General features: G+C 37.1%; 2 protein-coding genes across 2 annotated transcripts; one reads left to right on the plus strand and one right to left on the minus strand.

Moving 5' to 3' along the window:
• The first annotated feature begins 17,772 nt into the window (after positions 1–17,772).
• Positions 17,773–47,729, plus strand: LOC122038433 (GTP-binding protein YPTM2-like). The gene is made up of 8 exons (XM_042598183.1): positions 17,773–18,041; positions 36,809–36,881; positions 46,195–46,242; positions 46,317–46,364; positions 46,657–46,728; positions 46,828–46,983; positions 47,144–47,247; positions 47,322–47,729. The coding sequence occupies exons 1-8, from the start codon at positions 18,028–18,030 to the stop codon at positions 47,416–47,418; spliced, it is 612 nt and encodes a 203-aa protein (XP_042454117.1). The 5' UTR covers positions 17,773–18,027; the 3' UTR covers positions 47,419–47,729.
• A 5,074-nt stretch (positions 47,730–52,803) lies between these two features.
• On the minus strand, positions 52,804–54,006 carry LOC122006993 (arogenate dehydratase/prephenate dehydratase 6, chloroplastic-like). The gene has a single exon (XM_042562731.1). The coding sequence runs from the start codon at positions 54,004–54,006 to the stop codon at positions 52,804–52,806; it is 1,203 nt and encodes a 400-aa protein (XP_042418665.1).
• Between the last annotated feature and the right edge of the window lie 18,083 nt (positions 54,007–72,089).

Genomic DNA, 72,089 nt, shown 5'->3' on the forward strand with positions numbered 1-72,089 from the left:
GAGAAGTCCAAGCGGGTCGACGGGCTGACCGGACCCTTGGCGAGAAGTCCAGCTAGGTCGACGGGCTGACCGGATAGCTGGCGAGAAGTCCAAGCGGGTCGACGGGCTGACCGGACGCTTGGCGAGAAGTCCAGACGGGTCGACGGGCTGACCGGACGTCTGGCAGGTAAGTGAGGTAAGTCACTGGAGGGGAGTGACTGTGAGGACGCGTTCCCGGGAAGGGGACATTAGGCGTCGATCCGGCTTAGATCCATTTCGGATGTCTAAGTTGAGATCGTGACTAGATTCCAGTCTCGGAAAGACGGAATCTAAGTCATACTCTCTTTATCCATCTGTTGAACTTTAACTGTGCTAACAATTTGTTTTACAGGATGTATATTTGCCTCGGACTAACTTTGTTTTGCAGGAAAAAGGAGTCTTTCTGGAACAAGGTGGTCCGGGCGCCCGGAGGGGATCCGGGCGCCCGGAGGTCCGGGCGCCCGGAAGGCGAATTTTATCCAGCCAAGTCGTCGCCACGTGGAGCATCTTGGTTTGAGCAGTTACGTCACACTCCAGGCGCCCGTAACAGCATATAAAAGAAGCCCCAGGCAGGAGCTTCAAAAATCAATTTTTACTGAGAACTCTTCTACTGCTGGTCTTGCTGCTCGACGTTCAAGTGCGACGTCAACAACGCTCCGACAAAAGTGCTCCTCCGGTGTTTATTTAATTTTTCTTTGTCGGTATTGCTTTATTATTACTAGCATTTCCTGTACTTATTCTGTAATCATATTTCGACTTGTTAGTGATTGCCCAACGAAAGTGGTCAAGGACCACGGGCCTTCGAGTAGGAGTCGTCACAGGCTCCGAACGAAGTAAAAACATCTGTGTCTACTTTATTTTTCCGTTGCGTTTATACTCGTCTTTTTCGAATCGATATTCACCCCCCCCTCTATCGAATCTAACGGTCCTACAAGTGGTATCAGAGCAGGTACCGCTCTGATTTGGTGCAACCACCAATCAGACAGGGGGTGAAATTTTTTTAAATTAACTTTAAAACTGTTGTTTCGTTAACTTAATATTTCTCTAATCAATTTAAATTAGTGCAACACGAATCTAGATTCCTTTCTATTTTTCTCTTCCCGCACTACTAATCCAAGACCAAGTCTTGGGTTTTTTTTTTGTTATTTACCTGTGCACAGAATGTCCCAACAAGAAGGATTCAGCACAGTGCGCCTCCACTCTTCAACGGGGACGACTTCCCTTACTAGAAGATGCGCATGGAGGTCTACCTCAAAACAGACTTCGACCAGTGGATGAGCATCACGAGACCCTACAAAATTCCAGTGGACAACGCCGGGAATCTAGTGGATCCTGAAGACTGGACAGCAGATCTCAAGAAAAAAGCATCAACAGAAAATAAGGCGATCAACACTCTACAATGCGGATTGACAAGAGAAGAACTGAACAGAGTCGGTCCACACAAAAACGCTAAAGAGCTATGGGACAAGTTGATCGAGCTGCACGAGGGAACGAGCGACGCCAAGTTAACAAAACGAGACCTTCTCTTAAATAAAATTTTTAATATAAAAATGCAGGAAGGTGAAACGGCGAATCAACTACACGCGAGGATCAAGGACATCCTCAACGGGCTCCATGCGATAGGCCACCAGATGGAGAACAGAGACTTAATAAGGTACGCATTAAACGCCTTTCCACGTAATAGTTTGTGGGCATCAATAGTGGATGCCTACAAAATTTCTAAGAATCTTTCTGAATTAAAATTAGACGAGCTTTTTTGTGAATTAGAATTACACGAACAAACTAATGCTGAAGCCGAGAAAGGTATAGCTCTATTTGCAGGTTCCTCCAAAGAAAAGAAAAGCAAGCCTGAATTTGAAGAAGAATCTGACCAAGACTCTGAAGAAGAAGAACACCTGGTGAACTTGGTAAGAAAAATGTTCACCAGGAGAAAGAGGAGCTTCAGTAAAAAGGATCTTCAAAAGATCAGCTCTCCCTCAGAACAAAAGAACGTGACTTGCTACGGCTGCAACAAAAAGGGACATTACAAGAACGAATGCCCAAAACTGAAGTTCGACAAACCAAAGCCAACCAAAAAGAAGGCACTCAAAGCAACGTGGGACGACTCCTCGGACGAATCGGAGGAAGAACCTCGCACTGATGGCCCGCGAAGCCGAAACTGAAAATGAGTCGGAAGATGAAGACGGGTCTGAACCCGAAACAAGCCACGAGTCCGTATTCGTTTCCGAAGGCTCGAATGAGGTATATTTTAATTTAAACAAAAAGTTTTTTAGAATCATTTCTTGTTTAAATAGTAAATTAACCAAAGTAGAAAATGAAAACAAATTACTTCTTGAGGAAAATCAAAACCTCAAGGAACAATTAAAAAATTTAAATCCAACTCAAGATCTAACACTTGAGGAGGAGAATTTATCATTAAAAAATGAAATAAACAATTTAAAGGAGATGTTAGAAAAATTCACAACAAGATCAAAAAATTTAGACTTAATCCTAAATAATCAAAAAGCATGTTATAATAAAACCGGACTAGAATATAAGTCGAATTCAAATAAAACCTTCAAATCATTAATAACCCAATACAAGTCAACCAATCTAGCTTGGGTTCCGAAAGCGTGTCTAACCACGCAAGTAGGACTTAATCAATATTATATACCTAAAGAAAAAAGACATTATATAAAATTAAATAAACCAAACCAAAATCCAAAATACAAACCTAAATCAAATTCAAAATCTAAACAGTTTAAAAAAACAACAAAATTATCACCAAGTTAACTATAACTATAAAAAGAATCGACACAAGCCTAAAATCAAAATTTATTAAAAGTCAATAATTCAGGGGGAGGCTCCAGAATAGCTGGCACCTCCAAAACTAACTTACCCGATAGGGTAACCCAAAATTTACCAACCCGGCAGGGTAATTAGGATTAGTTAAAAAGAGACCAAGTTTAACTTGAATCATGGTATTGGTAAAATTTTTGGATGATAGTACGTTAGGGAAACTTGGGCATCGCATGTCTAGAAAGATATGGTTTCGATCTGGTGCATTTGGCCAAGTGGAACTGACCGAAGCTACCCTTAAACGAATCCTAACCAGTTAGACCAAGATTTAGTACTAAGTTCCGTGGATAGGACTATTCGGAGAACCTCGAAAGGTTGGTTACTTCTAATGATGTCCTTGTGACTCACCAAGCTTAGAAGTTTATCCGAAGAATGCCTATTTGTGGAAACCAAAGCTAAGTCTGAATCTAACACAAGTTAAACCAAAACTCTGTAATCAAACCAATTTCATCTCACAAAATCATAGGATTCCCTGATTGATAATATAGATCGGGTGAGATGAATAAGGCTTAAAAATTAATTTTAAAATTTTAAACTTAAATTAATTTTAAACTTAAAAATTATTTTTCAAAATTTTAATTTTAAACTTAAAAAAATTAATTTCAAAATTTTAATTTTAAACTTAAAAATTATTTTCAAAATATTAATTTTAAACTTAAAAATTAATTTCAAAATTCTAATTTTAAACTTAAAAATTATTTTCAAAATTTTAATTTTAAACTTAAAAATTATTTTCAAAATTTTAATTTTAAACTTAAAAATTATTTTCAAAATTTTAATTTTAAACTTAAAAATTATTTTCAAAATTTTAATTTTAAAAATTAATTTCAAAATTTTAATTTTAAACTTAAAAATTATTTTCAAAATTTTAATTTTAAACTTAAAAATTATTTTCAAAATTTTAATTTTAAAAATTATTTTCAAAATTTTATTTTAAACTTAAAAATTAATTTCAAAATTTTAATTTTAAACTTAAAAATTATTTTCAAAATTTTAATTTTAAACTTAAAAATTATTTTCAAAATTTTAATTTTAAACTTAAAAATTATTTTCAAAATTTTAATTTTAAACTTAAAAATTATTTTCAAAATTTTAATTTTAAACTTAAAAATTATTTTCAAAATCTTAATTTTAAACTTAAATTAATGCATGCTCAAAAGACTAACTTTAAATCCTACTTACGGTAGGAAACCAAGTGGATTTTGGACAGTGGTTGCTCCAAACATATGACTGGAGATCACACCAAGTTCACTCAACTCACTTACAAAAGCCTAGGAACAGTTGCCTTTGGAAACAATGGCAAACTCAAGGTAATTGGTATAGGTAATATTGAATTAAAATTAGACTTTATAATTACAAATGTCTTACTTGTTGAAAACTTTAAATATAATCTTCTAAGTATAAGTTAATTGTGTGATGCTAGGTATAAGGTCAAGTTTCTATCTACAGAATGCTCAATCAAACATCTAGATAATCCTACCATAAGCCTAAAAGGTTTTAGAAAAGACAACATCTATATCATCAACTTAACCATTTCTTCCATTAAGTGCTATTTAACACAAAAAGAAGAAACTTGGTTATGGCATAGGAGAATGTCTCACACCAACTTTAGAAATATAAGTAAACTAAATGGACTTGTAAAAGGCTTACCGAAGTTACCTAACTTAGATTCAACTATATGTAATGCTTGTCAACAAGGAAAACAAACTAAATCAACCCACAAACAAACAAATCAACCACAAACTAACTCAATCTTAGAACTTCTACATTTAGATCTTTTTGACTCCCATGGAGTCAAATCCATTAATGGAAACTTATATTGTTTAGTAATTATAGACGATTACTCTAGGTTTACTTGGGTAAAATTCTTAAAACATAAAGATGAAACTTTTGAAATTCTTACAAATTTTTGCAAATAGATTGAAAACGAAAAAGATATTAAAATTAAAAGAATTAGGAGTGACAATGGGGGAGAATTTAAAAATCACAACTTTAACAATTTTTGTCTAGAAAACGGTTACCATCATGAGTTCTCATGCCCTAAAACCCCCCAACAAAATGGAATTGTAGAAAGAAAAAATAGAACCTTACTTGAAACTTCTAGAACAATGTTAAATGAGTATAACCTACCTAAATACTTTTGGGCAGAAGCCATGTACAGAACAGAACAACAATAAATAAAACTCATAACAAAACTTTCTTCGAAATATTTTATAATAAACAACCAAACATAAAATACTTTAAGGTATTTGGGTGCCCAGTTTTTATCTTAAATATAAGAGAACACTTAGGAAAATTCACCTCTAAAATTGAAAATGAAATTTTTGTAGGATATTCCCTAAATAGTAGAGGCTACAGAATTTATAATAAGGTTACCTTAAAAATTGAAGAAACTACTAATATAAAATTTAAAGAAACTAAACAAGACATAGAACCTACACAACCACCGGAGTTTGTTCCAGAAATCAACCAAACACTAAGTCATGAAGAAGAGGAACAACATCAAGAGAATCAACCTCCTAAAACAATAAGGGTAAACCCAAATCATCCAACTGATCAAATAATTGGTGACCCAGACTTAAGAGTTCAAACCAGATCATCCTTTAGAAACCTAAGTCAAATTTCATTAATTTCAAAAATTGAACCTAAAACTGTGGATGAATCCCTACTAGACCCAGATTGGATTATAGCTATGCAAGAAGAACTAGCCCAATTTGAGCGTAATGAGGTCTGGGACCTAGTCCCACCACCTAAGAATAAGAAAATAATAGAAACAAAATGGGTATTCAGAAACAAACTAAGTGAAACTGGGGAAATTACTAGAAATAAGGCTAGGCTGGTTGCCAAAGGATTTAGTCAAGTTGAAGGACTTGACTATGACGAAACATATGCCCCAGTAGCCAGATTAGAATCCATTAGAATGTTACTAAGTTATGCAGCCCATAAGGGATTTAAACTATACCAAATGGATGTTAAGTCTGCCTTTCTTAATGGAGTAATTAAAGAAGAAGTTTATGTAGGTCAGCCTCCTGGTTTTGAAAGCTTAGAACACCCTGATTATGTTTTTAAATTAAAGAAAGCCCTATATGGACTTAAACAAGCACTCAGGGCGTGGTATGAGAGGCTAACATCTTACCTAACATCTAAAGGATTCAAACAAGGTCAAATTGACCCAACCTTGTTTGTTAAATCATTAAATACAAACATATTTATTGCACAAATATTATGGATGATGCATACTCTAAAAGATTTCAACTTAAATATCACAAATGTAAAAGTATTAATTGACAATATAAGTTCAATTAACTTAACCAAGAATCCTGTGCATCATTCAAGAACCAAACATATTGAAATTAGACACCACTTCATCAGGGATCATGTTACTAAAGGCGATATTGAACTCAAGTACATTGAGTCCAAATCAAATTTAGCTGACATTTTTACAAAACCTCTCCCTGAAAGTGAATTTAGCAACTTACGACGAAAATTAGGGATGTGCTTAATAGACTAGGATCTTTCAAAAATACTTTCAAAAATGATTTTACCAAATTATAAGTCAAATTTATTTGTTTTCAAACTTTCCATTTTTAGATTTTCAAAAACAGTTTTTGCCTTAGACTAGTTTTGAATCCTTAGAAAGCATGTACCCATAGGACTAGTTTTTGAGCATCTCACCAACACCCTAGGTTTACCTTGCTTGTGGTTGACAAACATAGAAAGGGGTGAGATGCATAGGCCAACTGTCTGGACTTAAGATGCTTATTTCAGTGCATCAACATAAGTCTGGACGTTAAATACAACTCAGATATTAATCAGATTAAAGTTAATCAGTCAAGTCAAAAAAACTGACTGCTTGTAATCAACTTAATCTGACTAACCATGTGAAAGCTATTATCTTCTGATAGTTAGTTAGTACCTAATTGGTTAGACAGTTGGTTAAAGTTAAATATCAAGTTCAGGGGGAGAATTAACTCAAATGTTGTGTGTTTGAAAAAATGCCTTTTAAAACCTAACCTATGTTTGAACATTGATTTACAAAAGTTAAATTTAACTAAGTATTTGATAAATGTGAAAGTTTAATCCCACCCAATTTTCAAACCTGATTTGAAAAATTAACTATTTCCAAATTTAGCCTTTATCAAATTAGCCTTAAAAATTAATTTTGGCAAAATTTTATTTCTTGAAAAATTATTTAATTTTTGCTTTGTTTTGAAAAATCGAAGTTGAAAAATTTAGCCTTTTTGAAAAATAAATGTTACTTAAACATAAAAAGTAAATTTCAAAAACCTGTTTTGAAAATTTCTACACGCTTGAAAAGTTAAACTTGATTAACTTTAAATTTATACTTTTCAAAAACTCAACTTGTCTACCCCAAGTCAACTTGACTATTTTTTTACTTGGTGTTAAAAATTCCACTTTTATCGTTCAAATTTTGAACCAAATTTAGATATCTTTCAAAATTTGATTACCTGTTACAGTAACTCTTCACTATGATTATTTACCTTTGTTCATTTTTTTTTATGAATGCCAAAGGGGGAGAAGGGTTAGGTGGTTAAGTTAGCTAAACCAATTTGAAAACACAAACTAACTTTAAAACCAAACTAACTTTAAAACCACACAAATGCATGTTGTTTCGTGCATATGTTTTCACTAACTTAACCAGGTTGTCATTCCATCAAAAAGGGGGAGATTGTTGGTGCGGTTAGCACTAACGATTTAACCCAGGTTTTGATGAATGACAAATAGGTTAAGTTAGTCTTGTTGTTGTCTGACACTTTGATCGAGTGTGCAGGAGAAGTCCAGCTAGGTCGACGGGCTGACCGGATAGCTGGCGAGAAGTCCAAGCGGGTCGATGGGCTGACCGGACGCTTGGCGAGAAGTCCAGCTAGGTCGACGGGCTGACCGGATAGCTGGCGAGAAGTCCAAGCGGGTCGACGGGCTGACCGGACGCTTGGCGAGAAGTCCAGACGGGTCGACGGGCTGACCGGACGTCTGGCAGGTAAGTGAGGTAAGTCACTGGAGGGGAGTGACTGTGAGGACGCGTTCCCGGGAAGGGGACATTAGGCGTCGATCCGGCTTAGATCCATTTCGGATGTCTAAGTCGAGATCGTGACTAGATTCCGGTCTCGGAAAGACGGAATCTAAGTCATACTCTCTTTATCCATCTGTTGAACTTTAACTGTGCTAACAATTTATTTTACAGGATGTATATTTGCCTCGGACTAACTTTGTTTTGCAGGAAAAAGGAGTCTTTCTGGAACAAGGTGGTCCGGGCGCCCGGAGGTCCGGGCGCCCGGAAGGTATCCAGCAGCTACGTCACATCGAGCGCTCGGAAGGAATCCAGGCGCCCGGAACAGCATATAAAAGAAGCCCCAGGCAGGAGCTTCAGAAATCAATTTTTACTGAGAACTCTTCTACTGCTGGTCTTGCTACTCGACGTTCAAGTGCGACGTCAACAACGTTCCGACAAAAGTGCTCCTCCGGTGTTTATTTAATTTTTCTTTGTCGGTATTGCTTTATTATTACTAGCATTTCCTGTACTTATTCTGTAATCATATTTCGACTTGTTAGTGATTGCCCAACGAAAGTGGTCAAGGACCACGGGCCTTCGAGTAGGAGTCGTCACAGGCTCCGAACGAAGTAAAAACATCTGTGTCTACTTTATTTTTCCGCTACGTTTATACTCGTCTTTTTCGAATCGATATTCACCCCCCCTCTATCGAATCTAACGGTCCTAGACCACTCAACCTTATCGTCATGTCGGACTAAGTCCACCTGCAGGGTTTAACATGACAATCCTTATGAGCTCCTCTTGGGGACATTATCAACCTATTATCTCTAGGACACAGTTTCCTTCTATAATCAACAACACACACTATAAGTGATATCATTTCCCAACTTATCGGGTTTATTGATTCATCGAACTAAATCTCACCCATTGATAAATTAAAGAAATAAATATCAAATATATGTGCTTGTTATTATATTAGGATTAAGAGCACACACTTCCATAATAACCGAGGTCTTTGTTCCTTTATAAAGTCAGTATAAAAGAAACGACCTCAAATGGTCCTACTCAATACACTCTGAGTGTACTAGTGTAATTATATAGTCAAGATAAACTAATACCTAATTACACTACGACCTTCTAATGGTTTGTTCCTTTCCATTTTGGTCGTGAGCTACTGTTTATAATTTATAAGGTACTGATAACATCATCTTCTGCATGTGACACCACCAACTATGTTATCTACAATATAAATTAATTGAACAACTACAAACAAATGTAGATAATTTGACCAAATGTGATTCTTTATTCCAAATAAATGTTTACAAAAGCTTATGCTTTCAGTATATACTCCAACACTACAGACCAAGAAATTCATTAATTGACTTAACCAATAATAGAGGATTTTTTTATTACGAGGAAGTACCAGCATATGAAAGTAAAATTAGTTACCATTAAACTCAAAGGTTGAGAATTGACATGGTTAGAGTAACTGCAATGCTCATAGGATGAATAAGGCAAAGTCAAGATCACTGATTGAGAGAAGATGAAAAAAAATTAAAGGCCACTTTCTTCCCTTCAATTACCCTCAAACATCGTTTCAGCAACTACATATATTAAGGCGGAGTGCAAGTTCCCAACGTACCCTGATTGATGAAAAGTCATAGAATTGAAAACCAATGATTAGGGGTGACCAAAATCTTTGGCTAGCTCACCCTCAGGATCGTGTTCTATCCAGCAGTCACAGTATGTTATCACATGTTTTCATCATTGTACATAACGACATAGAACAACCAATTATAGGAAATCTACTAATCCAAAGGAAATTAATTTGTTGATTGAGGAAGTCGTGGGAGACTCAAATCACTAATGAACCAGTGTATGACAATGATGAGGTTGACGAGGTGCTTTATGGTGATGATAATGAGACCTTAGTTATTCATGAAAGTCTATTGACTCCCAAGGGCAACTTGAAGGATGATGACCAAAGTAAGATGGTTAAAGATTGAGATGTTGTAGATTCGAAAGATAGTTCTCAACTTTTTAATCCTCGGAGTATGATCTATATGAAAGAATACAAAATTTAGACTCTTAATCTCAAAGAAATGTTTTATCCTAGTAATGCTATTGAAAATGATTCTACGGAACCGGGTCAAACTTTTATTTCATCGAGAGCTACTAGTGTTTCATCTATAAAGGCTGATCTTGAAGATGCTCCTTCAACTGATAGTTTAAGTGAGGAAATATTTTCAAGTAACATATATGAAATTCCTACTACAGGATCCCATCTAGACCCTAAGAAGAGCATCACTACCCTTTTGAAGACATTTGGAGAATGTTGTATGTTGTGAGAGCTTGTTGATCTTACATTAATCATGGGAAATAGAGATGGCATGGATCAAATGCCTAGTGGTAATGCTAGTGTTCTCACAATGGTGTTAAAATTGATCGACAAGTAAGATATCTATGGACTCGTGGGTTACCCAAAGCATCACAAGCAATCCAATATTCCTGACATATATAGACTTGCTGCAAAAACAAAGGAAGTTTTCATAAACCCAGCTCTATTTAAACCTTTTGGACTTACCTTAATTAAGGTTGCTGCTTATGGACTCCCAATGGTAGCCACTAAAGGTGGTGTTGGTCCCAGTAGCAGTTGGCTAGAGGGGGGAGAATAGTCCTGCAATCAAAAATGAACCTTCCTTGAACTTTTGTAGCATAATTAAATCTAACACTTGCATAAATGGAATTAAGAAATTAAATAAAGAAAAAGAGGCACAATCGATTTACTTGGTTACAATCGGGAAAGTTGTTAACCTAAGGAAGTTAAAAGCGTACTAAAACTCTCCTTTGGGCGGAGAAGCCTCTTTACAGCAATTTACACACTCAATTATAGAATAGAACTCAAGAAGATTCAATTACAAGTGTTGTATATTATTTTCTAGATCCAGGGGTTATTTTATAGCCACTGAAAAATCTTAACCTGAGCTGGAAGGCGCCTTCCATAGGGTTGGAAGGCGATCCACTGCCAACGGCAAAATCTGCCTGATTGAAGGCGTTTTTCATAGGGCTGGAAGGCGCCTTCATACAGTTTATAGAAGGCACCTTCCAGCCATGGAAGGCGCCTTCCACAGAAGATGCGGAGGCTCCTTCAACTTCCTTTGAAGGATCCTCCAGCAACGCTTACAGTTGCGTTATGCTCTTTTGCCGCTCCGATCGCCTCGGTGATTTAGACCAATCGAAATAGGGCTCACCCGAACCCTTTCTCCGACCTTCTCCTCGAGTAGGCTTCCACTCTGGCTTCTCATCCCTTGGACTGCCACGCACGTCCTTGTCGTCCGCCGATGTACTCTTCTACAATACCTCGCCCCTCAGACTAACCGAGCTCGTCGGCTTTCCCATGTCGTCCTTTTCGCTAGTCTCATCTTCCACTCAACTTCCTGTGCTCCTAAGATCCTGCACACTTAGACATAGGGTTAAAAACCAACAAAACCTAACCTGACTTGGTTGATCATGATCACATCAAAACTAGGGTACCAATAGGTGGAGGACCTATAAATATTCATGGGGCCTTACACAATGGACTACTCATCGACCATCATGATTAGAGGGCTATTGCTGAAACACTACTAGACTTGGTCGCAAAGAAGCTTCTATAGCATTACTGCAAGAAAAATGGATGAAAAAACATTCATCTCTTCACGTGGCCTGAGCATTGTTGAACTTATCTTTCTAGAATAGCTACTTGTAGGATAAGACATCCATAATGGAAGACAGATACTCCGACATATGAAACAATCCTCAATGAGGAATCATTTGGAGACTCTTTGATGTGTTGGTGCAGGAAGCATCCGACGATTGAACCTATGTTTTGATTATGTCAAAGGGTTCAGGTTAAGTTGTTTTATTATCTAACATGTGCGAATGAAGTTGCAGAAAAGTCCTAACTGCGGTTAGACAGGTGGAAAACCCTAGGGGGTGGTAACCCTAGGTGAAGGAAAACCCTAAGGGGCGGTAACCTTAGGTCCTAGGGGGTGGTAACCCTAGGTGGAGGAAAACCCTAAGGGGCGGCAACCTTAGGTCCTAAGGGGTGGTAACCCTAGGTAGTAAAAATCCTAAGGGGGGGGGGGGTAACCTTAGGTCCTAGGGGAGGTAACCCTAGGTGGCGAAAAATCCTAGGGGGTGGTAACCCTAGGCGGAAAGTCCAGTCAGTCTGGAGGACCATATTAGCATTAGATATGCACTCCTGAGTGGAGTAGGTGAGGACGCGTTCCCCGGAAGAGGGAACAGTAGGCGTCGATTCGACCTAGAGTTTCCGGTCGGAAATCCGAAGTAAGAACCGGACAGTCCGAAGACTGTCAATTTATTTACTTATATATTATCTGCTATATTCTAACTCTGTTTTGCAGGAGAACATTTCTAATAATTTCTGTGTAGGGTCAGAATTGACCGGGATCTGTCGACCGAACCCCCAAAGCAGCTGATCAGACTTCCAGCGAGTGGACGGGGCTCGAACAGGGGATCGGTCGACCGAACCAGATTTTCGATCGATCGAATCGGGGATAGGACTTGACCATATCAAAGCGGAGCGAGCGGATCGGGCAGATCAAATGAGGGGGAAATCATCTGATCGATCGACCGAACCGGGGATCGGTCGACCGATCCGCCTCGGGTCAAATCTAATCCTGAGACTTGGGGATCTGGATCAGTCTTATGGAGCCTATAAAAAGGAGCCTCGGGAAGCAGCCTGATCATCAATCTCGAACAGAACAACCGGTGCTTTTGAACGCTCTCTGAATGCTTCCACCACGCGCTGCTACTCCAACAACTAACGACCTCGTTTCTTCAATTATTGTGTATTGTCGGTATTATTTCTTTATTTAGCACTTGTACTCTTTAATTGTAAAAGAATTTCGGATTGATAGTGATTGCCCATCGAAAGCGATCTTCGATCGCGGGCCTTGGAGTAGGAGTCGCCACAGGCTCCGAACCAAGTAAATACCTTAGTCTTCTGTGTGCGTGTGTGTGTTTATTTATTTTCGTTGTGTTTGATCGTTTTACGAATATGACAGGCGTGAAAGCCACGAGCGCTATTCACTCCCCCCTCTAGCGTGATCTCGATCTAACATGATGGGCGCTCACTTGGCTACTAGGATTCATAAACTCTATTACTTAGCCTGGAGGTCCAGAGTTCGAATCCTGGGGAAGGTAAAAATCCACTGGCCAGGGGTGGGAAGACCTAGTGAGTAACGGCATGGCTGAGGGTCGTCGGTCGACGACATAAGGGGTCACCAATTGGGTCACCCAAGGGACCGCCAAGGGGCCACCAAATGGGCCGCCAGTTGGGCCGCCCAAGGGGCCGAGGGGTCGGGTCATTACAATAAGCGCTCACTTGGCTACCATGATTCATAAACTTTAGTACTTAGTCTGGAGGTCTAGAGTTCGAATCCTGGGGAAGGCAAAAATCCACTGCTCAGGGGTGGGAAGACCTAGTGAGTAACGGCACGACCGAGGGTCGTCGGTCGACGACATAAGGGGTCACCAGTTGGGCCGCCCAAGTGATCGCCAAGGGGCCGCCAGTTAGGCCGCCCAAGGGGCCGGGTCGTTACAAGAATTTTTCTTTTACTCAGAAAATTTTCCTGCTTAAATTTTTTTTTCTAATTTTTCAAAATATTTGAGTTTGCAAAAACTTAAGAATTTTTTTTAATGAGTTATTTTAAAACTTGAATAACTTTTACTTAGAATATTTTTACTTGAAAATTATTACCCTATTTTTTTGATGTGATCAAAGGGGGAGAGATAAGTACAAGTTTAGGGGAAATTTTAGGGGAGTTTATATATATATATATATATATATATATATTTACTTAGTGTTGCAAATTCTTTTATTACAACCTTTTTGCTTAAAATGTTAGTTTAGTAATTTCTTTAAATTACTTGTCTGTTTTTTTTCCCTAACTTGAACTTGGGTTGATACACATCAAAAAGGGGAAGATTGTTGAACCCCATGATTGTTTTGATGTGATCAACTAAGTTATGTTAAGTTCTGTTTGTGATTTGATCCCTGTGTCTAAGTGTGCAGAAACTTAGGAGTGCAGGAAGTCGAGCGGAAGACGTAGCTAGCGAGAAGGACGACATAGGAAGGGAGCCGACGGGCTCGGTGCATCCGAAGGATGAAAGAGCGGAGGAAGAGTACTCTGGTGGACGAGAAGAACGTGCACGATGTTCGAAGGACGAGAAGTCGGGACGGAAGCTTGCTCGAGGAGAAGGCTGGAAATTGGGTTCGGGTGAGTCCTATTTCGGTTGGTCGAAATCACCCAAGTGATCGGAGCTTCGGAAGAAGAAAAAAAAGAGAAGCTGGAAGCTATTTATATCATGCAGGTTGAAGACGCCCTCAACAGCATTGAGGGCACCCTCAACATTGAAGGCGCCCTCAACAACATTGAGGGCACCCTCAACATTGAAGGTGCCCTCAATGTCATTGAAGGCGCCTTCGACCCAGTCTACATGATTGTTTCGCAGATTGGATAAAGTTTTGTCCATACCTTTGTTGGAGGCACCCTCAACCTCGTTGGAGGCACCCTCAACACTCGAGATAGGATTTCCAGAAGTTATATAAAGGCCCCTAGAGCTAGGAAATTATTCAATCAACTCTGTAATCAACTCTGTAATCAACTCCTAACAACTTGTGAGCTTTCTTAGTGTGTAAAAAGGTTTCTCCGCCTACAGTGAAGGAGACTTTCTTAGTGCGCTTTCCAACTGCCTTGGATTAACAACCTTCTTGGTTGTAACCAAGTCAACTCGCCGAGTCTTCCTACTTTTTCTTATTTTTATTTTCTTATTATTATTGTTGCTATTATTTTTTAGTTGAAAGTTTTGAGGAGGGTATTTTTATTTTACAGGCAATTCACCCCTCCCGTCTTGCTAGCCCCGCTGCACCAACAACTGTATATCCGCACGACAGTTCAACTTGGTCTGCCTCGGATAGTTGGGCGTGCTTCGACGATGAAATGATGGCAATAGACCCGACCCCGGGTCGGGTCTGGCCCTAACCCGACCCGGACTCGGCTCGGGCCCATAACCGGGTCAACGGGCTAGTTGCCCATTGACCCGGTTAGCCGGGTCGAACTGGCCCGGCAAGTTGCCAAGCCAGTTCCGATTCCTTTGGTGTAAAACCGGTGGACTGCCGATTCGACCCGCTGGTTCAACCAATTTATTTATTTTTTAAATGACATGAACTGTCGGTTAACCGGCGACTCCTAGCTGTTAGAACCGCCGATTAACCGACGGTTCCTAGTCGTTGGGGGAGGGTGGGGGGTTTTTTTAGGTATTTTTTTTTCAATGGTTAGGATCATTTAACCATTTTTGATCAATAACTATGATTTAGTACCCGTTATTATCAAAACTCTATAAATAGAGAGCTCATTTCATCATTTTCACACACATCTTCTCTATTATTAATCTCAATTTCGTATTCTCTACACGCTTTCGTTTTCAATTATAATGGAAGGAGGCCGCGGAGGTGCATCATCTCAAGCTCGGAAGGGAAAAGAAATAATGAATCTGCAGGAGGAGAAACTCGACATTCAATCCACCGATGATAAGATCGAGCATCTTCCGAATCCGACACCCGAAACACAAGGAAGTACCGATAAAATTACTTCTAAGGTTCGGGAACTTCCTCCTCTAAAGTCTTTTATTTTCACTAAACATTTTGATAAGATCACTCTTCCGTTGGGAGAAATGCGTGCAAAATATAAGCACTGCAATGCTTCCTATAAATTCCAAGCCGGTAGCAGCTATGGGTCATTGAAACGACATGTAGAAACGAACCATCCGACGGAATATGGACTTAACCATTCTCAAACACAATTATCAAAATTTTCTTCAACTAGCGGTAGTACTGATTTTCGATTTATTTTTATATTCCGATAATAAATTAAGAGAATCATTAGCTAAATTTGTTTCCGTATAACATCTTTATTTTAGTTTGGGATCTAAATGCACATTTGAAGATTTTTGTAAAGAATCTCTGAATCCATATGTTAAACGTGTTTCTAGAACTATACTTACTCGTACAATTAAAAAATTAGTAAAAAAAAAGGAAAAAAAAATTTAATTTATGAATTTAGTAAATTAAATAATAAAATTTCTTTATGTTCTGATATTTGGAGTGATCATTGGCAAACACATTTGTATATGTGTGTGACTTACCATTGGATCGATAACTTTTAGAACCTCCAAAAAAGATTGTTAGCTTATAGAGTTTTTGATGAATCACATAATGCTCATAACATCACACAATTATTATGTTTAATTTTAGAAAAATACGGCTTAACTCATAAAATATTTTTAATATCATTAGATAATACTAGTTATAATACCATTGGTATAGATGATCTAAAATTTATTTGTCAACCTATTATTGGTAGTTTATTTTTTCATATTCATTGTGTATGCCATGTTTTAAATTTATATGTTCAAGATTGATTAAAAATTTTAGAAAGTTATATTAAACAATTAGAATTGTAATTTCTTATTTATGGTCTCATCCATCTATAATGAAATAATGGGGTAGGTTTTGTCAAACTAATGGAATGAGACCTAAAAAATTTCCATGTGATGTAGCAACACGTTGGAATTTAACATACCAATTATTACAAGATTCATTTGAATATGAAGAATTATTATGTTCATTTTTTTGCACAAAATACTAATACTAATATATATTTGTTTTCACGACAATGGAATATTTGTAGTAGTATTTGTGAAATTTTAAAAGTATTTAATGATGCAATCGAACAACTTTTGGTGTTTATTATCCTACTGCTCAAATAGTTTTAATTTTTTTTTCTAATATAGTATTAGTTTTAAATGAACATATTAATAATGAATCTTTATCTCATCTTAACTATGCAAACTAAATGGGGAAAATATTTTTATTTTATTCGTGGAATTTATTTAATTGTATTTGCTTTAGATCCTAGATTTAAATTAGAAGTTTTACCAGAAATGTTAACTTTATATTATGACATTTTAATTCCAATTAAAGATTCTTCTTCTCCTAATCTAGTTAATATTATGTATAATATTAGAATTTATTTATATGATATTTATAATCAATATTATGTAAAATTTGGAAAGCAAATTAATATTTTTGAAATACAATAAACTACTAGTAGTAATTTAAAACTTATAAAAGCACAACTTTTATTAAAAGAACGGACAAAACGTCCATGAGGATCTTCAAGTTCCACATAGGAACTTGAGAATTATTTTACGGCTTCTTTTGATTTTAATGAAGTAGGTAGCGAAAATTTTGATGTCTTAAAGTGGTAGTCACAGAAGGCTCAAAGCTTTCCCGTCCTCTCCGTGATCACCAAAGAAATTTTAGCTTGTCTAGTCTCAACTGTTGCTGTGGAGCATACGTTCAGTGTCGGCGGAAATATATTAGATGAACGATGATTAACTTTGTCCCCCGACTTATTGGAAGCCCAAACATTAGTAGACGATTGGACCAGAGCGGAAAAAAAAATACAAGAAATACAACTTTCAGATGACAAAGTTGAAGATTTAGATACCGAAGGAATGAATACGATAAGAACGAAAAATGGAAGTGAGTGACAATGTAAAAGATAAAAATATAAAGAACTACGTGAGCTTTGATTCTCTTATACCCTAAGGGGATATACAACTTAAATAAGTGCAAGTTTTTTTTTACAATAAATTTTAATTTGTAATTTGTAATTTTTATTTTTTTTACTGTAATAATTTTGAATCATGATGAACCGTGAATCGAATCGTGAATCGACGGTTCCAAACCGTTAATTGTAATCATCTTTGATGATTAAGGTTAAGGATCGATTGATTTGAAATTGTCGATAATTCCAAACCGTCGAATTGATGGTTCCGATTCCGAATTTATCATCAGGTCTGGATGGCAACTGTCGATTGTAAGGTCGTGTCGGCCTCCCTCTCTCCGCCACGTCGCCCAAGTTATCGCCCTCCCGCCCCCTGGAAATCCCTTCTCATTTGTCCCTTCCTCTCTCGTGACAACGTTTTTTTTGGTGTTCGCCAGCCTTAGCAGAAGAACGCCTTCAATCGCGAATTCCAGGAGAGATATCGATCAAGAACCTAGCAGTCGGCCCACCAACGTCTTCATCATGAATCCTGAGTAGTAAGTGATGCATTCTGGTACCCTAATACGTGTTGTTTTTTCTTTTTCGTTGTCGAATCACAGTTCTTTTTTTTTTTTCTCCTAAATTTCATGGATCCAGGCTTTAGGCTCATGAGCTGATTTCGCTGGGTATTTCTGTGATCCGGGTTTTCTCGGTAGACTTGGAAAAGATTACGCGGTTATGGTTCTTTATCGCTGACTTGGGCTTTTAATAGGCGATGTTGACATGCCTATTTTTCGGATTTAGGGTTAGTGGATTGAGAAATGGTTATGGACGTTCACATGTCTATTTTTCCTATCTAGGGCGAGTGGCTTGAGAAATGGTTATTGTGATTGTATTTCTTCCATTTTATCTGGTGGGAATTGTTGGATTAGCGAATTCATGGCCTCATACTTTAGCTTTTATCCTTCTCTTTGCTTTCTTCATAATTATTGATTTCACTTATAGATTGCTCCATGCTATGATTATTAAAAAATGTATATCAATTTGTTACATGAAATGGCGCATATTCCATTCTCTATATTGTTTGAAGGTTATTGTATCAGTTGTTTGCCCAATATCACATATTTATGATGATTGGTCAGTGCTCACGATTCAAATATGCTGTTCAGAGCTTTTTTGCTATGATTGTTACATGACATCTCTTGGATCTTGTAAGTAATTCATTAGTATATTATTATTGGCTAATACTTTGAAATTTGGCATCTAATATGTATCTTGAACTACTTGATACGAAAAGATTGAGTGTTAACATAAATTGTGTAGGATTGGGTGTGGTCACTAGAAAAGGGTGAATATTCAAAATCTGAAATAGACAACGAGCCAAAGGTTAGAATATGTAGTGGAATAATAAAAACAACTAAAATAAAATAGCAATGTCACCTTGGTTCTTTTTATGTCATTTGGAACTCCCAAGATCTTACTCCACATCTATGAAATTGTAAGGTGAGTCACTTCTTGAAAATTAACTAACTTTCTCCTTAGCTTAGGTGGAGAATCTTGTTAGAACACAAACAATAAAGCAAATAAAGCTTGTGTAAGAGAATGGAGCTTAACGGTAAAGACCTCAAACCCACACAAAAATAAAGTAGAAAACTATAAAGTAAAGACAAAATTTGAGAAATGGAATTTCAGTAGAATATAGTAGATTTCTTGTGCTCGAAGGAGCTTCCCTTACCCATTTCACCTTAAATAAGATTTAACCAATTGCTTTGTTTAATTTTAGTACTTAAACCCTAACGAGTCTGTTGAATTGTTGATCATGGAAAGTGTTGTTTGCTTGTTGCTGTCTTTAGTAAGCTTATCGAGAATCCATTCAATTATAATAAAACTCAAATCTGGACTAGATAACATCCTCTTTAGGTAGTCTAATTTTTAAATTCGAATAGTGGTTCAATCAACTACCTAGTCGATTTAACTCAATTCATTCGAATCGACTTAACTTGAAACAAAACCTAACCTTTCTTACCTTTTTGTTTGCGAGCGGAACATGTTGAGTTGATTGCTTACTCGATTTAACATGTTAGTCATTGATATTAACCCCCAATCTACTGAATCATCGACTACAACCTTGAAAATATTAATTGACTCATATTAGCTCCTAATCGATTGAATCATCGACTACGACCCCGAAACGTCTATTTTTTGGTTGAGTACACATCTAAGTAAAAGTGTACCTAAACCCCAAGATTATTGCTCACTTGTAATCTCTCAATACTCAATTGCACTATATCTACTAAAAGACCTTGCCTCTGAGTCTTCCTCTGCCAAGACACATCCCTTTTGTGCTTTCCTTAGTTTCCTAAGAAGCCTTGCTTTTGGGGTTTCCTTATTTGCCACAAGGCCTCGCTTTTGAGTCTTCCTCTGGCAAAAAACCTTGTTTTTGGGTCTTCCTTATCGACATGTGCTTTATTCGAGCATCTTCATTTCCCATGGTTTTTTTTGGACTTCTCCCTTATCAATGCGTGTTAGACTTCTTCGTTTGTGAAGTATCCAATCATTTTTGATCTACTTTGATTTCTCCATCTGTCAATTTCTATTCAACTTCTTTATTTGTGAGTGTCTTCTTGACTTCTTTATCTATGAAGTATTAGTCAAGCTTGACATACCTAGACCTTTTGACCCATTGCATCAATACTAACTTGTTAAGAATTCTGCATCTGCACATCAACAAACATATCATTAATCTAAATTAAACCTTTTACTGAACACTTTAAAATCACTTGTCAAACTTGTCCAATTGGGGCATGATTGCACCAATATATTGTGGTTATATCAATTAGTCTTTTTGTATTAATGCTTGTTCACATTCACAATCACTTGCAATAAAGGAGCTATACTTGTTGCTTTTGATAGAATTGGTTTATTTTTATATTTATGTATAATGAAGTCATCTTTTTTTAATTGTGATTGAGAAATTTAAACATGTTAAATTTAAAAAATAAGTAGATATTGTTGGATCGAAAGTGCTAGGGGGGGGGGGGGGGTTGAATAACGCTCATGTCTTTCACTTTTCGTTTCGGAAGAATAAGAGTAAACGCAGCGGAAATCAGAACAAACAACGCAAACACCAAGATTTACTTGGTTCGGAGCTTTGGGTGACTCCTACTCCAAGGTCCGCGATCGTTGATCACTTTCGGTGGACAATCACTATCAATTCGTAAATCTTTACAGCTTTGAAGCACAATTAAATGCAGTAAAATATACCAACGACAAAAAAGAATAGTGAACTTGAAGTTTCTGGTCGTTGGAGTCGAGTTGCGGTTTTGTCGGAACGTTTTTTAAGCAGCACACGGAAGATGGATCGCGTTTCTGATGTTGTGCCTTGCTGCTGCTCGAGACCTGTTTATAAAGCTCGTGGAGGGCGCCTCCAACACCATGGAGGGCACCCTAAACCTCGCCAAATCCGCAGCATGGATGAGCTCTGACCCGGTTACAGTCTATCTACCTGAGGGCGCCCTCAACCTTCATGAGGGCACCCTCGCGCTAGTGTCCAGGTCGCCCTCAAGCTCTATGAGGGCGAGGGCGCCCTCGCGCCTTGCTGCGAGAGGGTCTCTTCCTGCAAAATAAAGTTAGTCCAACAAACCAACATACTCTGCAAAAACAAAGTTAACATATAGATATGTAATATTAAAGTATTTGATAGTCTCCGGACTGTCCGGTTCTGACTTCGGATTCTCGACCGGAAACCCTAGGTCGAACCGATGCCTACTATTCCCTCACCGGGGAACGCGTCCTCACCTACTCCTCTCAGGAGAATATACCTGTTGTCAGTTGATCCTCCAGACCAACTGGACTTTTGCTCAGCGTTTGAGACTTCAGGACTTTCCGCTGGACGTCCACTTCACGACCCGCCCAGTCTTTCACCTGGTTCGCGATACCAGGACTTTCCACCTAGAGTTACCACCTCCTAGGACTTTTGCCTGAAGCCTTCGACCCGCTAAGACTTTCCGCCTAGGGTTACTACCTCCTAGGGGTTTCCACCTGCCTAACCGCAGCTAGGACTTTTGCCTAAGTACACTTAGGACTTTCCTGCAAACTCATTCAAACACATTAGATAACAAAACAACTTAACTTTGGACCCTTTGACATAATCACAACTTAGATTCGATCGTCGGATGCTTTCTGCACCAGCAATCTCCCCCTTTTTGATTATGACAACAAAATTCAAAGTTAAGTAAAACAAAAGTACTCAAAAAGTATAAATGCAATATTAAGAATCGAGTAATTGCAACTAGAACATGTTAAGTAATTGTAGCAAATTGAAAAATGTTCTAGTTTTCGCTTTTATTTACTTTTACTTTCACTTTCCTCTCCCCCTTTGCCATATATCAAAAATATAAAGTATAGAAAGGGATGAAAAGAAATGATAGTTTGCTCCCTGAAAGGAAGCATTGCCCCACATTGAAAACACATGGGAAAGATCATGGGTTTATAAGAGAAAGATATCTCCATTGGTATGAGGCTTTTTGGGTAGAGCTCAAGAGCAAAATCATAAGGGCTTAGGCCCAAAGTGAATAATATCATACCATTGTGGAGATATCTAAATTCTTTTCGATCCAACAATTGCTAACATATAAAAAATACAAAGAAAGTACATATTGTTGTAACAAGTGAAGTAGGGTATACCTAGGAGGCATTTTGGAGTCGTAAGGAAGGAAATCTGGTGTTGGAGGGCTTCTCAGTGTGAGATATTTCGTGTTTGGGACGTGAAAAATGCAAATAGAATCGTTTCTGTTCGCTGGAAAACAAGCGTTGAGGGTACCCTCAATAGGTTATGGGGGGCGCCTCCAACTGGTGGGAGGTGCCCTCCAGGGGTTCGGCGGTAGTTTTTCCCATCGCTCACGAGGGCGCCTTCTTTTGTTTTGGAGGCGCCTTCGTGATGCGCCCTAAGCGAGTTAACCATATTTTTTTTATTTATTAATTAAGTTTTAATTGAAGTTAAATTATTTGTTAAGTTGAGATTGATTAATTGTTAATATTGATTAATTAATTAAGTTACAATTATTTATTAATTAAGTTAAAATTATTTATTAATTAAGTTAAGATTATTTATAAATTAAGTTAAAATTGACTAATTAATTGATTTTATTAAGTTGATATTAATTAATATTGACTAATTAATTGATTTTATTAAGCTGATATTGATATATTAATTTAATTGAAATTGATTAATTGATTTTATTTAAAATTATTTTAATTTAATTTTAAATTTTACCTAGGTCCATTTCACCTATTTCTAAGTTATCAATCAGGAAACCTTATGAATTTTGTGAGATGGTTAATTTTATCTTTGATTTAAGTTATGTCTAAGAATTAATTTATATTTGAGTTAGACTCAGGTTTTTGAATTGGTTAATTAAATATACATTTCAAAGATTGACTTCCAGGCTGTGACGAGGCACTAGACCTTCTTGGGTATGAGATCATCCACCACTTCTAGACAAAGCCGCTTAAGAAAATTGGATATGTAATTTTCCTTTTGAAACTCCTAGGTCTAACTAGTCAAGTGTAAATTACGCCTAGGTCCAATATTGTTCAAGTCCAACTTGATTAACCAAGTTGGACTTGGGGACCCATGCTTGGACTAATTTGCTATTATTTCAATTTACTAGAGATAAATACGACTTATATTTTCTTTTAGCCTTGAATCTAAGTCCGGATTGATTGTAAACGGCTCGTTGTTTTCCAAGAATCAGATCAAGATTCTTGTAACCCAGAGTAAACTGTTCCAACGTGTCCTTTAGTTCCTTGACTTGATTTTTCAGGCTAGAATTCTCTTCCTCAAGCCTTTGGACTTGAGTTGAGGTTCCAGTCTGATCAAGATCAGTCAAGGAGCTAGGGTTAGTCACTTCTTTAAGGAATGTTACTTCCTTTTGAAGTGACTTGACCTGGACATTCGATTTAGCTAGCTTACGTAACAAATAATTAATTAAACTGTATAATTTATCTAATTGACACGCACTTACAGTGGGTTTTGGCCCTTCGGAAACGGATACGGATCCGTGGTTTCGCTTGGACTCAACTTCCGATTCGCTCTCGGTCTCTGATTCATCGATATGTTCCTGGGCCATCAGTACAAGGAAGCTTGTCTGCTCGAGCTCTTCGTCGGAATCTTCTGAAGAGGACTCGTCCCATGTAGCTTGTAGTGCTTTCTTCTTTCTCTGCTTCTTTGCTTCTTTTAGGTTGGGGCAATTGGCCTTGACGTATCCCTTTTGATTGCACCCGTAGTAGGTTACTTCGAATTTTACCTTTGGACTTGTCTGTACCTTTTTAGGCTGAATCACCTTCTTGATATCCTTCTTCGTGAGCCCCTTCTTCTTTCTGTAGAGCTTACGTCTAGGTTGACGAGTTCAGCTTCTATCTCGTCGTCGTCATTATCCGAGTTTGGTTCTTCGGACTCGGGTTCGATTTGATGCTTCTTCCTTGCTTCCTTTGTCTTGCTTGTACCTGCAAACAATGCAATACTTTTCTCGACCGGCCGAGCATTAGTCTGTTCATGTAATTCAAATTCAGAAAATAACTCATCTAATTTAATTAAAGACAAATCCTTAGAAACTTTGTAGGTATCGACCATGGACGCCCACAAAGTGTTCCTCGGAAAGGCATTAAGCGCGTATCTTATAACGTCGCGGTTCTCCACTTTCTGTCCGATAGCGTGAAATCCGTTTAGTAGATCTTGAATTTGCGCGTGAAGCTGGCTAGCTGTCTCTCCTTCCTGCATTTTGATGTTATACAATTTATTCAAAAGTAAGTCACGCTTACTTACCTTTGTGTCGGACGTGCCCTAGTGCAGCTCGATCAGTTTCTCCCACAATTCTTTTGCGCTTGAGAGTGGGCCGACCCGGTTCAGCTCTTCCTTTGTAAGGTCGCATTAGAGGGTGCAGGTTGCTTTGGCGTTGGCCTCGACTTTCTTGATTATGCTTGCATCCCAGTTTTCGCATGCTACTGGTTTTCCTGAGCCGTCGAGTGGAAGTGCGATCCCAGTCTTGATGATCATCCACATCTCGAACTGAGCTTGGAGGTATGACTCCATTCGGCCCTTCCAGTAGCCGAAGTCCTCACCGGTGAAGAGCGGAGGGCAGACTGTGCTGTACCCTTCTTGATGGACCATTATAGCAAAGGGAGATCTCGCACACAAGGAAAAACAAAAACTTGTTCCAAGACTTAGCCTTGGATTAGTAGTGTGGGATAAAGAAAAATAAAACCCGAACTCGAGTGGTGTTGCACCAGCTTCGAGCAAAAACTTCGATTGCGAAAAACGGATCAGAAGGCAGCAATTATACCGATTCCGATCGACTTCGAAAAATCAAGAAATTACTACGAAAAATATTGCTTGAATGGTGGTTGCACCAATTCAAAGCGACCCCGCTCTAATACCAATTGTTGGATCGAAAGCACTAGGGGTGGTGAATAGCGCTCATGATTTTCACTTTTTGTTTCGGAAGAATAAGAGTAAACGCAGCAGAAATCAGAACCAACAACGCAAACACCAAGATTTACTTAGTTCGGAGCCTTGGGCGAGTCCTACTCCAAGGGTCGCGATTGTTGATCGCTTTCGGTGGGCAATCATTATCAATTCGTAAATCTTTACAACTTTGAAGCACAATTAAATGCAGTAAAATATACCAACGACAAAAGAGAATAGTGAACTTGAAGTTTCTAGTCGTCGGAGTCGAGTTACGACTTTGTCGGAACGTTCTTTAAGCAGCACACGGAAGATGGATCGCGTTTTTGATGTTGTGCCTTGTTGCTGCTCGAGACTTGCTTATAAAGCTTGTGGAGGGTGCCTCCAACACCATGGAGGGCGCCCTCAATCCCGCCAAGTCCGCAGCGTGGATGAGCTCAGACCCGGTCATAGTTTATCCACCTGAGGGCGCCCTTAACCTCCATGAGGGCGCCCTCGCGCCAATGTCCAGGGCGCCCTCAAGCTCCATGAGGGCGAGGGCGCCCTCGCGCCTTGCTGCGAGAGGATCTCTTCCTGTAAAATAAGTTAGTCCAACAAACCAACATACTCTGCAAAAACAAAGTTAACATATAGATATGTAATATTAAAGTATTTGACAGTCTCCGGATTGTCCGGTTCTGACTTCGGATTCCCGACCGAAAATCCTAGGTCGAACCGATGTCTATTGTTCTCTCACCGGGGAATACGTCCTCACATACTCCTGATATACTTGTTGCCAGTTGATCCTCCAGACCAACTGGACTTTTGCTTAGCGCCCGATACTCCAGGACTTTTCGCTGGACGTTCGCTCCACGACCCGCCCAGTCTTTCACTTGGTTCGCGACACCAGGACTTTCCACCTAGAGTTACCACCCCTTAGGACTTTTGCCCGAATCCCTCGACCCACCAAGACTTTCCGTTTAGGGTTACCACCCCCTAGGGTTTTCCACCTGCCTAACCGCAGCTAGGACTTTTGCCTAAGTACACTTAGGACTTTCCTGCAAACTCATTCAAACACATTAGATAACAAAACAACTTAACTTTGGACCCTTTGACATAATCACAATTTAGGTTCGATCGTCGGATGCTTTCTGCACCAACATATATAACTAGACAAGATGAAATTTGGTTATCCTAGAGTGCAAAACGATGTGCTTAATTTAATTGGGATCAATTGGAATCCTTTTGGAATATACTTAGCTGATGTAACCAATGATTCGTTGATTCCAACTTGAATTTTTGAAAATGAGTGGACGAAGCCCTCTCCACTCATTTTCAGCCTCACGACAATAACAATCAAAGCCTTTATCCCATGCCATTGGGCTTGATTCCCTCTTCCTCTATTAATGTGTATATTTGTCATTTTCGGCTTTAAGTTGCTATCATGAATTCATGATGCCACTCATGATCTTGAAGGTTACTTGTTCAACATTGTCATTGCTTTTGATCTTTCACTTGATAAACTTGATACCTCACGATGCCAATCTAGAGAATTTATTGTAGATTGATAGACGATACCAGTTTTAAGAGGTAGCTTATATTAATTAGATAGTTTCGCCAAGGGGTAGCTTCACTTTGGCAAGTGATCTATCTAAGTGCCTAGGCTCCAAGTGGCCCATTTGGGCGGACTAGGTTGGTCTAAGGGAAAAAGTTATTTTTTATATAAGGTTGCTAGAGTATTTGACATTAGTTGTCTTACCTCTATTTTTATATTTGGGCATAACATTAATCATAACTAGCTAATTTTTTTTCCTATACTTTTGGATCGATAATTTATATTATTAAATTTATATTTTATTATATTTTAGTTTTTTAACTGCAAAAGATGAAATATTTCATTTTTTGTGTAGTGCTCATTTATCAATTATAATTACAACTTATTTATTTGTGATTGTAAAATCACTTTGAGGGGTTAAGAATGCTGCTGTTTATGTATAGTGTTGCATAATTTACTTTATTTATTTGTCTATTTTAATATTATTTTTACGTTGACCATCATGCCGTGCATAGGCATTCACCTATCTTGTAGGCGGTGTTGGGAGTTTCACCCCCTTCTATAGTTAGGTAGCTAAATTAATAGTTTTGATGGAGTAAGGCTGAGTATTTTTGTCTAATTTGTGTGTTAAGTTGTGTAGGATCTATCATATATAGAGATTGACTTGGGGTGGCTAAGGTGTATGATGGTTCAAGCTCTAGGAGAGAGTGTGGTGTCTTATCGGAGGGATTGCAAGACGAGGAGCATGGTAAGTCGAAGAGCTGATCTACGTAAGTGAAAGTGTGAAGCATGACATTAGATTAGGAGTTGAGGGCTCAAAGCATTTGAGAGACAGCTTGACGAGAGATGACCTTAAGGCTTTAAGAAACTTTACAATAGATGTGAGTGCCATGACCTTTATCGGTGGACTCGATCGTAGATGTGCTTAATCGACTAGTATTGAGATTCAGTTGACTAACCGGTGGCTGAGAAAATTACACCCAAATGTTTCGAGGTTTTGTGATTTGACTAATTGATTGGTGGTTGTCTATCAGTCGACTGGTGGTTGAGAGAATTAATATTCTAAGCATATTAGGGTTTGTTGTTTGACTAGTCTATTGCAATTGGGTTCCAGTCAATTGGTACAGTCAACTAGTGGTTCAATACCCCAAACTTAAGTTGGGTTTGTTTGAGGTATTGTGGATTGAATCAATCAACTGATGGTAAGTTTTAGTCGACTAATAATTTTAGACTTTTAGAAAATAAAAGAATGTTTGCTAGTTGATTGGTCTAGTTAATTGAGGTTCATTTGGTAGAGAACAAAGTGTATTTTGGTCGATTGGTGTAGTCGACGCAGTGTTGAACAATCAACTGATAGTAGGTCCAGTCAATTGATGCTACAATTATTGTGTTAAACACAACCAAAGATGGAAGTTCTAACGGCTGATTCAGATAAGACGGAAGCTTTAATGACTTGATGATTTGATAAGAAGTCGATTGATGGTCGCCACATTAGCAAACACCATTCAAGAAGAAGGCTAGAAAAGGAGCTTAAGGGGTTGTGAAAAGACAATCAACCAAGGGCTACCAACGCCCATTGTTTGCCTCTAACAAAGCTTCAATTGTCCTTTTCTTCTCATTTTGTCCTTTTGTAATTGCTGATTTTTAAGTGGTTTCTCCACTTCTGATGCTGTTGAGTAGGCGAAAACATAGTGGTATGCTTGGGAATGATCCACCTGACAAATTATAGGCCGTGGACGTAACAGTTTTAACAAATTGTGAACCATGTTGAATTAATATGTCCTTGATATTTTAATTTTGTTCTATATTTTCTGCTGAATATATTTGTCTTGTTAAACACTAATAGGAAGTGGTATTCATCCCCTCTACCTTACTAGCATACAATCCAACAAGTGGTATCATAGCAGCATCATGTTTGAAGGACTAATTGCCACGAAGCAAATTGCTGAAGATTGAGTTCTGATCCCAAAGATAGAGGGCAATTATAGTTTGTGGAAAAATGATGCTTTTCTTTTGATTCCATGTCAACATCATAATAGCTATAGATAATAATAATATGTTGTCTTTGTCGAGGTTGATAAAGAAATAAAAGTTGGTGTTGATGGCTAACATAAAAGTGAAACTAGCATTGGAACAAACCCTAGTTGAGTAGGAGATGAACAAGATTGAGCAACACTTGACCATGAAGGAGTTATGGGAGAAAGTCGTAGCCATGCATGAAGGATCAAACTTGCATGGAGAGATCTCCTACAAACAAAATTCTAACTCATTTACTATGCTGAAAGGAGGGTAAATCACCAATATGCATGCTAGGTATAAAGAGGGACCTCGTCCACCTCATCCAGATCTATCATCAACAATTACCTCATTGCTAGAGTTTTAAATATATGTATTTTAGATCAATTGTTTTCAAAATTAGAACTACATGCTTTCGCGGATCCAGATGCCAAAATGGAATGGGCTTATGAACATCACAAGTTAACTTTGGTCGGAGAAGAAAAGGATAGAAAGGGTAGAGCATCGTCTTCAGATTTAAGGAGTACACTGTGGAGGATGACAGCCATGATGAAGCTTGTATGGTAAGAAATAAATTAAAAAATAAACTAATATTGAACAGGAATAATCTAAACAAATACTTGAGGCATAAGGAGGATAGAAAGAAGATTGGTTGCTGCTATAACTGTTACGAAGGGGATGCAAAGGGCCAATGCGCTAAATTGAGAGAATAAAAGGACAAGGAGATAGCCTCATTCAAAAGCCCAAAGAAGAAGCGCCCTAAAAGAAATTTGAAGGCAATTTGGGATACAACCAACTTATCAAAATTTATTGAATCCAACAATAGAACTCTCTTGGCACTTTTGAAGATATATAAAGGCCCTTCATCATTTGAAGAGGAAGCAGGGGCTAGACTAAACAAGGCATTTATGGTGATAGATGATGCAATCTTATCCTCATCTAAAGAAGGCAAGGGATTGTGAGATCAAGGGGGATTTGATGGTTATGATTTGGTCGACACGGTAAGGTAAACTCTTCCTCATATAACGCTAAATTAATCGAGTTAGTTAATTCCTCAAATAAGACACTTGATAAATTTGAAAAGAACAAAAATTTGAAAAAGAAAAATTTTCATTTAGAAGAAAGACTTAGCCTTATAGTTCCTTGTGATAAATTACATGACATTAGGATTGACAAGCTAAATTAGAAAATGAGTTATTGAAAAAGTAAATTGATTCTTTGAAATTAGCATTAGAGAAATTTATTATAGTATCAAAATCACTTCTTGGTCATTAGAAAACTCTTAGGGTCAACCATATTATACCTAATTCATATATTTTTATATGGTTCTCTTAGCATGAACATTACCATTGTTTTTGAAAATTAATTTCTATTTTGCAATTTTACTAGTGGATTTTTTAAACATGGTTTTGAAAGTTCATAGAAAATTGGATTTTTGTGAAAATTTTCATGTTTGTATCAAGCTATTATTTAAAAGGCATTTTCATGAAAAAATAAATTTTTACTTATAGATATACATAAAAAGTTCTTCACAAAATTTTATAATTTTTTAAAATTATAAAATTTCCTATATGTTTTTGAAATATGGTATAAAAGTTGATTTGAGGCGACAGTCGATTGAAATAAAATTATCAATTAGTTGTATTACAATCGAATTATCAATTAGTTGTACTACATTCTATTGGTCGTCCATTTTCAATCGATTGATATCCTAGAGGTCAGGTTCGGGTCTCGAAAACAACCTTTTGCGAAACAAGGTATGGATGCATACAATAGGTCCCGTATTAGTGGGAGCTTTGTACACCGACTGTCCTTATATGAAGTTTAGGGTTAATGAGAGGTTTTTAGTAGTTTTTGACAAAGTCTAATGGGTATTAGGTTTTTTAGAATACTCTTTTGATAAGTGGCAAAGGGAGAGTTGACCTTTATTTTTCTATAGACATTTTTTTTTGAAAATTCCTTGCTCAAGGGGAGCTTAGGTGAATGGGAGTTTGTCGTGATTTTGAAACTTTCCTTGCATGCCATTTTAATTATAACTAAAATGGATTGCCAATTATAAAAAAGGAAAGATTGTTAGGTCTATTGTTCCTCTCTACTTTTAAGTGGTTAAGGATTTTTATGAATTGAGAAAAAGGTTTAAATTAGGTTTATTATTTTATCTAATTTGTGCAGGATGTATCATGCATATAGGTTAACTTAGTGTGACCAAGATGTGTGATGGCTCGAGGTCCAAAGATCAGAGAAGGATGACACGTGCAAGGGACTATAGGATGAGGAGCATTGGAGCATGAAAAGCCGACATAAATGAAGGCGCACAAAATGGCATAAGGAGGAGTTGAGGGCTTAGAGCATTCGAGGGACACAATTTGACATGAGAAGACCTTAAGGCTCGGAGAAACTTCACGAGAGATGTGCATGGAATGACCTGTATACAAGGGATGAAGATAGATGACAACTTAAGCTGGTGGACTCGATTGTAGACGTGGTCAAAGTAGAGGAACCATTTAGTTGGTGTTGGGAATCAGTTGATTGGTGACAAAGAAAATATACCACAAGTGTTTCGGGGTTTTGTGGTTTAGTCACTTGAAGGTTGTGTATCAGTTGAGTTGTGGTTGAGAGAGTTAGTAACCCAAATATTTTAGGTTTTATTGTTTGATCTGTCGACTTGTAATTGGGCCTCAATGATTGCTGGTTTAATACCCTAAGTTGGGTCTGTTTGGGGTATTGTAGAGTAAATGAGTTGTGTAATGAGTAAGTTCCATTTGATTGATGATTCAAACTTTTGGCAAATGATTGAGGTCCGTTGGTCGAGAATAGAATTTTTTTAGTCAATCGACACAATGACTTACATTGAACAACAAGATTTGAATAAGATAAGTGGATTAATCAACTGATGATTGATGAGCATATCAGTTGCTTGCTCACCTTCAGTGTTGCCGAGAAGGAGAAAATGTAGAGTTGTTCCCACTGACAAATAATAGGCATTAGGGCATAGTGGTTTTGGGGAATCGTGAATTGCCTTAAGTCGTGTACATGGTTTGATGTTCTAATTTTGTGTTGATATAAATAATGCAAAAATTGGTATTTGCCCCCTCTACTACATTGACACTCAATCCAACAGATAGTGGGTGTACCGCTAGGATTGACCTTTTAATACCTTGTTCTAAGGTAAACCAAATTGAATTCACTAGTCTAAATTTATTTCTTAAAACATTAAGATCAATGTTATTGCTCGATTCAAAGTTGTGCATAATACTAGTTGCTTAATTCAAATTTATCGTCATAGCCTAGTGAAATGGATGTAAGATATTTCAGTTGTTAAGGTGTCCGAAAAATGTTCTATATCAATTCAAATGTTTTTTTTTAAATTTTATTATATTTTTAAGCTCGTTCAACCCTCTCATAAGGCCATGTTGATCATTTTATTAGAGTTGGTCAATTTTAGGATTAGTTCTCATGCATGTGCATATCTAATGCATGTATCATATATCTCTTCTTTGTGATGTATGTCAGTGTGTAATTCTTCACGCGTGTGCAACAATTGCATGCTGCCACTCCACCTTTACCACAACCGTTGTTGTGATTGTTCCAACATCTCCTAATCATCAACACCAACATTACCAAAAAATCTAATCTTAATTAATGCTTCGTCTATATCTAGAAACTAAAATGCCCTGAAGAATTTATAAATTCAGTTTGATTCCTCAATGTAAATTTCTTTTGGGAAAAGAAGGACAAGTATTGATTTGGTTGAGGAGCTACAATGGAGGATGAGGAGCTACGATTCTACCTTCTTTGCCTAAGGGATTCCATTTCTTTTATCTTCTGTTGCTGAGATTGGTAATAGTGATTTCAACTGCTCTTTTTGTCATGGAGAGCACCTCTTTGTCCAATATCCAAAACCAGGGTTTTTCTGTTTCTTCTCAATTTTTTTTTTAACCTTTTTAAGGGTCCAATATCCAAAACCAGGGTAGAATTATTGCTTATCTCTAACTAAATCTATTAAAAATTAAGTGACCATGACACAATAATTGTACCTAGTTTCATGGAAAACAAACCAATTCCACAACTCAAATCCATATGAGGCGAAACATTTGTCATCAATTTATTCACTCATTGCCTTTGGGAAATCTAATTAATTCTTAAAACATTAGATAATTTTTTAAACTTTTTTTTTATTATTTGAACTTGTTATATACATACTCTAAAAGTGGGTATAGAGAACCAACAACATGACACCTTGATAATATCAATTGAGTCATTCTATTAAAAATTTAGTGACCATGGCACAATAATTCTACCTAGTTTCATGGAAAACAAACCAGTTGCATAACTCAAATCCATATGAGATGAAACATTGGTCATCATTTTATGCTCTCATTGCCTTTGGGAAATCTAATTAATTCTTAAAACATTAGATAATTTTTTAAATTATTTATTTTTTTTATCATTTGAACTGATTATATACATACTCTAAGAATGGGTATAGTGAACCAACAATATGACAGATTGATAATATCAATTGAGTTGTTCAATTGCTTTGTTGGAGTTTGAGGGCAGAGTGTGCTTGTGATTTTGTGGCCACCCCTTGGTCACATGAAAGAAACATGGGTATAATACATCTTGGAGGAAGTCGAAAGGTTACCAATCACAGCACCCTCCTTTACCGATCACGACACCCCCTTTGCCTCCTTGTCCTCTTCAATCAACAGCAACCCACTAGGAGGAGGAAGCAGAGATAGTGGTGGATGTGCTTTGTGATACTTTTAAAGTGTTCGGCAATGAAGGAGCTTCTCTATATCGGACTTTTCCTTTGCGTACCACGATGACTCTCCTTCACTTGTGTGTTTGCCTGCTTTTCTGACCTTAACATGCCCTTTGCCTCCTCCATGTGATCCACATGCGTGTTGTACTACTTGCATTTTTGTGAAGGAGTCTAGCTTTTATGTGGCTTAATTTTCATAATTGTAATTCAAATCTAATTGAAATATGAGGTCTAATTCCTTTATAGGATTTTTTCTCTTTGACCACTAAGATTATTTATTCTCTCAAATAACTACTAGAGTTTCAAATTGTTTCATGACCTCACAAAGAAAAAGTCTATTAATTAACTTTGTTTATGGTATAATTCTATGATGTAATTTCATAAAAAATTAATGTAATATTATTAATTTGATAATATTTGCACTCTGTGTTATTAATGACATGATTAAAGTTGAACGAAAGTGAGATACAATAGATCTAAGAAAAGCGTAATTAACATAATTAAAGTGATTTAAACTATCTAAATAGTTTACATAGTTCAATGGAGGGATAAGATGACCAAAAATAGTTAGGACCAACTAATTATTTATTCTCTCACTACTAGTGTTTCAAATTGTTTCATGATCTCACAAAGAAAAAGCCTACTAATTAACTTTGTTTTTTCGTATAATTCTATGATGTAATTTTCATAAAAAATTAATGTAATATTATTAATTTAATAATATTTTGATATTATTGTCATTATACTATGTGTTATCAGAAGGGGAGCTTTGAAGTCACGGGTTCGAGTCTTAGAAACTGCCTCTTGCAAAGTAGAGGGTAACGCTGCATACAATAGACCATTCATCCAAACCCTGCATTGGCAGAAGTTTAATGTACTAGACTGCCCTTTATACTACGTGCTATCAATATAATTTTGTTATTCTATTATATAGTATCTGTATTCTGTGTAATTAAAGACATGATTATAGTTGAACGAAAGTGGGATACAAGAGATCTAAGAAAATCTTAATTAATGTAATTAAAGTGATTTAAACTATCTGATAGTACTAATGATGTGATCTTACATAGTTCAATGGAGGGATAAGATGACCAAAAATAGTTAGGACAAATAGGGCTTTACTTTATGATGAATATGACAATAGGAAGCATTCTTATTGGAATGTCTTTTCTTATATCAATCATGAGATAATTTATTTTCTTTTTCCATTTCAAGTTTCTCATATTGGTTCGTAGTTTGTTGATCATATGGATCTGATATGACCATACTCAGATATTTCAACCATTAGATCCTGGTACAGATTTTGACATTCTTTTCGACATGTAAATATAATTCCATCTATACAATTGCTTTACGTCATTTTGTCTTCTATCAAATATTGTAATTTATGGAGAGCAATGATCTTTTAATTTTCTATGAAAATTGCTCTTATATCAGTTCAAGATTTTCATCTTTGCTACCTTAATCGTTACATTTGTTTGTTATTGAATTCTTTACTCTGAACTATAAATATAAAGCATGAGTGATTATGCAGTCATGATTTGCACTTCATTTGCATTTTTTTTTTTTTGAGTTTGATGATCTTTTTGGATCGATGGTTAAATTGTAGCTTTGAATTGTTCACTCTTGGGGTGATTGAGTGTATTGTTTATTAAGCTATTGTATCTGATATTTTTATTATCCAGCTTATGCTAGATTGGCATTGGCATGTTTCAATCCTGAACTGAGTTTCCTCGCATATGAAAAATCCCAAGTGCAATCTGTGGAGTTTCACTGTGTAACATGCATGTTTCTTTATCTAATATTTGTACTGGACCATGGAAAATAAAGATATCCACTCCAAGCTAGTCTTTATCCTGAAATATTATAGGCTGTTAGTGGAGAAGTGGTTGGCAATTATAAAGTCCCACGTGAGACATTGGACCTTTATCTGTGGTTTTCTAGGCTGTGTATATTAAACACCTGTGCTGAACTTGTCTTTGTTTGCCAGTGTGTGAAGCTAGTTAAGGGAAATTATTAAAACAGTAAGGAAACTTACTGGTTGTTTGACATTGATAGCTGTGGATATATTCATGTACAATGTGTTTATTTTTCAGCCCAATCCTTTCCTTAAAAAGATCAATTAAGTTGTCCTTTGGCCCTTGTCATAATTGGGATCATTGGCAATACTTTTTCCCAGTCCAGGTTCTCATAATAAGATGCAAGTGTAAATAGAATATTTGTCATCTTATTTTTTGATAACATGGCTTCTGAACTTGAGCTGATTCCTCATTCTATTTGTTAAGTTGTTTTCTGAACATGATAATATGGAATAAGGTGTATAACTATAATCCTGTTTGTAGTCCTGAACTATATAAAATATTGATTTTTCTATAGTAACATTTAACATGATAGATTATATAGCCACTTAAATAGATGCCTTGAATTATGGGTTTGTTCCTTATTAAGCTTCCTTGGCAGAAACCTGGAAGCTGCTACATATGGATTTCGTTTTATGTTAGTAGTTGCAAGATTTAAGAAAACATCTGAACTACGCAAAATCTTTTTTTTTATATCCATTTTTTCCATTGTGCTTTTAATGTGGAAATTTCAAATTTATATTATTTATCCAAGACCGACTAAGTTGCTGCCGTGTGATGTGGTGGTCACGGATATGAGTCGCAAAAACAGTCTCTTACAATGCAGAATAAGACTGTATACAATAGGCCCTTCCCTAATACCCCATGCAACGAGCTACCCTATTCAAGGGCGCCTAAGTTCTTTCTCCTTTTTCTTTTCGTCTATAGATTCTAAATGTTAGTTTATTCACCAACCTCTTTGTTTAGTTGCTTTGATCTGAAACTGATTAGTGATTATATATGGTTTCTACAGTTCATCTTTATGGTGAGCTCTGATAATTAAGAAAATTGAGTTTTGGCATGAAATGTTCATAAACATGGTCAACACTTCTACTTAAACTATTGAAGGACAACTACTAAAATCACTATGTACTGATGCTTACATCACGGGCACATAAAATAATTGACTAAATGAAAAAGTTTTTTTTTTAATATACAGGTTAGAACTGGTAATAAAATTGGTTGCAATTTTTCCCAAATCTGAGTCGAAAATTGGGCTCATTTTTTCTATGGGATTCCAAGTTCAAACTTGTGAACGGGCATACATTATAAATTAAAACATAAGTTACTTGACAAAGTTGATTGCTTTCTCATGAATGTTTTAAATTGGTCTAATTAGGTTGCTTTTCACTAAAGTGGTTCTTTATGTGTATGGAAGTTAGTCAGATCAAGTCAAAAGCTATCCATGTCTATTTAGGTTCGGGTGGGTACTAGGGTTGGATTTTAGGCTGAGAAGGAAACTTTGGTCCGATCTTAATTTTCTGAATGTTGAGGGTTGGACTAACTCTAAGCAAAAACACTAGAATTTCATAAAAAATCAGTGGGTTGAAACAGCATCAAGTTATGCAAGTTACAAATTCATTTTACAGTTAATAATTCCATGCCTTTGATGTAAAACTGACTAAATGACATGTTTCATTTTGTAGTGACTATTTATTCAAACTTTTGCTTATTGGAGATTCAGGTGTTGGAAAGTCTTGTTTACTCCTAAGATTTGCGGTAAGATGCAACTTGAATTTGTTGTTTATTACCATAGCCTGTATTTCAGATGCATTAGCAGATCTTGAATTAATTGTTAGGTTTCATGTTCTTCTTGTGACTTTTCTTTTTGGCTTCTATGCATTGAGAATGATCCTCCTATAGGTAAATGTCAAATTTAAGGTTATCCAGTTTAAATGCCACTCTCAATCTTGTTATGACAACTAATACATTTTCTCTTTTATAATCCTGGAGAAATGGGATTTGCTGGTTTTGTATATAAATGTTGTTTCACAAATGATATCCCATTTTAGTTTTAATGGTTTAGTTTGCTATAGAATCTTTCTAATTTTATGTCTAATTTTCTATAATCTTCTCTGGAGGAAACCTTCATTTTCATTTAGTAATGTTTGAAAATAATAATTATTGGAGAAAGGAAAACACAATGATGAAGGGATTGAGAGAGATGCTTACATAGAATACAAGTAGGATGGTTGAAATGGAGGAGACCCTCGTCTGTTTTATGTGATCGTAAAGTGCTACTAAACTTAAAGAAAAGTTCTACAAAATAACGGTTAGACCGCTATGTTATATGATGCTGAATGTCGGGTTATGACTTGAGCACATGAGTAGAAGATGAGAGTTGCAGAGATGAGGATGTTAAGGTGAATGTGTGGATATACGAGGATGGACATAATAAGAAATGAGAGCATTAAAGAGAGTCGGAGTTACATCTATTGAGGGAAAACTCCAATAGACACGTTTAAGATAATACGAACATGTACTTAGACGACCAATAAATGTGCGATGTGAAACTACGACAAATATGCACATCAAACGAACAAGAGGAAGACAAAAAAAATACTTGGTTAGCAACAATAAAATAAGATAAAATTTATTTAGGTATAGATGATGATATAGTAGAGGATAGAGTTCAATGGCCTAAAAGGATCCATATAGCCGACTCCACCTAGTGGCATAAATTTGATTGTTATTTTTAGCATGGTTTAAAATCTCATGATGTTGGGCAAGGTTGTGTACATTAGATCCAATGTAATTCGACACTTCTATGGGATCCCACATTAGCGGGAGCTTCCATATCTGAGCTGCTCTTTTTTTTTTTAAACTTCAGTGCTAGTCGTCTAGTTAGTCTAGGAAGAGGCTCGATTGAATTCTTAAACCTATCTTCTCTCTCTCTCACTCACTCAAAAAAGAATCTTCCTTAGCCTTCTCTCTCCCATGCTTCCGTAGGTCAACAACCCACCAACCACCAACTTTATTGTTAAAATTAATGAGTTAAATTGTCAAATGTTAACGTTGCATGAATATTTTTTTTAAGATTTTAGTGATGGTGTGAGTTAACTTTGCTTTTTAATTAATAGTATTTTATGCAATGCAATGCTATTTAAAATATCCACTTAATTTTAGGCCAATATAATTAATAGTTTTTCCCATTCAAATAACTTTAATTGTGGTCAGTGGACCCCTCCTTACACTCACATCCTCTAAGTTGCTTTCTTCCCAATCTACATTGACACATTGAGGTTTTGCCTTCCTACTTCCAACTATTTGAGTCTATCAATTAATTTTCCATTGTCTTCTCTCCATTAAAATGCCTTGTTGTTGCATACACCATAGAAGGCAATTCCACCTAGCCTCAACTTAGTTTCAGTTAAAACACCATATTTCGTATTGCCTCGCATTATCGAAACAATGAAAGTAGTGCTACCTTTACTCTTACCAAAGCAACAACAATTGCATCTCCTCGTTGAGAGAAGTCGTAGCTGTGTTAGAGATCCTTTTTTCTCTCCTCCAAATAGTATTGGCCATGGATAACCTCATCCTTGAATCGTTTGTCTTTGCTAATCCCTCTAGTGTCATCACTGCTTACCTCTACATGCCATCATGTTAACCTTCTCAAGTGATCAAATAATGGTAGTGTTTATATCATAAGAGGGGGGAGGGAAGGGGTGGTGGCTTGATTGTGTAGGTAATGGTTCCATGGAGACTAAAGGGAAATCCACTAGTGATGATGCTAGTTGAGTTGTGACCTCAACACGATACACAATATTAATGAGAGGCTTTGTGAAGTTAATAAATTACATAAAATGACACTTGTGGAGAGGAGCACATGAAAGATGGAGTTATGAATAATTATATATTTTTCGTTTTTCTTGCCATGTGGCACATGGAAGAAACCCATGTCTTCAACTCAAAGGTATGACTTTTAACATATAGAATATAATTAAAGACAATAAACTTTTCAATTTTTTTTTAATAATATCTTTTTTCGAAGTGCCTAACTAGCAATGTGAAAATTACATGTTTGTACTTTAGGTGTAGAAGTCATGCTATGGTACACTTTACCATCCCTTTGAATTTCCAAATATTTGTTCTATTTTATCGTAGAGTTTGACATGACAATTGGAGTGATCCCTGAAATAGCATGTTCAAACTATTTCATGATAGTTAAATATTAGAAAGAGACATGATTATTCATTCTATCTTATGTAAGAGTTTGACATGACCACTAAAGCAACCCAGCCTATGTCATGATAATTAGACATTGGAAAGAGTTACTATGGGAAATATGTTACATGTAAAGATACAAACATGTTTCTTTTGGCACATATGAACTTTTGTTATAGTGACATGAATATTTGGGTTGCATAACTTGTTTTAATCTAAGTTTATAAGTCTCATTATAAGTCTTTGAATCATGATAGTTTTACTGAAAAAATTTACTTTTGCTTGCTTGGAAGATAATTTTCTTTGGAAGGTGGACTCCTCACTCTTGAAGGAAATTTTCATAGTTACCTATTTTTCTCTTCTTGGTGGATTCTAATTTAGAAACTTTCCCTTGTTGTGATGGAGCTTACTAATGTAGCATCGACTACTACTTTATCATCAACTTGCTCTTCCTCACAATGGCCATGTTTTGAATCAAGTTCCTTTCTTTGAATCAAATCCAAACTTGGTATGCAAATAAGATAAATTGCTTCCTTTTTAACTTGGTTAAATTTTTCAAGGGAGATCTTCTTACAAATAGATGCTTGCTTTTTAAAATTTTATAGTATGACTTTACAAACTCCACCCATGTCGGATAAACTTTGCCATGGCTAGTCTCAAACATGGAAAGGAGGGTTGCGTAATTTGCCCACCAACATACAAGGCAAATGTTATATTTGAATTTATCAAACTATTGACAGCAAAAAATGAAACCGTCACCTTGGCAGTCTCTCCAGGGTGACCCTCCATTGTATGGAAGGGAGGTAAATTACAGGGGACCTGGCCCAGCAACAACAGTGCATGCAAGGAGGGGTTGAGGCAATCAACGGGGGTATTCCGCACCCACTAGGAATTAACCCCAGGCCTATTGGTAGCATGAATTGATCAAACTATTGTGCTAATGTTAGATTATTCCTTGGACGGAAGGTGTTGCAGGTTCGATTGCAATGTATTAGTAAGGAATGCTACATCTCCATAAGAACTTGGGCATAGTATTAACTATCACTATAGGCTAGATAAAAATAGAATTATAGGAATACCGACTATCTTACATTTGAAACATAGAATATAGGAATGCTCATTAGCAATGCAATGAAGATAGTAGATATATTAATTAGATGAATAATTAATATTTCAAAAAATCCAAGATATGACATTAGGATCATAGCACAACACTGCTGATACAAGGTGAGAAGGAAAGATAATGAGTCACTTTATGACATGATTAACAACTTGTATTTCAAACTATAGTTACAAGAAGTTAATGGCACTAGGAAGGGTTGGCCTAACTTTCCACAAGCAAAAATACTGATTTTAGCCCCAATCGCAATCTTGTTAATGACAAGTTTTCAAAGGAACTTAATAAAAGCTTGGATAATTATTTATGTAGTTGGATTCCACCCTCATCCTGGCTAATGATATAAATAACCATCATTTCTTTTACACAACATTAATTTCTTAACATATATATTACTGGATTTTAAAAAGGAAAATTATAAAGTCTTCTTTTAGCATAACTCCACCTCATGGATTGACATCATCATAATTTTATTCTGATTTAAAAATCTATCTTTTAACCTCAGGAACATCAGGAGTTCAATTCTATTTATTATTATCAACTGACTTATACATTTAAGTTAAAAATGATCAATTTCCTTTAAATCATAAGTCTCAATCGAAAGTGAGGTTATTGACTGGTGGCTGCAGGTTGGGGAGCCAACAGGATTCTTAAACCAAAAAAAAAAAAAAATGAAATATGAAAATTTAAGTACAATAAAAACTAGGTATCTAACATTCATGATTTCAACTTCTGCACTCCTTCCTTTTCTCCTCCATGAGTGTTTCAGTTATCCTCCTCTTTTTCTAAAAGCTTTAGCAATTTTAGGTGTCAAGTGCTCATCTGTGGAGAATGGGCGCTGCAACTATTCAATTGATTTTACACCTATTATTTGCCGTTTTACTTTAAAAGTATTAACTCTTGTGAATTTTTGGCCTCTTGATCTCAACAAGTTAATAGGATAAATCTGCTTAGGATTGTGCTCAGCCACTAGCTCCTGCCTCCACCTTGAATTTCCTCTTTGTTCTACCTCTCTGTTGTTCTTACTACTCCAGAGATAATTTAGACCATATGGCCATAGCCACTGCCTACTAGGAGGAACAGATAACAACATTGTTAGGATCAATACTGAAAGAGTTGGTGTCTTAGTTGGATTTATAGCTCCTCTAATAGGTGTTCTTGCTACCACGAGAATTGAAATAATATTTCACTGAAGTTTTCAGCTACACTGGGACTGGAGAAGCTATTGAGATTACATTCTTCATCACTCATTTGGGTGCAATCCATTATGTTATTTTATTATATACAACAACAACCAAGTCTTATCCTACTAGATGGGGTTGGCTATATGGATCCTTTTATGTCATTGAGCTCTATCGCCTACTATATCATCATCTATACTTAAATACATTTTATCTTGTTTTATTGTTACTAATTTTTTTTTGGTCTTCCTCGTTTGATATGCTTGTTTGTCATAGTTTCACATTGCTTATCTGGAGCATTTATTGGTCATCTAAGTACATATCTGTACTATCTTAAATGTGTTTCTTAAAGTTTTTTCTCAATAAACACAACTCTGACTTTCTCTCTAATGCTTTCATTTCTTATTCTATCTATCCTCGTATGTCCACACATCCATCTTAATATCCTTATCTCTGCAACTCTTATCTTCTGCTCATGTGTTCGAATCATTGCCCAACATTCAGCTCCATATAACATAGCAGGTCTAATTGCGGTTTTGTAGAATTTTCCTTTAAATTTTAGAGATATTTTACGGTCACATAAAACATTCAACGCTCTTCTCCATTTCAACCACTCTGTTTGTATTCTATGTAATACGTCTCTCTCAATCCCTCCATCATTTTGCAAAAATGATCCTAAATATTTAAAGCTCTCGGTTCTGGGCAACTCATCATCTCCTATCTTAACAATTATTTCATTATGTCTAATATTGCTAAACTTAAATTTCCATATATTTCTACTAAGTCTAAAACCTTTTCCTTCTAGTATTTTCTGCCAAGATTTAGTTTACATTTACTCTTTCCCATGTTTCATCTTCCAAAATAATACCATCTGCAAACAACATGCACCGCGGTACTGTGTCTTGAATGTGTGCAGTGAGTTCGTCTATAATTAGTGTAAAAAGATAGGGACTTAGAGCTGATCCTTGATGTAATCCTATTTTTATTGGAAATGCTTTAGTTACTTCATCTGAAGTCTTTACTCTAGTCGTTACATCCTCGTACATATCCTTAATTAGTTTAATATATGTTACGCTAACACCTCTCTTTTCTAAAATTCTCTAGGACTATTATAAGCTTTTTCTAAGTAAATAAATACCATGTGTAGATTTTGTTTTTGCTCCTGATATGTTTTAATTAATTGTTTAAGATGTATAGCTTCTATTGTCGACCTTCCAGGCATGAACCCAAATTAATTTTAGGTCTCCATGTCTCCTTTCTTAATTTTTTTCTATTACTTTTTCTCAAAGTTTCATGGTATAATTAATTAGTTTAATATCCTTGTAGTTTACACAATTTTATATGTCTCCCTTGTTTTTATGTAAGGGAACTAGAGTACTTATCCTCCGCTGATCAAACATTTTTTTCGTTTTCAATATCATGTTAAATAATTTTGTAAGTCTGAAATTTGAATTCTACGATAAAAATTTAAATTTGTTTTCTCATTTAACCTACTTAAATTACCTAAGTTAAGTTGGTTACCTAAACCTTCATTTAAAAGTGATGAAAATACCTCTTCCACCGCCTTTTTATTTCTCCATTGTTTCCTTGTACCCTATTACATTCATCTTTAATACATTTTATTTGGATAAAATCTCTTGTCTTCATTTTTCTCACTTTAGCTATTCTATAAATGTCTCTTTCCCCTTCTTTTGTATCCAATTTTTGATATAATTGTTTAAAAGTTTCATTCTTTGTTTCATTCACTGCTCTCTTAGCTTTTTTCTTGGTTATTGTATATTTTTTTAAGTTTTCCTCGTTCTTATAAATATGTAATTCCTTATAAGCTATTCGTTTTTCTTTCACTTTCTCTTGTGCTTTCTCATTCCACTATCAAGATTCCTTTGTTCATGTCCTTTTGACTCAGTACATTTTTAGCTACTATTTTCAACTTTGATATTATTTATCCCATGCCGTATTAGAATCACTATATATTTCACCTAATGCTTGTACTCCTACCTTCTCCTTAAATATATTTTGCTTCCCATCTTTTAACTTCCACCACTTAATTTTAGGAGTTGTATTATATCCAACACTACTAACCTATGCTGGGTAGTTAAACTTTATTCAGGGATGACCTTATAATCTTTATAAATCTTTCTATCTTTCTTCCTAACCATAAGAAAATTAATTTGCGATTTATTATTCTCACTTTTGAATGTGGCTAAGTATTTTTCTCTCTTTTTTTTTAAGAAAACATATTAGTTAATATAAGGTCATTTGTTATCGCAAAATCTAATATAATTTTCCCTTCCTCATTTCTCGTTCTAAACCCATAACTATCCTCTCATATTCCTCATTTTTAACTTCGACATGCACATTTAGATAACCTCATATTAAAATCATTTTATTTGGCGAAATATTTTGTAATATTTTATCTAAGTCATCCCAAAATCTTGATTTGATAGCTTTATTTAATCTTACTTGCGGTGCATAATATGCTAATTTTATTCATAGTTTCTTTCGCTACTATTATTTTAAGGGTTATCATAACTTAAAACCGGAGTTCTCTATCAGTTTTGCCTTCTCGCCTACCTATTTGTCTCTTGTACACACAAAATACTAATTCTTTCCTAATTATCATATCTATGTCCATTGATTTACTAGTGAAGGTTTCTATATTCCATGTTTCAAATCTTAGATTATTAGTTTTCCTATTATATTTGTTCTTATCCAACCTATGGTGTGAGAATTCTTGCCTATTTAAACCCAAGTTCTCATGGAGATGTAGCGGTTCTTGCCAATATGTTATAATCGAACCTTGCAATGTAAACTCTTGTATATTTAGCACTACACTCGAGTTTTGGAGATACAACAATCCTTGCCGAGAAATTACAGTCGGACGAAACGTGTTCCTTCCGGGAAATAACCTAGCATTAACACAATAGTTTAATGGATCCATTCATTGAATATTTGCCATAGTTTTAATACTGGCTGACAACCTAACGCAACCCTCCTTTATCCGAGTTTGGGACCGGCCATGACTGATTCGTCACGGGCAGAGTTATGTTATTTTATTATATATCATAAAAAATTGTAGAGCTTAAAATGCTTGGAAACATGGGAACACACTCGTGTTGATATTGCTAATACTATTCCATAGTAGGTGATTCATAGCATTACTATATATTGCTACCCATTGTAGGTCGGTTATTCGCTAGTACAAGTTGAACATATGATGTGTTTTCAAGTCCTTGTCGAATATGTCAATTGAATATTTCACAAAGTTGACACTGGATTCCATTGATCATCATCTATTCTTATTTTTGAATTGTGTAATAGAAGAAAGGTCTACTTTTTTTATGTGGAATATCCTTTTGTTTGTGTAACTAGTCCCTTCCTTCCATAATTTAATTAGGTTAGCAAAATGATTTGGTCTCTTAGAATAATAACATGTTTCATATAAAGGAAGGGAACAATTAAGAAAAGAATGAGATTAGAAAAAATAATTAATAGGAAATGAAGATGTTTGCGAATTATTTTTCGTCCAATGGCTTCCTTGGAGGAAAGGAAACTGAAGGTTAGCAAAATGGTTGGTCTCTTAGAACAGTAACATGTTTCCTATAAAGGAAGGAAACAATTAGGAAAAGAAACAGAATTGAAAAAATAACTAATAGGAAAGGAAGATATTTTGCAAATTATTTTCTGTCCAATGGCTTCCTTGGAGGAAAGGAAACAGACGCTTAGCAAAATGATTTGATGAAACAATAACATCTTTCATATAAAGGAAGGAAAAAATTAGGAAAAGAAAGAGAACAGAAAAAATAACTAATAGGAAAGGAAGATATTTGTGAATTATTTTTGTCCAATGGCTCCTTGGAGGAAAGGAAACTGTGGCTGTAACTTGAAATTTTATTTGTTTAAATTATAGAAAAACATAAATAAAAAATTGATTTCCAAGAAAAAATAAATTTAATTTTTTGAAAGTTGGATTTGGACTTTATTGCATATGAAAGTGACTGCAATCATACCAAAGCAATATAGAAAAAAAGTAAAGTACCATTAGTCAAAGGAAGCAGAGGGAAAATACCAATGGTTTTTGCCACATTATGTTTGTCTAGGTTTCCTTCCTTCACATTGAACATACTTAACATGTAAAAAGGAGGCTAAACAAATTCAAATAAAGGATAAAAAAAATATCCATTTCTTGTTTATGCACATTGTAACATTAATAATGGTAAGCATAGTTAATCAAAACATAATGATTAGGAAAAGTCCAAGAATGGTTATTGTATTTTCTTATTCAAAATGATTAAGAAAATCTAAATATATTTGATTGATTGATTCTATTTTTATATTTTTAATGTATCATATTCAAAAAATAGTATTAACCTTAATTTAAAGTAATTCTACTGATTTTCTTATTTAAATTATGTAAATTTATTTTTGTTCAACATGCCGGGACATGACCTGTTGCAATTAAAGATTGTGTAAGATTTGCCCTAGTAATTACTAACATAAGCAGCCATGGATATTTACTGCAGAAAGTTCTGTATAACTTTCTAACCTTCTTGCTCTTTTTTTGTAGGATGACTCCTACCTGGAAAGTTACATCAGTACAATCGGAGTTGATTTTGTAAGTGATTGTTTTCCTTTATGCCCAAAATCAGTGAAAGATTTTAAGTGATTGTAAATGAAAAATTCTTTCAGAAAATACGCACAGTCGAGCAGGATGGGAAGACCATTAAACTTCAAATTGTGAGTTTTTATTAGTGATTGTGTCTAGCTGTGATTCATTTTTCTCTATTGTTTTATGCCAATAGAAGTCAAATGAGCCTCTGCAAAACAAAACAAAACAAAACAAAACAAAAATCCCTTGTGGTGCCCTATTTGTGGAAGTTGTTTGCTTTATTGTAAAGTGCTTGTGGATATCATATCATCACAGATGGTTGATTGCCATGCTACTCGGACTTGGATTTGAGTATTTGATGTGAATACAGATCTAGAGTGTAACACAAATGTTTCTGAAATTTGTTTCATTTTATTGCAGTGGGATACTGCTGGGCAAGAGCGTTTCAGAACAATTACAAGCAGCTATTACCGTGGTGCCCATGGTATCATTGTAAGTCGACTGATTGTAAATAAATCAACTCTGTAAATAAATGCTGTATTCTCTGTTAATCTTGTTGAAGAGAAGCTGCTGATGCTCTGACTTTTGTAGGTGGTGTATGATGTGACAGACCAGGAGAGCTTCAATAATGTGAAGACTTGGTTAAATGAGATTGACAGATATGCGAGTGATAATGTGAACAAGCTTCTGGTGGGCAACAAGAGTGATCTTACTACAAATAAAGTTGTATCTTACGAGACAGCCAAGGTAATTTGTCACAGGATACCAATAATCTGCAGTTCTCTCTTTCCACCAAAGCAGACACACTTTACAGTTGCGCAGATTTTCCCACTGGACATGCCAACTCCTTAATTGATTTAGTAAATCTTGCTGTGACAACAATCATTTTTTTTGGCTGCCAATACAGGCATTTGCTGATGAGATCGGTATCCCTTTCATGGAGACTAGTGCGAAAAATGCTACCCACGTGGAGCAGGCCTTCATGGCTATGACTGCTGCCATCAAGAACAGGTATCATATCATATTGATTTTGTTATTGGTTATTTGAACATTATTTGGTATTGTGATACAAATACTGGATGCAGGATGGCGAGTCAACCAACCGGCAACAGTGCGAGGCCACCGACAGTACAAATCCGTGGACAACCTGTAACTCAGAAGAGCACCTGCTGCTCATCCTGAGCATTTGTTGATTACATGTAAAAGCTACCATCTCCTGTTATTATGATTTGATCTCAACCTGTGTCATGTTCTTTAGTTTGTTTTTAGTAGAAATTAAATATTCTGTCATAATTAATCAATGTCGTTTCTTGAAAATGTCTTCCTCGACAAACCCACAGCATAAGAATCATTCTCATAGGATTGTTGATCCTGTAAAATCTGATCCATTTTCTCAACAAGCTAAGGGTGCAAAATAGGTTAAATGTATTTTTCTGACAAATGTGTTTTTTTATTTACCACTATTATTTCGATTCCGGATAAGCTTTGATTGTTCTTTTACTTGCCACTATTACTTGCATGGGCATACCGCTAAGATTCCATAGAAACTTTTTGTGGCTGTATAATATTGTGACGTTTCAATTCTTTATAAATTCTCCCAAGGGAATTTTTGTTAGTATGAGTTTATTGGTACTTAACAAATACAAATTCATTTTTTTTTCCTTTGCGTTAGCCAGTCAATTGATTTGCTGACCTGTGCTGAGTTGAGTAAATGTTTATATGATCCGAGTAGCTGCATTAGACCCTTTAGGTTCTGTTTACTTCGAGGTGGATTGGGGAAAGAAAGAATTTGAGGTGGAAAAAATTTCCTATGGAAAAAGAAAGGAATCCTTTATTTGGTGTGTTTATTTATTGCAATTGAAGAAGATGAATGAAATTCATCCATTTTTACTTGGAATAAAGGAAAAAATTAAATAATTTATTATTCAAAATACACTTTTTTAATTTTTTTAATTTCTAGAACAAAAAAATTTATATTCTTTATTTAATTAAAAAAATACAAAAAAAATATTATAATTATATTCTTCAATATCCAGTGTCTTTATTTTATTTTTAAAAATATTTTTATATATTTGTTTTGTATTAAACAATAAAGTTAGTTGTAAGAATTACTATAAACATGGAAGAAAACATGTATTAAAAGAATTATTATAAAGTTAATTATAAGAATTATTATAAACATGTATTAAACATATATATTTTTATATGTGCATAATCTCCTTAGTTTTTTTGGATTTCCAGGACACTATATTTACCTACTGTTTTTTGAGATGTAATACTTGTTATTCATGTTACTGCTCAAATAATTCCGTGTTACATACTATTGTCTCCATTCACCTAAAGAAATAAAACCTCATTTACAATTAAGACAAACATTGTTCTACATTTCCTTGCACTCTAAAATATATTCATATAGCAAATTAGCATGAGTAGTTCCAACAAATCTTGGGGTGGTATAAAATATCTCATTAAATATCTGATTTTTTTTCATGTAAGAAATTGTTATGAACTTGTTATGCGAGGATATCTTACATTGTTATGAAACTGACTTGTTTGTGTTTTACTATAGGGCCAATGGTGCTGGCCCACTTTTCTTTCCAATATAGCAAATTAGCAGTCAATTCTATTGGCCATCAATTATGATAATACTAATAAACACAGTGACGAAGACGATAAAGATTACCAACCCCACTCATCGTTCTTCATCATCAACAACAGATTCATACAAAAATAATGGTCGGACTTTCAAAATAGCAATTATTTACGTCACATGTGTAAGATCAAAAAGCGCTGGGAAGTGAATAGCGTCAGCTGTTTTTTCATATTTTTTGGAAAATATCTTTCCAGTTTTTCAAAGAGCACAAGTGCACAACAGAATATAGAAAAGAATAAATTGTTAGACCTTTGGCGGCGATAAGAGAAGGGGAGGATGAATAGTCTCTATATAAAAATAAAATAAAATTTTTCTTGAACTTATAACTTAATTAAAAGACTTTAAAAGATAAAAGTATCAAGAATTTACTTGATTATAACCGGAAAGATTGTTAATATAAAGAAGTAAAGCGCACTAATTTCTCTTTCAAGCAGAGAAGTCTCTTTACAATAATGACAGCACAAAAACAGAAAATGTCTACAAGTGTTGTTTCACTATTTTTCGTTGTACTTAGCTTCTGAGAGCAGGGCTGTTTATATAGCCCTGCTCGGGGCGTCTAGAAGCATTCCAGGCGCTTGGAATGAGATATAAAATCAGGTTCTGGGCGCCGGAAGGGTTCCGGGCACCCCGAACGTTGAAAGTCAACATTTTGTTGACTTTCTCACTAGGCCTCCAGCCTTGGCTCTGTTTGCTTCGGTCTGGGTATTCTACTCCGGCTCTGCTCACTTGAGTGATTTCAGCTATCCGGAATAGGGCTCATCCAAACTCAACTTCTGATCTTCTCAAGCAAACTTCCACTCCAACTTCTCGTCTATCGGAATTGCTGCTTGCTTCCTTCTCATCCGCCAGTGTATTCTTCCACAGCTTTTTGTTCCTCGGACAGCTGCGTCTTTTGCTCCTCGAGTTATCTTCCGCTCCGACTTTTCGTCCCTCGGAAACACCACGCTCTCTTCTCGTCTGCCGGTGTACTCTTCCGCAACACCTCGCCCCTCAGATACATCGAGCCCGTCAGCTCTCTCCCGTGCCGTCCTTCTCGCTAGTTGCGTCTTTCGCTCGACTTTCTGGTAGGCCGTTGGTGCCTCCCTTTCCCCCTATATGCCTGTCGACAGCATAGCCGCCTTCGCCGGCCACTGCTCTTCAGACATCACCCCCAGTGGCCAATAGCTCCAGCGTCCACCACCCACAGCGACCGCTGCCAACGTGCGACGCCACCCCGAATGGGCGCCGCCTCAGCCTCTTGCAGCCACCGCCGCCGCCTCCTGCGGCCACCATCACCGCCTCCAGTAGCGGGCGCAACCTCCAGAGGCCGACGCCGCTCGTATTATGTGTCTATGCCGACCTTCGAGTCGAGATGGGGTTCCGACCATCGAGCCGTGTTGTGTTTCGCTATTCATACTGTTATCATGCTTGTGAGTTACTTGTATCATCCGGCCTGCGAGCCGCTATCATATTCGGCCTGCGTGCCATGTGGCGACTTGCGAGTTGTTATCATATTCGGCCTACCTACCGTCTTTTCGGATCCCTGTTGTATCAGTTTCTATGTCATCGCCCTCAGATCCGGTTCCTCAGCTGACCCACATTCATCTACCCTTTAGGGTCGCGACGACTCGATCAGCATCGCGACCAGTTCACTGACCCATCTGAGGGCGCCCCCCGGGGGCCAGGATACGTCCCTGTACTCATCTTGTGTGTATTTAGTGGCTTTACCATTATTTGGCTACTTATATGTTCGTGGGACCCGCCTCGAGCATCAAGGTACTAGAGACCGGGGCAACCCAGTTGCTGGTTACAGGTAGCGTTGACCGGAGGACTTCTAACGACTTGGTCAACGTAGAAGATAACTTACCATCCGGGTCATGAAGATGCAGTCAACATTCTAGACATGTCGTTCCGACAATTCCGTCTTCTCAGATTCCCGACAGGAACAACTTGCATAGGGTTGTAAATAAACTAAACATTTGCAAAAAGTTTAGTGTTCAACTTGATAAGAATTTATTTATGTTCATTCAATATATATACAAGATCAATTAAATAAATAAACTTGAACAGTTTATTAAATTAAACAAACAATCTTAAATACATATGTGTTCAGCTTAGTAACACTTATGAACAATATTCGTGAATAATATTTATAAATATTATTTACGAATCATCTTCATTAATAAAATTTGATATGCTAAATAAATAATAAAAAAAATCAAATACTAATTTAAATTTTTAACTTTAATAATCAATCAAATAATTAAAATTTTTAAATAATCAAATAATTTTGAACTTGAATTGAGAACTTCATAATATCTAAATGATCAAGCTCAAGGTAAATTTTAAGCAAATTGCTTTTCCCCCCTCCCCTGACACACGCGCACCCCCTTCTCTCTCTCTCTCCCTCCCCTCAAATGACCATTCTACCCTCTATCTTTTTTGTTTTTTGTTTTTTGATTTTTTGATTTTTTTTAAAATTTTTTTAATTCATACTTATATAATCATACTTATATATTTTAAATTTTTAATTTTTAATTAATTTTAATTAATTTTAATTTTAATTAATTTTAATTTTTTTAATTCATACTTATATAATCATACTTATATATTTTTAATTTTTAATTTTTAATTAATTTTAATTTTTAATTTTTAATTAATTTTAATTTTAATTTTTTTATTCATACTTATACTTTTTTAAATTTTTATTTAGTTTTATTTTTAAAATTAATTTTATTTTTAATTTTTTTCATTCATACTTATATATTTTAAAAAATTTATTTAGTTTATATATTTTAAAATTTTTATTTAGTTTAAATTTTTAATCAATTTTATTTATTATTTTTCATTAATACTTATATATATTTTTAATTTTATTTAGTTTTATTTTTTAATTAATTTTGTTTATAAGAACTCCTCCAGTTCCAAACTAAGCGCGTCGAGAAATAGCTATTGCTCGTATTGACAATCACTTTGTACAAATTTTCTTATATCCTCATTATCCTGTACCACCCATTTCAACTTGGTGGTGGCAACATTCATCGCATGAAGTTAAAGGATGGGTCACTCGTTATAGGACACACGCTCATTTGTGATACGAAATAATAGGTGCACCACCACCAAACGCATCGGGAGCAGAATTTGGAGACAATATTGATTAAGATTTCTATTTTTATATATTTTTATGTTTTTTTTGTATTATTACATGTACTTTTCATTTGGAAAAAATATGTTTGTTCCTAAGTTATGAATGTGTTCATTATTAATTGGTAGTATTTTTTTTAGTTTTAAGTATAAACTAAAAATAAATAAAAGATTATAAATATATAAAAAAAATATTGAAAAAAATAAAACTGATAAAAAATTGATAAAGAAATTAATTAAAAAAATTAATAAAAAAAATAAAATTAAAAAAAATCAATTGAAAAAATATAAGTATTATGAGAAAAATAATAAATTAAATTAATTAAAAAATAAAAACTAAATAAAATTTATATAAAATTGAAAAATAAAGTATTGATAAAAAATAATAAATTAAATTAATTAAAAAATAAAATTAAATAAAAATAAAAATATAATTATATGAGAGTTATTTTTAAATAAAATTAATTAAAAAATTTAAAATTAAATGAGAATTAAATGAAATAAAAAAAATAAAGAGAAGGGTACATACGTCTTTTGGCAGGGAGAGAGAGAGAGAGAGAGAGAGAGAGAGGGGAGGGGGAAGGGGGTGTGTGTGAACCGAAAGGGGAAAAATAGCTCTCAAATTTTAAACAATCTTAAATTTATAAAAATTAAATTAAATCAAAATTGGACAATCATTTTAAAATCTATTTGATTTGAATGACTAGATTATTTTATTAAATAAATTTTACCTATAAATTCGGTTCGGTTGGCTCGTTTACCGGGACTCATGAAAATTTTATTAAATAAATTCAACGTGAGTGGCCAGTGCAGGAGTAGCAGCCGAGCACGCGTGTGAAGGCGGCGATCTCCGTCAAGCGCGATATCGCGGCCTCGACAGCGGCGTCCGATGCGCTCCCTTCCACATCCATCACGAATACGTAATCTAAGTACGCCACCTTCTCTCCGGCCACGTCCACTATCCGGAGCGGCCTCTCGCGGTTGGGCCGGTGGTCCACGCGTGCCACCCTTACGCCGTGTCTCTCGAAGATCCACATCGCGGAGAACAGATCCGACGGCCCGCCATCGAGCGCGAAGGCTAAGGTTGTCTTCTTCTTCACTGGGGCCGAGTACGCCGTCTCGGCGGCAGTAGAGAGTCCAAGCTGGAAGAATCGGTTAAAGTTACCTGCCACCTGGCGGTCCTGGAAATTGGGATCGAGTACCCGCAGGCCGAACTCGTGCGCGGCGATCCGGCTACCGATCACCGCTGTGTCGGCGACCTGGTTCTCCGCCACGAAAAGTGCAGCGTCGGCGGTGCTGGTAACTTCGTCGACTTTGAGATCTAGTGCTTCCAGGCTCCGACGGCAGTGGGAAAGCACCTGCGGGTGGCTGACGACTCGGCGGAGGGCAGATTTGGAGGCGCCGGAGAGGGAGAGGAGGCAGTGGTTGACGGGGAGGACGAGCTCAGCGAGGATGCGGACGCTTGGGTGGCGGAGGAGGAGGTCGAGGTTACGGTCGATGGGTCCGTCGAGGGAATTCTCGAAGGGGACGACGGCGCTGTCTGCGGTTAGGTCCTCGAGGGCGGTGAAGGCATCCTCCATGAGGAAGCAGGGGAGGAGGGTGGCTGCGGCGGCGGAGGAGGGGAAGGCGCGGGCGGCGACCTCCTGGCAGTAGGAACCGCGGGAGCCCTGGTAGGCGACGCGGGCAGGGAGGCGACAAAAGGGATCTCTGCCGGGAGGCGGGGAGGATCCCCCGACGACCTGTTTACTGAAGAGGCGCTCTAGGTGGGCATCGGCGATGTCGTGACCTAGACGAGAGGCACGGTCGTTGGCCATCATCTCGAAAGGCCACGCCGCCTCGTTTCTTCGCTCCGTCTGTTGCTTGTTCTGGTTCAGTTTGGCAGCTACAGCAACAGATGTGGCTCTTGACACGGATGCTCGGTTGCTGGTGGTTAAATTGGCAGCAGCGAGAGCAGGATGCTTTGCTCCGACATGATTCGAGACTGAAATCGTCATTCGAAGGAATAGATCGATCGATAGATTGACCGACCAATGGATCGATCAGACAATTTCGTGGATGAAATAAGCAAGCCGCCGCCGCCTCCGCCTCCGCCTCCTCCTCCTCCTCGCTCCGTCTTGTTCGTTGATTCAGAAGGAGGAAACGGAAAGGAGAGTGAATAGATAGTGAAGAGATCCCTTATGAGAGGCAGGTTGGGGGTGGCTTTTCTCGCATTTATACTATAGTCCTCTAGTTTTGGCACATTAGAATCTTCCTTTTTAATTTAGTTATCTAAATTTAGATATCTATTTTTTCTTATTTTCTTATTTGGTGGAAGAAAGAGAAATTTTTTATTATTAGAAGGAGAAAAGAATAATATTATTAGGAATAGAATCATTGATGTAGATGTTTTTTTATATAAATATAAAACATAAAATAAAAATTTAGTTTAAGATAATTAATATGATGCTTTTTGCACTGGTAAATGGACGGCATGCGCAGACCAACAGCAGCCGCGCGGTTGGGTTGGTAGAATGAGCGGTGCGATGTGGCCTTGGGAGCCGGCGTGACGGTATCTGGTCCATTGGATTTGGATCGGTCGCTGAGTCCAACCTAGCAATGATTTTTAAAACAAATTCATCACATAATTCAATCGTGCTAAATTATTGGCCGAGTATTTTAATGAAGAGGGATCCATCAGTCGATCCACCGCCCCCATATAGTCTGTCCAACGTATTTAATTAGTGGGTATCGCAATGGGTACGTTCTTCATCTGACAAACAATTAACAATTTTTACCATGGACAAGAAACAAGCAGCCATGTAGTTCTTAATTTTATGAATATGATCCATGTTGATGACTGGATTGTAGCATCTGATTGTGATTTATTTTTTTGGTATTGGTCTTTAGATGAATTGGTAGGGTTGTTGGGGCGAATGTACTCGTTTTTATAATAATATTGATGACGGGATTGATTTAATTAATATAATTAAATAATAATCTGATATGGGTAAGTATTAATGGTAATATTTAGCAATTTTGACTTTTAAGGCCATTCATTTAATATTTTGTGAGAAGTATTCATAGCTGATAAGTATTTTATTTATGGCAGTATTCAATACTTTAAATTACATAAAATTGCGATTTTAAATTTATCTCTAAACCCATGACCTGTTATATTTAGTATATATTGATGACCATATATAAAATTATAATTTAATTATTATATAATATTTAGTGTTTTAGATAGTCTATATACATCTAAAAGTTACATACTACCATCTGAGTATTTAAGGATTATAAATTAAATATTGATATAAGTTGATATATAGATAAATGGACCAACGTATTGGTAAATAAAAAAAATATAATGATTATTGATACGGTGTATAATGGTGGGGTCCGATAAAATTGGACAGTCAGAAGTCAAGGGGACGTGACAATCAGAAGTCAAGGGGACGTGACAATCAGAAATTAAGGGGATATGACAGTCAGAAGTCAAGGGGACGTGACAGTCAGAAGTCAGGGGGTGTGACAATCAGAAGTCAAGGGGACGGGGTAGTCAGAAGTCAAGGGGGCGGGGTAGTCAACATGTATGAACAGGGGAAGTAAGACCGGGTGACGACGTCAGCAATATGTTTCCCGATTGGGTTCTCACAGACCGGAACTCCAGATTTGAGATACCTGGGTAAACAGTCGGGGTGATACCTGACCTGGATCTGATTGGTCGGACTCTCATGGTCTGGTCGTATTTAGGCCTAGTGCTCTCAGTAAGCTAAACGCCAAGTCAGCTAACCCCCGGTCGGTTCTTGGATAATCTCTCCACAGCTCCTAACCCCTCACGGTCTCGGCCAGGTAGCATACCCGCCTGATCATCCTGAGCTGCCCTATTCATACCCGATCGGGACAGAACGCGCTATGTGACAACAAGGCCAGAGAATCATAACTGTCTGTCAGGGAATAACTGCGAAATATCAAGGAATATTCCAACTGTCTGCAGTCATCTGCAAATGGAACCTTCCTTCAGTCTACAGGAGGATGTCATGTGTTCTCCATCACCCGAAAAGTCCTGACACCCGATATTCTCTGACATCAGTCAAGCTCTAGAATGTACGGACTGTCATATTAAAAGGGAGGTCCTCTCACTTACGCAGGTATGCTCTCTCACACATTCATACTTGTCTTCTACTTTCTTTCTCCTTCGTACACTGTTCTTCTGGGGAAAAAGTATCTGACTTGAGCGTCGGAGGGCCTACTCCAGGGACTTTTTTCCTGATTTCTGGCCTCTAACGCTCGTGTACTTGTCTGAGTGTGCGCAGAGCTCAGGTATCGTCGGCCCAGTCATTGTCGTCTATTAATGCCACGTGGGAGCCCATTTTCGGAAGCGCATACGAGAAAGGTGTCTCAGTCGCCCCTCCGTCAACGTCAGCAACAGCTCACCCAACCTTCATCTGACTCAGATTCCGGACAGGATCAATTTGGCGCCATCTGTGGGAACCTTCTTCACCTGTTATGGAGTGTGAAGATGGAGAAGACTAGATGAATCAATGTGACCATGACAACAGGGGAGTACGAGCTGTTCAAGGAAGCTAAGAGACGAGCGACTTTCGAAAAATAGACCACTGCCTTACAACCATACAAGATTCCGGCAGTTTCTAAAGATCCAACTCACGTCTCAGATAGGGAGTCGAAGAGGAAACAGCCCGAGAAGTTCCCCCCAACCTTTTATCGGGAACCTGGCCCAGATTATTACTATAAGGGTCCGGATTGATATAATAAAAAAGAGCAACCGCAGGCTTCTTTGACGGAAAGCTCCCCGCCCAGCGACTCGAAGGAGGGGAAAGCTATAGTCCTTAGAGAGGAGCCCCGAGGGGAACCTGATGAGGAAGTGCCCTTCTCTCTAAGGGTATTAGAGGAAAAGCTACTGAAGGGGGTACAAGCTCCCGACCATCAGAGAGTACGATGGTAGCAAGGATCCGGAGGATCATCTTCGCAAGTTCCGGAACGGTGCGTTGTTGCATCAATATAGTGACGCTATTAAGTGTCGAGTGTTCTTGAATATTCTATCTGGCTCAGCGCAGAAATGGTTCAATGGATTGCCGAATAGATCCATCACCTGTTTTCATGATTTCAAGACTGTCTTCTTGCGCCACTTCACCAGCAGCAGAAAGTACCAGAAGACAGACCACTGTCTCTTCGCTCTTAAGCAAGAGCCGGCCGAACCCTTGTGAAGTTATATCAAGCGCTTCAATCAGGTGGCTTAGGACGTCCCATCTGCTACCTTGAAAATACTGATGAGCGCCTTCTCTCATAGACTAGTAGAGGGGGAGTTCTTCCGTGATCTCATTCGAGACCCCGTGAAGAACTTCGATGAGATGCTTGGGAAGGCAGCTAGCTATATCAACGTGAAGGAGGCTCAGGCTGCTCGACGAAAAGCAGATAAGGCGCCTACTCTTGCCAACAAGCCAATGAAGAGGCTGCCCCCAACCACCAGCTCAGCTTCTTCCACACGCCCGGGATGCCCGACCGCCCTTCCCACCTGGTCAGGATCCTAGGCCGGCACAACGTGTGGCAGTCGTTCAAGCCCTAAGGCTCGAGCAATGGGGACTGTGTTATTGCACTTACCATTGTTCCCACACCTATGTCACAAGTGATTGCTTCTAGTTTGCTCGAGACTCTTGGCGCGCAACGGAGCTGGGCCTGCCTCCACCTGAGATCGCACCCAAGACTTAGTAGAGGATGCTGGCCAGCCAACAACCCGGTGTAGGTTAGTCTGGTAGACCCCTGCCCGACAATGTAGGACAAGGAAATCAGCAGCCTGGCCGCAACCAGGAGCTAGGAGAAGTCCGAGAAGAGGAGAACAAAGGAAACGCGGCCATCCGTGAGATTGGTATGATCTCAGGAGGTCCCACAGATGGAGACTCCGCTAGAGCTCAGAAGTCTCATGAGAGACGCTTAGAGATACACGTGGTAGGGTGCAGCAAGGAGTAAGCTGCAGGGTCCATCAACAACTTTAGGCCACAAGACTTGGAGGGGCTGGAGCTCCCTCACGACGATGCTCTAATAATCAAGGCCGTCATCACTAACAGTCGCGTGACCAGAGGTTTCGTGGATATTGGAAGTTCTGTCTGTTAGAGTGTATACTAAAATCCTAGCTTTTGGTATAAACATTTATCTAGAAATAAGAATCACATTGGTCAAATGTCTACATTTATGATAAATGTGGTTGTTCAATTAATTTATATTGTAGATAACATGGTGTGTGGTGTCACACACAGAAGATCATGTTATCGGTTTCCTTATAAATTATAAACAGTAGCTCACGACTAAAATGGAAAGGAACAAACCATTGGAAGGTCGTAGTGTAATTATGTATTAGTTTATCTTAACTATATAATTACACTAGTACACTTAGAGTGTATTGAGTAGGACCATTAGAGGTCGTTTCTTTTATACTGACTTTATAAAGAAACAAAGACCTCAGTTATTATGGAAGTGTGTGCTCTTAATCCTAATATAATAACAAGCACATATATTTGATATTTATTTCTTTAATTTATCAATGGGTGAGATTTAGTTCGATGAATCAATAAGCCCGATAAGTTGGGAAATGATATCACTTATAGTGTGTGTTGTTGATTATAGAAGGAAATTGTGTCCTAGTGATCTAGGTTGAGAATGTCCCCAAGAGGAGCTCATAAGGATTGTCATGTTAAACCCTGCAGGTGGACTTAGTCCGACATGACGATGAAGTTGAGTGGTACTACTCTTGGAGCTAGATATTAATTGAGTGAGTTGTCAGTAACTTACTTAATTAGTGGACATTTGTTATCTTAAACACAGGGAGACTAACACACTCATAATAAGAAGGAGCCCAAAATATAATTTGGGATTGGTGCGGTAGTTCAATAATAGTTCTTTAGTGGAATGAATTATTATTGATGAAATTAAGTTGTGTGTTAGGACGGGATGCTTAATTTCATCGGAGACCAAAACCAATTCCTCCTCTCGGTCCCTATCGTAGCCTCTAGTATATAGAGATTTATACCCACCTTCTTACCCATCTAATGGGGCCGGCCAAGCTAGCTTGGAACCCAAGCTAGGGCCGCCAAGACCAAGTGGATGAGTCATGTAGGTGGTCCCAAGCTTAGGTGGTCGACCACTAGAATATTAAAAGGATTTTATTAAAATTATTTCTTATGTGGATATCATGATTTTAAAAGAGAGTTTAAAAATTAAAAATTTCCTTTTATAACTTTCTACAAAAGATTAAGAGAAGAGATTAATCTCTTTCCTTATTTGTAGATTAAAAGGATGGTTTTAATTTTTGGTAAAAACTTTCCTTATTTGTAAATCATCTACATGTTTAAAGAGAGTTTAAAATTTGAAATCTTTCCTTATTTGTTGATTAAAGGAGGATTTTAAATTTTAAGAAAACTTTCCTTTTTAACCATGTTCATGATTTAAAAGAAAGTTTAAAAATTAATAATTCTCTTTTATTAGTTTCTACAAAAGATTGAGAAAAGATTTGATATCTTTCCTTATTTGTAGATTAAAAGAGATTTTAATTTTTAGAGATAACTTTCTTTTTATCCACATGTTTAAAAGAAAGATTTTAATTAAATTTTCTTTTTATAAACCAATCATGAAGGGATTAAATTATTGAAGAAATTTTATAAATTTCTGGAGACAAATTAGGAAGTTTTAATTAATTAAAACTCTCCTTGTTTGTAGCTTTGGTGTGGCCGGCCATGTAAATTGAGAAAAGGAAAATTGTTTTTAATTAAATAAATTTTTCTTTTTCATGGCAAAAGAATTAAGGAAGTTTTTTAATTAAATTTCCTTATTTGCCAAGACCAAGGATTATAAAAGAGGGGGTAGAGGAGGCTTCAAGGCTAACGACTATATTCTATTTTTCTTCCTCTTTTCCTTGGTGTTGTGGCCGGCCAACCTCTCTTCCTCTTGGTGGTGGCCGAACCTTCTCTATTGGCTTGGAGCTCTTGTGGTGGCCAGATACTACTTGGAGAAGAAGAAGAAGAAGAAGAGAAAGCTTCTATCCCTTGGAGCTTGGTTGGTGGAAAAGATCTTCATCTTTTGGAAGCTTTGTGCTTGGCCGAAATTTGAAGAAAGGAGAAGGTGCTTTGGTGGTTTCTCATCTCGGAAGATCGTTGCCCACACAACGTCCGAGGTTAGAAGAGGAATACAGTAGAAGATCAAGAGGTTTTTCTAAAAGGTATAACTAGTATTTTTTCTTTCCGCATCATACTAGTTATTTTTGGAAATAATACCAAATACAAGAGGCATGCGATTCTAGTATTTCGAATATGTTTTTCGATGTTGTGTTCTTTTGTTTTCTTTTTCCTTGTGATTTGATTGTTCTTTTCGATTAACCTAAAGTTATTTTAGGAAATTAAATATTAGCTTTCCATAAAAGGTTTTGTCTAGTCGGTGGTGGTTGCTCCCATATCCAAGAAGGCCATGTGCCTCGCCACGTCAGTACTGGGAACCAATTATGGAAATTAATATTTAATGGAATTAATAACTTAAGGTGATTTGGGTCGAACGTGTTAAGTTCCGCAGGAGACCCAAGTCAAAACCTAAAAGAACGAATAGATTAAGTTTTGGATCAAACGTGTTAAGTTCCGCAGGCGATCCAAAATTTAATTTAAAAGAACACATGGTAGCTAGGAAAAGGTTCAGACCTTTGTACAAAATTTTTGTACAGTGGAACCTATAGGTTTTCCGAGTAGCAACCAACAATTGGTATCAGAGCTAGGGTTTTGCCTCTGTGTATTTGGTATTAGTTTAATTATGCACATGTCATACATAATTTAGGCAGGATAATAGTAGGATGTGCTAACTTTGTGGATGCAGGATCCAACTATTATGGCTTTTAGTTATTATGTGTGTGATTGGACCCTTGGACATGTCAAGGGCATTTATATGTGTGTGCATGATTGTATTATAAAATACAGCAGGAGCTGTATTTAGTTTTATTAGGATTTTGTTTTTGATCTAGATACATGTACATTCCTTTTATGGAATATAGGATCAAAAATGTAAAATTCTATTTATGTCACGGATCGAATCTTGCAAAGCGTGGAACCTTCTAAGGACCAGAGGCGCAGCGGAACTAGGAGCAAGATGGATGCGATAGCTAGACCCGGTGGCGGTGGCCAAATATGGCAGCAGCTTGGGATGACAACACACGGAGGACAACTAGAGATAAAAGCCATAATAGTTGAAAATTAGATTTTCTATTTATTGCTTTTATATTGTGCTGTGTGTGTATGTTAGTTTACAAGTTTAGTAGGCTAGCATAGTTAAAATTCCTCATTCATAAATAACTAAGTGGGAGAGGGATTTTTAAGTAAATCCCATGGTCTCCATTATTGGTTTGTAAGTGATGCAAACAAGCTTGCGCGTTGGCTCTGAGTGCCTTCCTCCATAACGGATGAGCTTGTTTGCAGATCACTAGAACAGACTTCCATTTTTGGATGACTATAGGAAGTTAATTAAGAGCGTGTGATCTTCTCCAACGGAAGGGGCATAATCTTATTAATGGACTTAGTGTCAAGTAATGGTATACACTTAGACACATCTAATAGTATCCTCCCCATCGGAGTCACTGCTATTATTTGTGTGACCAAATGAAACCAACTATTAATTTGTCATAAAACTAGGTTGACAAGATAATAAAATTAAAGGGTTAAAACCCCTCTTACAAATGATTGATTTTGTATACGTCCACACTAACGTGGCATACAAAATTAACGGTGTTTGAGATAATTTTATTTGTCATAAAGTTACGTTGACAAGATAATTAATGGGTAAAACCCTCCTCTTACAAATGTTGATTTTGTATACGTCCACACTAACGTGGCATGCAAAATTCATGGTGTTTTGAGGTGTTGGTAAATTTAAATAGTATTGTTAGAGGAATCAATATTATTTTAAATTTAGAGTCTTGACCAAATATTTGATTAAAGATAGACCAACTATTAATTTTATTCGTCATAAAGAAAAGTTGACGAGATAATAAAATTAATGAAATCTCCTCTTCAATTTTGTATACGCAAAATTTATAGAGATTTTAAGAAGTTGATCTTGACCATATATTTTTGTGATTCTTAGGATGTTTGTCAATCCCTAGTAGTCATACTATAGAAAAAGACTTAGTAGTCCCAATTGTAATGATTGGAAATAAGACTTGGACATTAAGGTAGACTGTCTTCTTAAAACTAAGAACAATTAAGGTGTATTTAATTCATTAGTTGAAACATGTCTATTGGTGTTATCTACCAGAACCTGGAGTGTAGATACAAGATGTCATTAATCATGTCTGCAATTCATTGCAGGGTTCCAGGAAACCTGACAACTAAATGAAAGGTAAATCACCGTCCACATGGGTACTACTGTAAAAGTGGTAGCTGTTGCAGTGGGAGATGTTTATCCTTTGATAAGAATAAAATATGGATTTTAAGTAATTGTCTTTACGTACCAAGTTTAGAAAGAACCTGACTTCAGTTTCTAAACTATTATAGATATTGTGTCTATTTTGATAACAAAGTTATTATCAAGAAAAATAGGGAAGTTATCTATTCTGGTATGATGGTTGACAATTTATAATCCAATAACTCTCACGATGCAACAAATGGAAATTAGTAACACATCTTCTAATTTTAAGAGAAAGCAACCTTCGGAAATGAACCAATTATATCTTTGGCATCTAAAAGCTAGGTTATACTTGAGTAGGATTCATTGGTAGCTGATGAACTTTTGGGTTCATTAGTAGTGGAAATCTTTCCAACCTGCGAGTCTTACTTGGAAGAAAAATAACCAAGGAGCTTTTAAGTCTAAGGGGTATGGAGCCAAAGATATATAGGAATTGGTTCATTCTGATTTGTGTGATCCTATGAGCATCCAGGCAAGAGGTTGTTTCAAATATTTCATCTATTTTATAGACAACTATTTGAGATACGGATATATTTACTTGATGTGCCGCAAGTCTAAGTGCTTTGATTAGTTCAAAAAGTACGAGGCTGATGTGGAGAAACGACAAAGTAAAAATATCAAGACACTACGGTAAGACCGTAGTGGCAAGCACCTCTTGGGAGAATTTAAGAGTTATTTATCAGAAGTAGGGATTCAATCCCAACTAACTGCATCTGGTACACTCCAACAGAATGGTGTAGTAGAAAGAAGGTAAAGGACTCTTATGGAATAATTAGATAGATGATGAGTTATTCAGAAAATTACCAAATTTGTTTTAAGGATAAACTCTGAAAACGAAAGTGAACATAGTACCTTCCAAGTTAGAACTCTCTACTCATATAGAATTGTTGAATAGGTGAAAACCTATTTTGAAGCATATTCGGATTCGGGTAATCCAGCACATATGAGAGACAATGATAAGTTGGATAGGAGTTCACTTGTTTGTAAGTTATCCTAGATAAACAAAAGTAGGTTTATAGTCTTAAAAATCAGAAAGTCATTGTTAGCATCAATGACTGATTTTTAGAAAAGGACTATATAATGAACCACGTGCTCATAAGTAAATTTGTTCTTAAGGAAATAATAAAGGACATGTCTAACCTAGTACCAACTGTACAAGATGAGATACCACAAGAAAACTGCAACACGTATCACAAATGATACACAATTGCAGAAAGTGCCTTGTCGTAGTGGGAGGGTTGTTAGGCAACCTAAATAGGTCATGTTTTGGGAGAGTTTTTGGACTCGATCCCTGAAGGACATAAACCTGATCTCCGGACATATGACGAAGCACTCCAAGATAAATATGCAGCATCTTGTCAAAGAGTAATAGAATTAGAATATATGTATTCTAATAAAATCTGGAAGCTTGTAGAACCACCAAGTGGTGTAAAAGCCTTTGAGTGTAAAAGGTCTATAATAGGAAAAGAGGGATAGACAGGAAGGTAGAAACCTTCAAAGCAAGGCTAGATGAAAAAGGAAACTTTTTCACTGGTAGCCATGCTTAAGTCTATTCGGATTCTTTTATCTATTTGGCAAGTGGATGTCAAGACAGCATTCCTTAATGGAAGTCTTGAAGAAAACATCTATATAAAGCAACCAGAAGGGTTCATTGCAAAGGGCTAAGAGCATCTTGTGTGTAAGCTCAGTCTATGGACTGAGGCAAAGCTTCAAGGTCTTGGAACATCCGGTTTATCAAAGTAATCCAGATCTATGGATTTAGTAACTGGATAAGTCTTGTGTATACAAAAGATGTGATGGAAACGTGGTGATATTTCTTGTACTATACTTAGATAACATTTTTGGTAGTTGAAAACAATATCAAAATGTTGTCAGAAGTAAGGGTATGGTTGTCCAAACAATTCGATATAAAGGACTTGGGAGAATGTATATATTCTTGAGATCAAAGTAATAAGGGATCGCAAGAAAAGAATATTTTACTTATCCCAAGCTTCATACATCGGAAAAAATCCTTGCTCGTTTTAAGCATACAAAACTCCAAGAAAGGTTTCTTACCTTTTCAGGATGGAGTAACTTTATCTAAAGATATGTCTCTGTAGACATCAAAAGAGATAAAGGAAATAAAGGCAGTTCTTTATGCTACGGCTGTTGGAAGCCTAATGTATGCTATGCACGAGATCAGAAATCTGTTTTGCCAAGGGCATAGTTAGCAGATATCAAAGTAACTCTGGACAAGGACAGTGGACTGCAATAAAGCATATATTAAAGTACCTTAGAGGCGCTAGAGATTATATGCTAGCTTATAAGGCAGTTAATTTGGTCCCTGTGGGTTGCACGGATTTTGACTTCCAATCAGATAGGGACAATAATAAGTCAACCTCGGGGTTTTGTGTTTACTTTAGGAGGTAAAGTCATAACTATGGAAGAGTGATAAGCATAGGTGTTTTTCTGGACTCCACCATAGAAGCTTAGTATATGGCAAACCTCTGAGGTAGCCATAAAAGCTGAATGACTCAATAACCTCAAGATAACTTAGATATGATTTCTGGTTTGTCCAAAGATTATTACAATTTATTGTAATAATGTTGGTGCAGTAGCAAACTCGAAGAAACCATAAGTCTATAAGGCAAGTAAACACAATAGAGCGCAAGTACCACCCAATACAAGAAATTGTATAAACGAGGAGAAGTTGTTGCCGCCTAGATTGCATCAGGTGATGACCTATAGATCCTTTCACTAAGGTCCTTAAGGCAAGAGCTTTTGATGGGCATGTTGAAGGGTTGGGAATCAGATGTATGGCAGCTGATATGGCAACTTAGTCTTTTAGTATAAGTGGGAGATTGTTAGAGTGTATACTAAAATCCTAGCTTTTGGTATAAACATTTATCTAGAAATAAGAATCACATTGGTCAAATGTCTACATTTATGATAAATGTGGTTGTTCAATTAATTTATATTGTAGATAACATGGTGTGTGGTGTCACACACAGAAGATCATGTTATCGGTTTCCTTATAAATTATAAACAGTAGCTCACGACTAAAATGGAAAGGAACAAACCATTGGAAGGTCGTAGTGTAATTATATATTAGTTTATCTTAACTATATAATTACACTAGTACACTTAGAGTGTATTGAGTAGGACCATTAGAGGTCGTTTCTTTTATACTGACTTTATAAAGAAACAAAGACCTCAGTTATTATGGAAGTGTGTGCTCTTAATCCTAATATAATAACAAGCACATATATTTGATATTTATTTCTTTAATTTATCAATGGGTGAGATTTAGTTCGATGAATCAATAAGCCCGATAAGTTGGGAAATGATATCACTTATAGTGTGTGTTGTTGATTATAGAAGGAAATTGTGTCCTAGTGATCTAGGTTGAGAATGTCCCCAAGAGGAGCTCATAAGGATTGTCATGTTAAACCCTGCAGGTGGACTTAGTCCGACATGACGATGAAGTTGAGTGGTACTACTCTTGGAGCTAGATATTAATTGAGTGAGTTGTCAGTAACTTACTTAATTAGTGGACATTTGTTATCTTAAACACAGGGAGACTAACACACTCATAATAAGAAGGAGCCCAAAATATAATTTGGGATTGGTGCGGTAGTTCAATAATAGTTCTTTAGTGGAATGAATTATTATTGATGAAATTAAGTTGTGTGTTCGGGGCGAACACGGGATGCTAATTTCATCGGAGACCAAAACCAATTCCTCCTCTCGGTCCCTATCGTAGCCTCTAGTATATAGAGATTTATACCCACCGCATACCCACCTTCTTACCCATCCAATGGGGCCGGCCAAGCTAGCTTGGAACCCAAGCTAGGGCCGGCCAAGACCAAGTGGATGAGTCATGTAGGTGGCCGGCCAAAGCTTGGGGTCCCAAGCTTAGGTGGCCGGCCACTAGAATATTAAAAGGATTTTTATTAAAATTATTTCTTATGTGGATATCATGATTTTAAAAGAGAGTTTAAAAATTAAAAATTTCCTTTTATAACTTTCTACAAAAGATTAAGAGAAGAGATTAATCTCTTTCCTTATTTGTAGATTAAAAGGATGGTTTTAATTTTGGTAAAACTTTCCTTATTTGTAAATCATCTACATGTTTAAAAGAGAGTTTAAAATTTGAAATCTTTCCTTATTTGTTGATTAAAGGAGGATTTTAAATTTTAAGAAAACTTTCCTTTTTAACCATGTTCATGATTTAAAAGAAAGTTTAAAAATTAATAATTCTCTTTTATTAGTTTCTACAAAAGATTGAGAAAAGATTTGATATCTTTCCTTATTTGTAGATTAAAAGAGATTTTAATTTTTAGAGATAACTTTCTTTTTATCCACATGTTTAAAAGAAAGATTTTAATTAAATTTTCTTTTTATAAACCAATCATGAAGGATTAAATTATTGAAGAAATTTTATAAATTTCTGGAGACAAATTAGGAAGTTTTAATTAATTAAAACTCTCCTTGTTTGTAGCTTTGGTGTGGCCGGCCATGTAAATTGAGAAAAGGAAAATTGTTTTTAATTAAATAAATTTTTCTTTTTCATGGCAAAAGAATTAAGGAAGTTTTTTAATTAAATTTCCTTATTTGCCAAGACCAAGGATTATAAAAGAGGGGGTAGAGGAGGCTTCAAGGCTAACGACTATATTCTATTTTTCTTCCTCTTTTCCTTGGTGTTGTGGCCGGCCAACCTCTCTTCCTCTCTTCCTCTTGGTGGTGGCCGAACCTTCTCTATTGGCTTGGAGCTCTTGTGGTGGCAAGATACTACTTGGAGAAGAAGAAGAAGAAGAAGAGAAAGCTTCTATCCCTTGGAGCTTGGTTGGTGGAAAAGATCTTCATCTTTTGGAAGCTTTGTGCTTGGCCGAAATTTGAAGAAAGGAGAAGGTGCTTTGGTGGTTTCTCATCTCGGAAGATCGTTGCCCACACAACGTCCGAGGTTAGAAGAGGAATACGGTAGAAGATCAAGAGGTTTTTCTAAAAGGTATAACTAGTATTTTTTCTTTCCGCATCATACTAGTTATTTTTGGAAATAATACCAAATACAAGAGGCATGCGATTCTAGTATTTCGAATATGTTTTTCGATGTTGTGTTCTTTTGTTTTCTTTTTCCTTGTGATTTGATTGTTCTTTTCGATTAACCTAAAGTTATTTTAGGAAATTAAATATTAGCTTTCCATAAAAGGTTTTGTCTAGTCGGTGGTGGTTGCTCCCATATCCAAGAAGGTCATGTGCCTCGCCACGTCAGTACTGGGAACCAATTATGGAAATTAATATTTAATGGAATTAATAACTTAAGGTGATTTGGGTCGAACGTGTTAAGTTCCGCAGGAGACCCAAGTCAAAACCTAAAAGAACGAATAAATTAAGTTTTGGATCAAACGTGTTAAGTTCCGCAGGCGATCCAAAATTTAATTTAAAAGAACACATGGTAGCTAGGAAAAGGTTCAGACCTTTGTACAAAATTTTTATACAGTGGAACCTCTAGGTTTTCCGAATAGCAACCAACACTGTCAACGTGTTGTTCAGGAGCACGTTCAAGAGCATGCAAATTGACGTCAGTGAACTCCAGCCCGTGGCCACTTCCTTGTATGGGTTTACCGGCAATGAAGTAGGACCCATGGGCCAGATCAAGCTAGTCATATCATTGGGTAGCGAGTCTCTGGTGAGGACGTGGAGGAGCACCTTCATAGTGGTGGATTCGCCATCCTCATACAACGTCATCTTAGGAAGACCGACACTACACGAGTTCTGGGCGACGTTCTCCACTTTTCATCAGAAGATCAAATTCCCTGTGGGAGACCAAGTTAGAGAAGTTAGAGGTGAGCAATTGGTCTCTCACAGGTGTTATATTGATATGGTGAAGGTGGAGGCTCACAAGGCTCAGCGAACCCAGGATGGCAGGATCCATGTTATTCAAGAGGAGTCTATTCCTTGGGAGGAGGTACAGCTCTATCCTGATCGCTCGGAAAGCCTCACCCGCATATCAAGCGACCTACCTATCGAAGTCAAGACGGACCTGGTCCCATGCTTAACTCAGAATAGGGATGTCTTCGCCTCGTCTCCTAAGGAGCTACTTGGGGGCAAGCCCGAGGTGGCTGAGCACAAATTACACCTTCTGTCTGATTTCTCGACCGGTCAAGCAGAAGAAGAGGAACTTCTCGACCGAGCAAAATAAGATCATCCGTGTCACGCCCCGGGGGAGTCCCTGTCCGAAGAAATTTCGGCAGAACCTCCCCTGTACGGTTGACAATCTGAATCATTTCTACATGCACAATATACATCAGCCACAGGCGGCTGGAATATACACACAACCACGCAGTTATATGATACAGCCTACTCGGCTGATACAATAAAAATACAACCATGCAGTTATATGTAAAGCAGTCCACTCGGCTATACCAAAACCAAAACACAATGGAAAATGACCGAAACCAAATACAAACCAAACACAAAACTGCTAGCCGGCTAGGCTTACACAACCAACAATAACACAAAATACCACATAACAACTTCAAAACTCCAGAAACAAAACCGGAGCACAAACTAAACACACTGACACATAAAACAAACAAAACATAAATGAAACCAATAGATCTTCTGAGGTGACGTGGAGACCAGCAGACAGGATACTCCAAGCGACATCATAACCAACCTGGTACCTGAAAAAGATAGTGTCCACGGGGGTGAGTTCAACAACTCAGCGAATACCAATAGACATGCCTAGTAAGGTATATCTAACAGCAATAAACATGGAATACAACTTCCAAATCATATATAGGAAATATGCAAAACTGAAAGGTAACTAAGGAAGCTGTACTCACCAGGAACTCCTATCCAGAACAAAAGGGTCATCAAACCAGATACACAATATGCCTCCTGTATGCATGTTAAACAAATGCATCCACCAAAATGCAGCATATAAGTGCAGCAAACACAAGCAAATAAATGCAATAAATGCATATGGTGCCAATGACATGGCCACCCTTGACGTCAGTCAGTCATCTCACACACAATGGTGAGACTGAGTGGGTAGGGCTGTGACAACCGTGCACTCTGACGTCACTGCTCCTAATGAGTAACCGAGTGGACGGGATGCTGTCGGAGTACACACATACTCCTACCCCAAATCATAAATGGGGGAGCGCAATGCTCTCATCTCCCGGTACACCATGACGGGGAGGGATCCCTGACGTGCTACCATGCTGCATCACACTACCCATGAGCGGACCAACGGAGCACCGAACAGAGCAAAACTGACGTGCTACCATGCTACGTCACGCTACCCATGAGCGGACCAATGGAGCACCGAACAGTGATGAAACTGGCGATATACTCTACAATAATGGAGCAGCCTATCACGCAACATGCAATCATGCGAATGATGCATGAAACTAAGCATGACAATATCCTGAACCAAATCCACATATATATATATATAAATGTGTACCCTAGTACAAGTAAATCAAATCCACAGATCTAGGGTATACAGGTCCGCTATGGTATAACAACCTAGGTCCTGAACATATACACCTCCACAAAATATGTACCAACAATGTACATGGATCAAAGCAAAATGTCTAGATACACAGATCAGGTATGATATAAAAATATAGATACACATGTCAGATAATAAAAATCCAGAATCTAGTCCTAAACTCAGTAAAACATAGTATGTCACTTACTCTAAGAACTAAGGTACTCATGACAATAATCACAAGGTATAAACATAGATACATAACAAGCGACAAAACAGAACATGCTATGAGTATCAAACTGTGACATACCAAAGACAAACATGATCATTGCTTGTAGCTATAAAATACTATGTATATCCAAATGATGATATCATAAAAGATAAGTCAAGAGGTACCCGCCTCCAATAGGAAGGTCCAATCCAGTCCAAATCCGACGTCGAGATGCTCGTCTCGTGTCAAAGTCCTGTGATACATAGTATCCAGATTTAGCTAATTACATATAAATCAATTAGCTAAATCAAATCCTCGAGATGCTAACGAAAATCCATATTCAATTATAAACCCTAATTGGATCATCTAACTCCTCAATCATTCCTGTTTAATCCAAGACATGAATCAATAACCATGATCTACGTCTAAGATCAAAACCTACATTTAACTAATCAATCAACACTAATCTTATATCAACTAGGAATCCAATTTATCCCTAATTTCATACCTCAATTTCACAGCCAAAAAGATTGCTGCCAGAAGGATGTCCTGCCGAAACCAAGGTTAGCTGCTAGATCAAAGAGCAACCCACAGCACACTATACCTCTACCTCACAGCCCTCCACAACCAATGATCGTTGTTGCTGGAACAAGAACCGAGCCGCTGTTGGAAATCAAAAATGTTAATCAACAATTTCCCTTCCAAACCAAGTACCTAAATCAAAACTATACAGCAAGATTGATATTTAATCATCAATTAGGTGTAGGTCACTTACCTCCCAGGTCACTACCATCGCCGTTAAACGCTGCCCTTAACCAGATCTGTAGCTACGACAAACAGGGAGTGATGTGGTTGCTGGGAGAATGGATCCGGATGAACAAGGAGCAATTCTGGCTGTTGGAAGAAAACCCCAAGTCTAGTGGTCATCACCAAGAAGAGCAGCCGAGGCAAGAAAAATCCGATGGCCGGAAGAATAGAAAGGGGGAGGCAGTCGGCGGTCTAGGGCATAAGGAAGAGATGGCGGCTGTGGACACAGATCTAGAGCATGACTCTGCCCTTGGTCGAAGATTTGCGCCGGCGACCGTGAATCGAAGCTCGGGCAAAAGGAAGATGGCTGCCAGCGCTAGGGCAGAGAAGAAGGATTGGGAGCCAGTGTATGCGTACACGATGAACAGGGAAACTAAGCGGTGACCAACGACTGGGCTCGGTTCCGCCGGTGCTGTGACAGTGGCGTCGCTAGCGGTAGTAGAAACAAGGGTTCGACTCGGGGATTGGTGGTGGCGGGGCTGCTCCGAGCGGGAAGAAGGCGACCAGGAATTTAGGGCACAGCGACCGCAACTCGTAAGAGGAAGAAGATGAAGAGGAGAGGAACCGTCGAGCGGTTAGGGCACGATTTGGCGTCGGGGATGGCTCGGAGAGGAACGACCAAGGCACGCGTGAGAGGGGAGAAGGAAACAGCGGGGAAGATGAGAAGAAGAAAATAAAAGAAAAGGAAATGATTTAAAGAAAATAAACATTTCCTCGTTAAAACGGGGTAGCCTAAACAGGCTTTCCCGGACCCCGTTTTTATCCCCGTAACCTGAGTCATACGATCTCCGAAAAATTCCAGAAAAATTTCCAAAAATTCCCTTATCATTATTCACCATTTTTCGGTATTTTACATTCTCCCCCACTAATAAAAATTTGGTCCCCAAATTTCGTTATCTACCATAAGCAAATACTAACAACAGGTAAAGAGTACAAATGTTGAATGGTAAATTAAATCACATACCTCAAGTGAAAAGATGGGGATATCGAGCTCGGATCGTATCCTCGAGCTCCCAAATAGCCTCCTCGTCCGAATGATGCTGCCATCCGATTTTAACCAACCTGATAGTCTTGTTCCATAACTGACGCTCTTTCTAGTCTAGAATCCGTACCGGAATCTCCTCATAAGTGACGTTAGGCTGAACAGG

This window comes from Zingiber officinale, chromosome 1A (assembly GCF_018446385.1).
Source record: "Zingiber officinale cultivar Zhangliang chromosome 1A, Zo_v1.1, whole genome shotgun sequence".
NCBI classification, from domain to species: domain Eukaryota; kingdom Viridiplantae; phylum Streptophyta; class Magnoliopsida; order Zingiberales; family Zingiberaceae; genus Zingiber; species Zingiber officinale.

Coding starts and splice junctions, on each gene's coding strand:
- LOC122038433 (XM_042598183.1), top strand. Junction 46,365..46,656: donor AGACCATTAAACTTCAAATT/GTGAGTTTTTAT, acceptor ATTTTATTGCAG/TGGGATACTGCTGGGCAAGA. Junction 46,984..47,143: donor TATCTTACGAGACAGCCAAG/GTAATTTGTCAC, acceptor CTGCCAATACAG/GCATTTGCTGATGAGATCGG.
- LOC122006993 (XM_042562731.1), bottom strand. CDS start 54,006: ATGACGATTTCAGTCTCGAATCATGTCGGAGCAAAGCATCCTGCTCTC.